Source organism: Arvicanthis niloticus, chromosome 2 (genome assembly GCF_011762505.2).
Source record: "Arvicanthis niloticus isolate mArvNil1 chromosome 2, mArvNil1.pat.X, whole genome shotgun sequence".
Classification (NCBI taxonomy): Eukaryota; Metazoa; Chordata; class Mammalia; order Rodentia; family Muridae; genus Arvicanthis; species Arvicanthis niloticus.
In genome coordinates this window covers 141,204,877-141,276,385 of record NC_047659.1, presented here as the reverse complement: position 1 = coordinate 141,276,385, position 71,509 = coordinate 141,204,877, and the positions used below count along the sequence as shown (strand labels likewise).

At 46.8% G+C, this 71,509-nt stretch overlaps 1 protein-coding gene and 1 long non-coding RNA gene across 5 annotated transcripts; one reads left to right on the top strand and one right to left on the bottom strand.

The window, feature by feature from the left end:
- The first annotated feature begins 35,486 nt into the window (after nucleotides 1–35,486).
- LOC143441531 (uncharacterized) lies at nucleotides 35,487–49,264 on the top strand. Of its 4 annotated transcripts, XR_013109051.1 has the most exons (6): nucleotides 35,487–35,763; nucleotides 38,695–38,840; nucleotides 40,198–40,459; nucleotides 45,101–45,140; nucleotides 48,291–48,501; nucleotides 48,960–49,264. It is a non-coding gene; the product is annotated as an uncharacterized LOC143441531 (long non-coding RNA). The 4 variants fall into 4 exon arrangements; XR_013109050.1 differs by lacking the exon at nucleotides 45,101–45,140; XR_013109049.1 differs by lacking the exons at nucleotides 45,101–45,140; nucleotides 48,291–48,501.
- Nucleotides 49,265–54,007: 4,743 nt separating this feature from the next.
- Nucleotides 54,008–56,057, bottom strand: Mc3r (melanocortin 3 receptor). Its single transcript, XM_034496176.2, has one exon. It carries the CDS (start codon nucleotides 55,643–55,645, stop codon nucleotides 54,674–54,676), a length of 972 nt encoding a protein of 323 aa, XP_034352067.1. The 5' UTR covers nucleotides 55,646–56,057; the 3' UTR covers nucleotides 54,008–54,673.
- Between the last annotated feature and the right edge of the window lie 15,452 nt (nucleotides 56,058–71,509).

The following is a 71,509-nucleotide window of genomic DNA, read 5'->3' as shown; positions in this document are numbered from 1 at the left end:
GCTATGTGAATGATGGCTAGCCCAGCTCAAGTGCTAAGCTTGTGTGGCAGCACTTTATCCACAAACCATGCTCCTTGCTCCATCCGTGTCTTAAAATAATTGTACAAACCTCAAGAAAGAGGGGAATAGGGTAACGTCACAAGTCCCAGGCTTGAGGGGGGAAAGGTGGCGTGAGAAGACTTGGCATACAACTGTCATCACACAAGGTTAGCCTTCTCTTTCTGTGGGTTCTAGCTCAAGTTCTGCCACTACAGTTTGAACATAATTGGAGAAGAATTTGCACGAGTATTGAATAGGTACAAAGTATTTTCTTGTCATGGTTCCCAAACAATACAGGGTGACAACTATTTATATAGCATTTACATATTAGGCAGTATTCTTAGCCCAGAGATAGCTTAAAGCACGTGTGTGTGGGGGTGTGCATAGGTTATATGCAAATATTTTTGCCATTTACCATTTTGTATGAAAAACTTATTCATCCTTTGTGTGTGTATGTTTTTTTTTTTTTAAATAAACACATGACTTTTAAAGCAATTTCTTTCTCTCCCTGTCTGAGTATGTGTAGGTCAGAGGATAACTTGCAGGAGTTTGTTCTCTCCTACTGTGTGAATTCTCGGGAGCAAAATCAGGTCACAAGAAAGTATTTTTACCCACTGAACCATCTCGACATCCCTGTTTGCTTGTTTTTGGGAGACAGAGTTCAGGCAATCCTTGATCCTACTGTGTATGTGAAGATGTTGTAAACTCCTGACCCACCAGCCTGTGCCTTCAAAATGACAAGGTAGAAGACGTGCCACCATGCCCAGCTCATTTTGGATTTTGGTATTCACAGGGGTCCTGGGACTAATCCTCCAGGGTGTCACAACTGAAGACCTCAGCTAAAAACAAAGCTGTTGACATCCAGCTATTCTGAGGAGTAGATGCATATATATTCGTGAAGGTATGCATGCATACACACACACACATACACACATTCATATATACACACAAACATTACAGTCTGTGGTACACACAAATCATTTTACTAATTGAAAATTTCAAAATGTTCAGTTCATTCTACTTATGTGCTTGGTACATGTCTTAGTCAGGGTTACTATTGTTGTGCTGAAACACCGTGACCAAAGCGACTTGCAGAGGAAAGGGCTTATTTGGCTTATACAAGTGTCACAGTCCATTGAGGGGAACCAAGGAAGAAACTCCAACAGGGAAGGAACCTGGAGGCAGGAGTTGATACAGAGGCCATGGAGGAGTGTTGCTTACTGGCTTGCTTCCCTTGGCTTGCTCAGCTTGCTTTCTTATAGAACCCAGAACCATCAACCCAGACAAGTCCCCACCCACAATGGGCTGGGCCCTCCTTATCATTTACTAATTAAGAAAACGCCCCACAGGCTTGTCTGCAGCCTGGTTTTCTGGAAGCATTTTCTCAATTGAGGCTCCCTCCTCTCAGATGACCATAGCTCATGTCAAGTTGACATAAAATTAACCAGCACGGTACATTAATATCTACTATATTTTTTTCCCGCAGGCAAAATATATTTAATGGCTACAAAATGGTATCTGTGAAGCCGTTCCTAAAACCGAAGACTATTGGCAGAAGAACGTTGGTCACGGTACTGTTCACAGCTCTGTGGTTTGTCTGTGGTTCCATGCATCCAGCATGGGCTGGCAGCAGCCTTGGCTTTGTGTAGTCTTTAACAGAGCTGAGAGAGGCTCTGATGTTCAGTGCGTGTGTTGTCTCGGAGGTCATACAGCAGCTATCACGCACTGCCTTAGGAGTAAGAAGCATCTTCTCTGCTTGCAGCCTATTGGCTGGGACTAGTCACATGACTCTAATTCTGCTGTCAGGGGATTAGGAAATGTGGAGAAGTGCATGGATATTTGGCCCCTGGACCTTTTGAAGACGCTCTTACTTTTGTTTGTTTACAGATTAGGTTTTACTCTGTAGCCCAGGCTAGCCTTGAACTTGTGGCAATCCTCCCCTCAGTTTCTTGGGTGCTGGGATAACAGGTGTATGTCTCCATGTTTGCTTTGAAGCAGGATTTTAAGATGCATGGGAGGGTGGAGATGTTCTTAAGGGAAGCTCTCTAATTCAGTGTAATTTGGAAGAACTGTATCAGTGAGAAAGTTAGGGGCTCTTACTGATGGTGTATCTCATAGCAGGTCACAGCAAAGCAGTGTGCCCCACGTTAGGCATCAAGAACTGGTCGACTTCACTACATGTCAGAATGTCCCCATTTAGAATGCAAAGTAACAGTACACTAGTCCCAAGATGTCTTTCCTTTCATCCTTCCATCTGTCCACCCATCTATCTATATATATTTATTCATCCATCAGTTATCCACTCACTACTAATACATCAATCCATCATCTGTCCCTCCACCATCCATTCACCATCCATCCATCCACCCAACCACCATCCACCCACCCATCCATCCATCCATACACCATCCATTCATCCATTATCCATCCATCCATCCATCCATCCACCCACCCATTCATCCATCTACCCATCGGCCCACCCACCCATACATCCATCTATCTATCCATCCACCCACCCATCCATCCATCCACCCACCCATCCACCCACCCATCCATACACCCATTCATACACCCATCCATTCATCCATTATCCATCCATCCATCCATCCATCCATCCATCCACCCACCCACCCATTCATCCATCCACCCACCCATCCACCCATCCACCCACCCATCCACTCAACCACCCATGCACCCACCCATGCACCCATCCATAGACCCATCCATCTATCCATCCATCCATCCATCCATCCATCCATCCATCCATCCACTCAAGAAATTGCTTCCAAATGTGTAGTACATTGTGGTAAACCAAAAGATGTGAAACTTAAAGAGACAGACACTGTTCCTGCCCTCATGAAACCTAGTTCATTGAAATGAAGGATGTTAGCACAGCCCTCCACCCCTAAGTATCTACTTGACAAACTTGTACCCATCACTGAGGGAAAAGATTACGAACCAAGGACGTGTTGTGCCTCAGTAGCTGCTTCTGCTAAGTGTCTAATCTACACGTGATATTTGTCCTATAATTTGATATAAACTGTGATCTGAAATTTTCCAAAAACAGGGGCTACCTTATTCATGAAGAACTTCCCTGTGGAGACTAGGGAAATGGTGACATTTAATAATTACACTGTATTTCTTAAGTTCATCTACCAACTGTGCTCCAGATGTAGGTTAAGTGTTAAATCATTCTCTTTCAAATGCCCATTTGCAAAACTATGGGTGAGTGTTTCAGCTGATTCCTCTGAGTTTTCTCCTGGACTATCTGCAATTCCTCTCTCTATTCTTCTAATTCCTGTGACTTTAGTCACCATGGAAAAATCAGCACCAAGCTTGTTTATTCCCAAGTCATAAGGCAGAAGTGCAAACCCTTGACTATAAGCCCTTCTCTGTCCCAGACTCATTGCTTATAACAGCGCCACACTTGTCACTGCTACTACCCCCATTTCTTCCAGGTGTGGAAAGTGAGCTAGAGAGAGACTGAAATTTATTTCTACGGTCTGGGATGAGCGCAGGCTGAGAGCTGGGCTTTGGTTCTTCCCTGAGACCTTTCGATCCCCTTTCCCTCGTTATCATGTTACCCTGCATGGTTCAGACCAGTGTGCAGACAGAACCTGAGTAAGATTGGCAGAAGGAAAAGAGACACAGTGGGACAAGTGGCTCCGTGACAGTGTGCACTTTTATTCCCCAGGAGGGAGGACCCAAAACCCTGCAGGTGTCTCTGTAAAGATCAGAGTTTACAGGCTGGGGCAATAAAGGGGTGAGAGAGGAAGGAGTTTGAAAAGTTTCCTAATTTGGGCTTCAGTTGGCTGTTGCTAGGGGTAACCAGCCAGTAGTCAGCTAAGAGATACCAGGTGATCAATAACCATCTCCCATTACTGGGCTGTTGATAAGGCTGGGAGGGAGGAATCTAGAGAAGCAAGCTATTTTAGTTCTGAAAACAAAATCACTGTCACTGGTTAACCAAAATGGAGGTGCTTTACAAAATGGCGTAGCCCACTGTGAGCTATGGCTTTCGGGGTGGAGCCCAAGCCCTTTGAGGGACTTGTGTTCCCTCACAATCCCAGCAGGCACAAGGGTGATGCTTGTTAGAACTTTCGCTCTGGTCTTGGAGGAATGGCTCCCACTGTAGATGAGGCAGTCTGGGGGAGCCATTCATGTCTATTCAGAAACCCTGCTAGCCCTAAGGCTCTGTAATTGGCTTACCACCCATAAAACCTCTTCCCTTTGTTAAAGCTAATTCGCAAAGCAGAGTTTTCTTCATGAGCTGGAAGAAAACTCCCTGGTGATTAGGAGATACAATTAGAATCCCCTACTGTGGGGGGTACTGTGTCTGGGTATTGAGGGAGTCGATCAGGAGGACTGGAGAAGGTAGAGATGAGGCAGGGACAAGTGTCCCAGGTAAGACCTTCTATGACCCACAGCAAGTCTGAGGTTCATAACCTGAAAGAATGTCCTTTAGAGGCTCCTCAGCTTGGTCCATTTTACACAAAGCAGCCAAATTGCCTTGGAGCCAAGATTGCTGAAATTAATTGACTAGGGTAATGCACATAACTCTCTTTATAAAAGGCACACTGGATGCATAATTTAATAAAAGCTGCTCCCCATTCATCAGCAGAGACCTCCTTGCAACCCAGCTGGGGGCCTGGTTTAACATTTGCATTTGAGCTTAATGACTGTTGAATAAACTCAGTCTGATCCTGGACTCCCAATCACTACCTAGTCGTGGGTCTTTCAGGGCTGCTGGGGATGTTCCAGCAGAAAGCCGGAGCCGCAGGAGAAAGAAACTTTTGGTAAGCTGGCATTTGTGGATGTGGTTTTCCGTTTGCTTAGCTAAGACGAGAGTGGTGAGGACCCCGAACTGGAGTTGGGGTTCTGTAGAGATGTCATGCAGTTGTGTGTCAGGAAGGGGGGGGGAGGAGAGAGGGAGGGAGGAGGGAAGAAGACAGGGAGAGGGGGAGGGAGGAAGAGAGAGACAGAGGGATAGAGAGAGACACAGAGAAAGACAGAGACAGAGAGACACACAGAGGAAGACAGAGACAGAGAGAGAAGTGGGGGAGGAGGGACAAGTGCCCCAGGCAATACCTTCTGTGTCCCACAGCAAGTCTGAGGTTCATAACCTGAAATAGTGTCCTTTCAGAGGCTCCTCAGCTTGGTCCATTTGAAGGGGTGGGGAGAGGTGGGAGAGATGGAGAGAGAGAGAGAGAGAGAGAGAGAGAGAGAGAGAGAGAGAGAGAGAGAGAGGGAGAGAGGGCATGGAGGAAAGAGAGGAGAAAAAAGGTGAGGAGACAGAGGAGGGGATGAAGAGAGAATATATGAGGATATTAAGATGAACTGTAAAGCCCAACCAACTCCATTTTTGAGAAGATGCTCCCGGGGTTAAACTTCAATTCCTTGAAGAAACCCACAAAGTCCACTTGAGCAAACATCCTATGACAGTGTCTCCCTGCCCCGCACACACACTTAGGGACAGCCAGTCAGGCTACAATAGTAGGGTCAAGGTCCAGATAGATAACCTAAGACATCCTGCAGAGACTAGATAACCTAGCCATCCTGTGTGTCACGTGGTTCTGCTTCTGTGTTTGGTTCCTGCAGAGTACACAGAAATGCAGTTTAAAAAATATTAACTTGCTGACCCATATGGAAACTCCCCAAGCTTGCTGTACCTACAATAAATACCCTGGACCCCTAGACTTGAGGCTCTCACTTGTGACCCTCTGTGACAGTGACAGTGACAGTGAGAATCCTGGCTCCTGAGCTCGTAATAAAGACCCTTGTGTGTTTGCATCGGAATTAGCTCCTCTGTGGTCTTTGGGATCCCTGTGACTTGGGCATAACATTAGCAAATGAAAGAAAGCAATGATCCCCTTTCTGCCCCAACCTAGGGCTACATGTGTGTCCTACAAATTTGTGTCCCCAAATTTGGGTGCTATGTAAACATATCATAAAGAATTGTGTCCACTTCCCCCCTAAGGAGTTTCCTTGAAAAAGGAAAGAACACATGTTAAACTAAACATTTGGAACTCCAAAGGCATCCAACCTGACCTTGCTGCTGCCCTGAGCAGTGATGTCTGACTAGTATCTGTCTGAATGCTACAGGGTCAAGCAGAGACAGCTTGGGCTAAGATTTTACAGTTCTGCCCCTTCCCTACCTGTTAAGTGGATTCCCCTTCCTCTTGGCTCAGTCAGTGTACAGTTGCAAGGCTGAGGCTGACACAGCCGACCAGTTAAACAACAAGACAAGATATGGTTTACTGAATAAAGAATGTCCTAATGGCCACAACATGTGTGTCTGTCAACTGTGACAGGTACTTCCCTTCCACAGTCATGGGACCTGGAGACCACCCTCAGATAGTCATGAAGGCAGGACATTTCACACAGGTGCTCAAACTATAAAAGCTGCAAGAAGCTGCAAGCTGAGGCCAGACTCTTCTGTGTATTAGCTGGGCCTGGTCAGCTGGCAGCTAGTGACATTAGAGGTTCAGACAAAGCACGGATTTCTCCCACTGCTTCCCAAGTTCCATGGCTCTTTCTTAGTAAACTGTTTCTACCGCTCTCCATCCATCCCTGGCCCAGTCCTTTGTTCCAGGACCACAGGAACCTGTAAACCCAAGTGGGTTTCCTCTGGATCCCATCCACACCTGTAACAACTGGGGACGGAAGAGAAAGACTTCACGGGGAGGCCTGGGGTAGTCCTGAGCAATAGCACAGATGGGTCTGGGGTCCCAAGGCCAATCCAAAGTGCTTTAGCAAGGCAAAGGGTTTTACTTTCTGCAGAAGGGCACAGGCTTCCTGGAGCTGGTCATCACTTCGTCCTGTGCTTTTCTTAACCTTCACAGATGGGTCTTTAATCAATCATGAACTCAACCTGAGCGTGCCTCACATTATGATGACATAATATCCCCACTTTCAGATCCTAAGACTCATCTTGAAAAGTCCCTTGGAAGTCTGCAAGCAGGCTGAGTTTCCTGTGTGGCATTTCCACGTTTTAATTATTTTTTTTTCTTTCTGCGGAACTGCCCTTCTTGGAAGACATGCACTGTTTGATCAAACAATAGGTTACAGATGGACTATCTCTCTGGCAGCCACTTAATTAGAAAAAAAATCTTATTCCGGCCTTGAATCTGGTCATCTCTTAGTAAAAATAATCTTCTGCCTTTTCATATATCTGAAGTGACCAACAGAGCATTCACAGGGGTTGCTGCTTTCAGGGACTGGGACTTGGTCATCTAGCCACCTGATCCAAGCCATGATTATTCTCTGACCTGCTGCAGAACCCACATTATGCTCAGCCCCCATAGCCACTCATCTGGACTGACACGTCAAGAGGCTGGTGAAATCCTCCACATACACAGGAAAGGCAAGACTTGAGAGAAGTTAAGGAGCTTGCAGCCCATCTCACAGATGGGGAAGGATGGCAAAGTATGGGGTCAGACCCAGGTCTCCTTGATGGACGGCTGAGCTCTGTCTTGTTGGGGTGCAGAAAGCAGCCAGCTTTGATATTCTCAGTTCAGGTTAAGCACAGATAGAAAAAGAGAAGGCTATCCCAGGAAAGAGCCTGTGCCCCATTACCTAGGACACACCTCTGTTCTCCATTTGTTAAACACACACACACACACACACACACACACACACACACACACACACACACACACACACGAGCTGGAAATGTTAAATGTAAGCAAAAATAATCTTCAGCATCTAGTGTTCTCAGTGTCCCTGTGTCCCCTGTAGGTGACCTCTCATGGAACCACCATCCACTATAGCTGATTCTCCTCTCTGCCTACTTTGCCTTTAGTTCCTTTCTGGGCAAGTCTCTCCTCAGCTAACCTGCAAGTGTGTAGTTATCTCGGAGCATCTAGGAGACAAGCCATTTCCAGTTACTTCCATAATAAGAACACAGATGAGCACATTTAGTTTAGATAAGGCCAAAGGCAGGGAAGAAGCATCAGGGAGACAGGATTACAAATTCATCACACACAGTCTGTCTCAAGTGTTGGTGTACTGTTTCCAGTAATTTCTCTCTCTCTCTCTCTCTCTCTCTCTCTCTCTCCCTCTCCCTCTTCCACTTCCTCTCTCTCTCTCTGTCTCTCTCTCTCTCTCTCTCTCTCTCTCTCTCTCTCTCTCTCTCTCTCTCTCTCTCTCTCTCTCTCTCTCTCTCTCTCTCTCTCTCTCTCTCTCTCTCTCTCTCCTGGGCACAAGCTTCATAAAAACCCAGAACATAAATTCAGTGGATGGATGGCTTTGACTCTATTATTTCAAAGATGAGAAAATTAACAGCTAGAGGGTTGTAACAAGTGCTGCAGTGTGCATGTGTTAACCCGATGTGGGGTTTTAACTGTGTCTTTGTACCTGGCTAGGAGTGAGTAATCAAGAGAGGATACATCACTGAGCAGTTTAATTCTCTCCATGGAGGAAGGGACACAAAGACATGAGCCATTTTTTGACTCAAGTCTATGGAGAGATAAGGTGGGGGAGGGGCAACTGAAACAGTAACAAACAGGTATTGAAGTCAGAGTCTGTCCCATGTTGGGGATGGCAACTGCACAAAAGGCATTTTCTTTTTCTTTTCTTTTTGTTTTGTTTTTCAAGACAGGGATTCTCTGTGTAGTCCTGGCTGTCCTGGAACTCACTCTGTAGACCAGGCTGGCCTCGAACTCAGAAATCCGCCTGCCTCTGCCTCCCAAGTGCTGGGATTAAAGGCGTGCGCCACCACTGCCTGGCAGCAGTTTCTTTTCTGTGTGTGTGTGTGTGTGTGTGTGTGTGTGTGTGTGTGTGTTGGGGTGGGGGTATGAACCTCCCAGGTGGCGGTGGCAATCAGAGCATCTGCCACGCAGATTCCAGGATTTGAACTCACGTTGCCAGGTTTGATGGCAAGTGCCTTTGCCCACTAGCTGTCTTACAGGTCTGTGGCTCAGTTTCTTGTTAGTATGCCACCATAAAACTATTTAGAAAAACTGTGCCTTATTGAGCCCACAGACAGTGATGTCTAAATTATCAGGAATTGGTTTCTCCCTGGCCTGGAGGGTGGAAGTCTGAGCTAAGACTGCAAGGATAATTGAGGTCTAATGAGAGTTTTCTTCAGGCTGCAAACTGGCCTCTTTGTGTTATGTTTCATAGGCAAAAAGGAGGCTAGAGGGCTTCCTTTCATTAGGGGACTGTCCCATTGATGGGGCCTCCAGGCCTCCTTATCTCCCAGGAGCCCCACTGCCCACTGTTATCACAATGAGGGTAGGATCTCAACGGTTAGCATTTAAGAAACACAAACATTCGGTCTTTAACATAGGACTGGCTTTTCCACATCTTGAACTTGGCGTTCAAAACTTTTCTTTGTACATTTGAATAATTGCAAAGAATATTACTTTTGGTGCATCATAAATATTGGCATCTTAAAATAAAAATGTCACATGTTTAATAAAAACCATCTCTAACAGAATCCAAACTCACCGCAATGCATTTGCAGGTGCATGCAGGAACTGGTTAAATTTTTATTTTGTTCTCTTTTTTCCTTGAACGTACAATTTTTTTCTGCATTTCCATTTGCATTACTGCTAATAAAATGTATGGGTATTTTTTTTTTTTTCAAAAGATTTTTATGGCTCATTCTGATTGTCTGAAAGCAAACTTATATATGTTGAATAAAAAACATTGCTGCTTGGCACTACAAGGCTTCCTTTAAAAGCCTAGGCTGAATTGAAATCCAATTACGATTGATATAATTAAACTACATAATACAAATTCATTATTAAATAGGAGACGTGATTACTGATCATAAAGGTAAGAGCGTTTGAACCATGTCTTAATAAGATGGATAGGGCACTAAAAGCCAGGCTCGAAAGGAAGAAATTACCGATCTAATGACGGAGGGAGTAGCGTTAATTCTCATCTTACTTTTTGTTTCTTGGCGATGTAAATGCCAGGAAGCCTTGTTCACACATGAATAAACTGAGGAGGAGAAAGGAGCTCTGTGCCAGAGATCCCACCCCATTGTCTAAGCTCCTTCTGAGTGAGGTGCCGGAAAGCTCACAAGAATTCATCACACAGTTTATTTTTACTGGTCTGTGAGCTGACAGCTCAGTGGGTTCTGGGCACCACAGTGCAGAAACGAAGAATGAAAGCTGCTGGGAGTGTGGAGGACTTATCCCCTAGACTCTGGCATCCTTCATCTCCTTCACATTGACTCCGGGGTTTAGAATGATGCTTTTTGTGTGGAGCTTTTGCAATCTGGGGACTTGGGAACCCTCAACACTGTGCAGGGTGAAGGAAGGTTATGAAAGGCAGAGGCAGGAGGAACGGATAGGATGCTCTGAGGACTCGGAGCATAGGGGCATCCTCAGGTGGGGATCTGAGCACCGGGCAGTTCTTCCTTTAACATGATCCCCAAAGACTGAGCCTAGCATCTCCATGGTCTATAGACCTGTTTTGAAGCCTGTCACTGGAGACTGGATGAGGTCAGAGCTGGGTAGAACATGGTGGGGGCTGGGGCAGTGGGAAGTGTGCTGAGGTAGCTGGACATTTGGGGACCCTCGAGAAGTCCAGTTTGGACAGCAGGGAGAGGTAGGAATATATGAACATCAGGTTTTAGTTCATACTCCACCCCTAGAGGGCACAGAGTCTTGGGGGGGGGGTTCTTTTTTATTTGCTAACTTTGGTTCTCATCTGTATATTGGGAACATAATGGTGTTTCCAACCTCAGACCCTTGTGATGTAAGGCCTCCACAAAGGGAGGACCTCACCCAAGCCTCAGGAATTCACAGCCATCCATTAACTCACAAGACACCGAACTTGATGCAATCAGCAAGAGGTATATTTCAATCAACATGTTGAGGTCAAGACCTGTAGCCCATGCAGGGGCAATGGGGTCTGACCCCTGGGCTTTGGAGACAGAGAGATTTTTAAAGGCCAAAACCACAACCCAGGGGGGGAAACCACAAACCAGAGGAGTGAAGAAGGGCTATTGGAGAGCACCTGTGGAAAGTCCCAGCCCATTATTCAGTTTGTGACAGGGTCCAAGGAACATTTTGTATAGGCTAGTCTCTAAGAGCCTATACGTAATCAGCCATCTATCTTGTGGTCAGCCAAGTTCCTGAAACACAGAGCTCACCACCAAGCTGACCTGCACTCTTGGTTCTGCTTGCCTGTTAGGAGTTTTTGAAAGTTCTTAACCCTTTCAGTGAGACCTGACAGAGATGAGGAAAGGCAGCAGGGATCCAGGCTGGCATAGTCCTCGGAGCCTGGCATGAGTGGTCCTTGCTATGTGAGGCAGGGAGAATGTTCTCATCCAGTGTGCAAGCCCACTTTCCCTCTCTGACCCCACCTTTGGGCTCTACGATTCTGGAAAGAATTCTCTGTTTATTGGACCCCGTACTGTCTCCCAGGGCTGTGAATGTCTTCTTACTGGGCCAATTCTAACAGGTCACCTTCCCTGACTGTCTCTTTCAGCCAGAGGATGGCCAGGGTCCTTCAAGGTCCTTCAAGAAGGAAGGGTGAGGGAACTGGGTGGAGGTTTCCACTAGGGCAGAAAACCATCATGGTGTATGCTGGGGCTCAATGGGTGTCTGGACACTGAGGGTGGGGTTAAAGATCATATCCACCTGAAGATGAGACATTCCCCTTTAATTTGATTTAATTAGTTAGAGAAGGGTCTCATGTAATAATCCAGGTTGGCCTATGACCTTGAACTTCTGATTCTCTTGCCTCCCCTTCCTCATGCTGAGATGATGGGCACACTCTGTCATGCCTGGGCTGGTCAGGGATGATGTCAGGGATGGAACTCAGGCCTTTCTTTTTGCTTTCTTTCTTTTTTTCTAGATTTATTTATTTTATTTATATGTAGCCCTTTATTTTATCTATCTATCTATCTATCTATCTATCTATCTATCTATTTATTTAATTTATACTGTAGCTCTTCAGAGACACCAGAATCAGCATCAGATCCCATTACAGATGGTTGTGAGCCACGATGTGATTGCTGGGAATTGAACTCAGGACCTCTGGAAGAACAGTCAGTGCTCTTAACCACTGAGCCATCTCGCCAGCCCGAACCCAGGGCTTTCACACTGCTAGGCAAGCTCACTAATGACTGAGCTACATCCCCAAGCCCTCTAACTGCTTTTGTCTAAATCCCTGTGGGTTACTTTGGCAGGTATTCACCTTCTCCATCTCTCGCTGTGCCTCTCGGTACAGTGGGAGCCTGTAATAGCTTTTTGCCTTCAGGGCTGTCCTGAGAATTATGACAGAGATCCATCAAGCCATCAGGAGAGCTGCTGTCCATGCACGAACACACCTATGCTCCTTATAGATATAAAGAAGCTGGGGTCTGGAGAGACGGCACAATGGTTAGGGGCATTTCCTGCTCTTCCAGAGGTCTGGATTCAGTTCCCAGCACCCACATGGTGGCTCACAACTATCTGTAACTCCATTCCAGGGGATACAAAACGTTCTGACTTCCACAGGCTACTGTACATATATGATGCATGTACATAATCACACACACACACACACACACACACACACACACACACACACACACACACACAAAGAAACAAGAAAAGTTTCAAATAATCTTTGTTCTTAGTGTCTTCGCTGGACTCTTGCCTCGGTGGAGCGTGGCTCAGACACACATCTCCAGGCCCTGATTTGTGTGCCCTGAGCTTCTCTTAGTATGTTTCGCTAGGGAAGGTACATACGGCGGCTTGGTGTGTTTCTGGACATACACCAGGGAAAAACAGACAGCATGACTCAATCTGTGCTGATGATGTCTCTGGAAGAACCATTAAGGAGAACATTATGTGAGCAGCCAGACAGGCAACGTCCGGCTCTTTAGCTTCGTCTTTAGAGCGTTCTGTGTCTATTTTGGTAGTAGTGAGACCGAGGTACTCAGAGGGTAGTAGGGAGGGTCTCAGTGAACTCGTGGGGGAAGTGGTCTCATGTTCAGACTGTCCACAGGGCTTAAAGCGTCACATCGGCCATCTTGAAGTACACAGTGGTTTTCTTTTCCATCTTATGCTTTGCGACGTCTGGTGGGACGCATGCGTGTGAGGAGCAGATAAAGGGCCAGCAAGCGGGATGGGCATGTCCCACTGTGGCTTGTAGATCGCAAGCAGCTGAGGATAGCTGCGAATGTAGCCAGACACGAAACTGAGTACCTGGGTACAGCATGAGATTTCTCGTGACTTAGTAATTAATAATGTATTTTTTTTGTAACTCAGTTGTGCAGTTGTCTTGTGTAGATGAACGCATGGTGTGGCAACGCCTAAAGGATACAGGTATGAGAGTGTCCAGTTCCTCACGATCTCCTGCAGTTTCAGGATGGCCATGCATCTAGAGTTCTGGGAGCCATCACACTGCATGAGACTCAGAGAGAACGAAGCAAGCACCTTGGACCCGCCAGCGCCAGCGGAGGAGTCAGGACCCAACAGTCAAGTCTCCCAATCAACCTGAAGTTGTTTAAAAAGCAGAAAGAAAGCTCGACTGAGCAAGAGACTCATATTTTTTTCATTAATAAAATGTATTCTTTGATGTTGCCGCGCACACACAGTGCCTCCTGATTCCTTTCACCCCCACCCTCTCTTATCCGCCTCCCACCCTTGTCAATCCTTCCTTCTGAACCTTTCCCCACATGCATGTCTCTGTGTGTGTGTGTGTGTGCCACTGAGTCTAACCAGGGTCATCTGGGTGGCTCAAACAGTGACGTGAACTAGGCCTTGTGCTGGAGCAGGCCTGCCATCCCATCTGTTGTATTTTATAAAACGGAGGTGATGGTATGGCGGGAGGGAGTACTTCAGCGTGTCCATGCTGAGGAATCAGCCTATGGCAGACTTAGTATAAAAGAGAGCTTATTGTCAGGAAGGGGACCTGGAGAAGCGGGTGGAGTCAGAGAAAGGAAGGGGAAAGAGAGGAGAGAGAGAGAGAGAGAGAGAGAGAGAGAGAGAGAGAGAGAGAGAGAGAGAGAGAAAGGAGGAGGAGGAGGAGGAGGAGGAGGAGGAGGAGGAGGAGGAGGAGGAGGAGGAGGAAGAGGAGGGAGGGAGGGAGGGAGGGAGGGAGGGAGAGCTAGCAGGCTGAACAGTCCTTCTTACTCCCCTGGTGCAGCTGTTGCTAGGTAACTGTTGGGCGGAGCCTACAGGAAATGCTAGGACCTACTCTGGAGGCTGAGGCAGGTGTATCACAAGTTCGGAAAGCCTTGTTGAGTTAACATTTCTGGGCAACAAGTGAGGCCCCATTTCAAAATAAAAAGTAAAAAGGAGAGTGGGCGCATTCACTGGGGGAAGGGCCAGACCTGCTTAACATCTACAAAGATCTAGCACTGGAAAAAAGGGCGGGACGGAATTATTTACATTGATTTCCTTCAACACTTCAGAGTCTTCTGGTTTGAACGAAGTGTAAAGCAAGGGTGGTTTTGTATACTCAGGAGGCAGAGGCGGGAAAGCCAGGAGGTCAAGGCTATCCTCAGCTACATAGTGAGTTCTGGTCTCCATGAGACTGTCAAAATATTTTTAGTCGCCGGGCAGTGGTGGCACACGCCTTTAATCCCAGCACTTAGGAGGCAGAGGCAGGCGGATTTCTGAGTTCGAGGCCAGCCTGGTCTACAAAGTGAGTTCCAGGACAGCCAGGACTACACAGAAAAACCCTGTCTCGAAAAACCAAATAAATAAATAAATAAATAAATAAATACAATAAATAAATAAATAAATAAATTTTTTTTTTTAGTCACCAGTTACAAAACCCGTAGTTCAGTGAGTGCTTCTGTGTGCGAGTTAAGTGCTTTCCCCATTAGTCACAGGATCTCAAAATAAGGAGGCATCTTGCAGAGGACCTGAGTTTGGTTTCTATCAGATCTCAACTCTCAACTTTCCAAAGTGATCATTTGAGCTCAGCTCAGGCTGGACCCTGACCCAGGAAATGTTCAACATTCTTCAGGAAAATTGTAAAGTGGGTTTCTGTTTGCCGGGAGAAGCCATTACTTTTTTTTTCCCCCACAAGACAGGGTTTCCTCTGTACAGCCCTGGCTATCCTGGAACTCAGAAATCCACCTGCCTCTGCCTCCCAAGTGCTGAGATTAAAGGTGTGTGCTACCACTGCCCAGTGCCATTACTTTTTTTTTTTTTTTTTTTTTTTTTTTTAAATCTGTTCCTGCAGCCCTTCAGTCTCCAGAGAGGGCATCTAGTTCCGATAGATCTGAACTCCTGCTCATTCCAGGCTGCCTCAGCTCACCTGCCCTCCTCCTACCGCATCATAACCCCTCTCCCTGGCAGGAGATTTTGGCTATTTACTCTGCTCCCTTAACCCGGACAATGGTTAATTTGACAATGAAGAATTTCCTGAAGAATGTCTGACTCTGTCCCTGCCTTTTCTCTTTGCTTCTCTCACTGTCCCTGAGAAGCAGCAGTGGTAGACTCCCTCAGTCACCCTTGCCTGTTCTCTCTCTCTTATCTACAATAACCCAGCTAATAATGGCGCAGGCGTGTCGTCGGTTTCTTTACCGTGCCCCCTCCCATAAAGTTCCCTGCATGCGCACTGGGATGCTCACTGCTGCCTTTAACTCCAGCTGCTGGGTTCTGATACCGTTGGCCTCTGTGGACACCGGACTCGTGCACACACCCACACACAGGCACCACATGCTCCTGTGCACAATCACAAAATTAAAATATAAGGAGATAAAAAATTCACGAAAACAACTTAAAACTGTCGTTTCCCTTTACTTAAAAAGAGATGACACAGCAAATAAGTCACCAGAGCAAATGGAGAGAGATGACCTGGGGAAACCAAGGAAATGCTGTTCTTGGTGACCAGCCTAGCATTTCCTCTCTCTACAGTTGAACAAAGCCCCTCATGTCTTAGCTTCATGTTGAACCCTGTGAATTTTTGTTCCAGGTTTTCTCAAACACAAAAGAACTTGCAGACAGATAAGACGGTGCCTTAGTTAGGGTTTTACTGCTGTGAACAGACACCATGACCAAGGCAACTCTCATGAAGGAAAACATTTAATTGGGGCTGGTTTACAGGTTCAGAGGTTCAGTCCATTATCATCAAGGTGAGAGCATGGCAGCGTCCAGGCAAGCACGGCACTGGAGAAGGAGCCGAGAGTTCTACATCTTGATCAGCAGGCAGCAGAAACGACTGTGTACCATACTGTGTGTAGTTTGAGCACAGGAGACCTCAAAGCCTTTCTCCACCGTAATGCACTTCCTCCAACAAGGTCACACCTACTCCAGCAAGGCCACACCTCCTGATAATGCCACTTCCCATGGGCCAAGCATTCAAACACAGAGTCTGTGGGGGCCATACCTAGTCAAACCACCACAGATAACAAGTTAGCAAACATTTTATTTGGAAAAGAAAGTATTTAGGGGGAAAAAGTCTAGACACTGTGGCACAGCACCAAACTTGTCACTGGAGAGGGCTGCCCAGGGGTAGCTGAGGCTGCTTTTTCTGGTCTCAGTGGTACCGATGATGGGAGTTCTTAGTGGATTTTTTTCAGCTAGTTTAATCTCTTACCATAATTTATATAATGAGTTATGCAGTCATGCTCAGGTGTCATACATACATTCTAAAGCTGAGAAATAAGAACAGTGGATTTCCCCTTAAATTTCCCTTTATCAGCCAAAGGACACCAGTGGGCATTCATACACGAGCCACCTGATGGCTTTGTGTAATTTTGTGCCTGGCAGTGATTTTTTAAATATCCAGGACAGTGTTTTTTTTTTTTTTTTTTTAAGGTTTATTTTTATTTTTAAATTGTGTCTATATGTGGGTCTATGTGTATGTGCACGTATGTGTGCAGTACCCATGGAAACCAGCAGAGGGAGGCAGACAGCCCCCCCCCCACCTCCACCCCGGGGAGCAGTGGGGCAGTTGTGAGCTGTCCTCTGTGGGAGCTAGAAATTAAACTTAGGTTTCTCCAAAAGTAACAAGTGCTCCTAATCTCTAACCATTTCTTTAATCCCTTGAGAGAAAAAAAAAATTAAACTGGGGTTTGAACCCCTAGTTGGTGGATGGTAATTCTGTGGGTTAAATAATAAAATGAAGCCAGAAGTGTGGTATATAGAGGAAGTGTGGTACAGAGAGACCAACAATACAGGCCCATTCCCCCCCCAGCCTCTGTCTTTACTCATACACATGTGCTGATTGTGCTGTGACCAAACACGTGGCCAGAAGCAGCTTGAAGAAGCAAGGATTTCTTTGGCACTTCCTTTGGGAAGTACGGGGAGAAAGCTGAGCTTTTGGTGGAGATCATGTGTGTCTGAGACTCCTCAGGTCTTGGCCGACCTAGAGTCAAATTCAGGCGGGAAGTAGTGCCTGGCTTCAAACATCAAACTCTTCCCCTCTGACCCCAAGTCTGCCAGCCTGACTCTGTCTAGAATGCTCCACAGCTTCCTCACACAGCACCAGTAGCTGAGACCCAAGTGTTCAAACACCCAAGCCCATAGACAGCAGCCAGAACAATAGACCACAGCCATAACATCTATCTATCTATCTATCTATCATCTATCTATCTATCTATCTTTCTTTCTTTCTTTCTTTTCTTTTCTTTTCTTTCTTTCTCTTTCTCTCTTCTTCTTCTTCTTCTTCTTCTTCTTCTTCTTCTTCTTCTTCTTCTTCTTCTTCTTCCTCTTCCTCTTCCTCTTCCTCTTCCTCTTCCTCTTCCTCTTCTTCCTCCTCCTCCCCCTCCTTCTTCCTCCCTTCTTCCTCTTCCTCCTCTTCATTTTTTTAGACAGGGTCTCACTAGTAGCCCTTGTTGGCCTGGCACTTTCTTTGTGGATCAAGCTGACCTTAAATTCATGGAGATCTGCCTGCTTCTGCTACCCTTACTGAGATTACAGGCATGTACCACCACCCCCAGCCCCTGGCCAATCATACTTTTAAAAATTAAATCTCTACTTCATTGTGATTCTTTCATAGTTTGTATGTGAAACAAATGACATTTTATCTCCTTTTAAAATTAAATCTATGTATTTGTGTGTGTGTCTGTGTGTCTGTATGTCTGTGTAAGTATGTGTGTATATATCTTTGGAAATTCATCTGTATGTAGGTCCCAGTGATCAAACTCAAGTACCAGGCTTGGTGGCAAGTGCCTTTACCAGCTGGGCCATCTTGCCAGCCCCATGGATGACATTTTTCCAAGTTTCAGCATGGTCCTTATTTGGTAATTGTTTGATGTTTGGTAGGTGTTGGCTGTAATGCTTCTCTGAGCTGTTGATGGTGATGATAATAGAAAATTAATGGACTTCTTTCTAGCCTCAAGCATGAGCTAAACACTTTAAACCACATTGGTGGCTTTTATTACATTGGCTTACACTGACTTCTGGAGCAGCAGTCCGTCATGACACATAGAAGCAATTCCCCTGGGGTTCCTTTAGCTCTCTCACCTCTGGCTTCCTTTTCTTTGACAGTCAACAGTATCTAGCTAGAATTTAATAAGCTGCTTGCTTTAATGACATTTAGTTTTGGATTTACAGACTTCTTATGAAGTGTGAGAACAGGTATTTCTGCTCACTGATATCTGGTCCTCCTCCGACTCTGGAGACACAGAGGATTACAGCGCTCTGTGCTCTGCAAAGTATGCACGGTCACATAGCTTTCTTTGGCCAATGAGTCATGAGTGACAGTCTTGGTTTTCAGGTAGAGGCAGAGACATTTGATCTCTGGTGATCGAGTCTCTTCTTGGAAGCATCAGGTTGGTGCAGCCTGGAATTCTATGTCCCCAGAGACTGTCATTACCCTGGTGAAGATGACCTGGAATGCAGTAGACTTTGGATTGTCATAGGATGGAATGAGAATTTAGAATCCTTTTTGTGGGATAAGTCAATATACACTGACTAAGGGAAGAACTGACTCTAGTTTTTCTTTTTAAGAAGTCCATGTCCGCCGGGGGGTGGTGGCGTACGCCTTTAATCCCAGCACTTGGGAGGCAGAGGCAGGCGGATTTCTGAGTTTGAGGCCAGCCTGGTCTACAGAGTGAGTTCCAGGACAGCCAGGGCTACACAGAGAAACCCTGTCTCGAAAAAAATCAAAAAAGAAAAAAAAAAAAGAAGAAGAAGAAGAAGAAGAAGAAGTCCATGTCCATTAAAAAAAATCTGTCTAGTTTTTTGTTTGGTTTTGGTTTTATTCAACAGGGTCTTTCTCTGTAACTCCAGCTGGCCTTGTACCAGCATCCATCAAAGACTGGCTTTAAACTCAGGGGATTCTTCTGTCTTTGTGTTGTGGAATGCTGTCATCTGAACATAACATCCATAAATAAATGGTTTGTTTATTTTATGTGCATGGGTATTTTGCCTGCATGTAAATCTGTGCAAATTTGTGTAGTGCTTCTGAAAGCCAGCAGGGAGCACCACATACTGTAGAATTGGAGTTAAAGACAGTTGTCAGCTGCCTTGTGGGTGCTCAGAAGTGAACCCAGGTCTTCTGGAAGATCAGCCAGTACTATTAATTGCTGAGCAATCTCTTCTGGTCACCATTATCATCCATGCTAGCTAATTTTATGCCAACCTGATACATGCCAGCATCATCTGAGAGGAGGGAACCCCAATTAAGAAAATGCCCCGGAAGACTGGGTTGCAGCAAGCCTGTAAGGCAGGCATTTTCCTAATTAGTAGTTGATGTGGGAGGGTGCAGCCCATTGTGGGTAGTACCACCCCTGGGCTGGTGATCTTGGGTTCTGTAAGAAAGCAAGCTGAGTAAGTCAGTAAGCAGCACTCCTCCATGGCCTCTGCATCAGCTCCTGCTTACAGGATCCTGCCCTGTGTGAGTTCCTGCCCTGACTTCCTTCTATGATGAACAATGATGTGGAAGTATAAGCCAAACAAACCCTTTCCTCCCCAAGATGCTTTTGTAGTGGTGTTTTGTTGCAACACTAACAATAGGCTGGAGAGATGGCTCAGTGGTTAAGAGCACTGACTGCTCTTCCAGAGGTCTTGTGTTCAATTCCCACCCACCACATGGTGGCTCACAACCATCAATTGTTGTTGGTGTCTTATCTAGTGTCGGTGGTATTTGATCGTATCATCCCAGGAAGAGTGCATAGAGTCCTCAGGCTCCCAAACGCTGGGATTGCAGCCATGTGTCACCACCATACCCAACCCATTGAAAAATGCTGACTTAAATTCAAATAGATATAGCTCTTTGACCCTTTTTTTGAGTCAGGGTTTCATATGGCCTAATCTACCCTTGAATCTGTCATCCTCCTGTTTCTATCTCCCAGGCGCTGAGATGTTGTGTTGTTGGGCTCCAGATGGTCTGCAGTTCCTTTCTGGGGTACAAACCCTGACTCAGATGAGGCCCTCTGACTGTGAAAACCTTCAGGCATGAGTAAAGCCTAGGAGTAATGTCCTGTGGGGCAAAGATCCTGTTTGATCGAGTTCTGCTCATAGCAATCCTTGTAGTATCTAGATAAATAAAATGTAAAGAATAGCAGAAAAAATAATGTTCATTCTTGGAGTGAGCCTTGTGTCTCTGCCCACCGTGACCCTCCTTCCCAGGTCCCTGTGAGGCCCATGCTGCGCTGGCCGCAGCAAGATGTGCCACTACACACCGACCTCTCAAACGCAATTCACTGACATGCTGGAAAGACGGGTTTAATAGCTCCGTTGCAGTCTGGTGCCGAGGAAGGCTGGGCTGTCTCCAGCTTGGTTTTGCTATTTTACTCAAGGTAGGGGAGAATAGATTTCAGGGAGGTTGTGGGAATTAGCAGTGTTAGAGGGACATGTGGTCAAATATAGTCCAGTGTCCCAGAAAGGGCCAAAGCTACAGGGGGAAGGTCTGCTGAATGAGATTTTACTGGAAACATCAAGTTGGATGGATTCAGATCTCTCTCTCTCTCTCTCTCTCTCTCTCTCTCTCTCTCTCTCTCTCTCTAAATCTTTCTATATACCCCTGCTCTATCTATCTATCTATCTATCTATCTATCTATCTATCTATCTATCTCTATATTTATCTCTCTCTATATATATCTATCTATATCTCTCTCTCTATCTATATCTATCTATATACATATATATGCGCATACATACATATATGTACACGCACACATATATGTATATATATACATATATATATGGCTTTCTTGTTTGAAGCTTCCATACAGCCATGCCTTTCCATTGTCCTTGTAGAACCATGCACAGTGGAGTTACTTTACAAACATTTGAGCATGGGGATTTGACTCATTCTTCAACAACGGCCTCCTCCCCATGGCAGCCTGCAGCAAAAGGCCTCTGTCCTCAGCTCTTGTGAGTAACTCGAGTGACTTCCTGAACTCCTGATCAGAAAGCGGGGGTGCATGTGTCCCACGGTCCTGGATGGGGAGCGTGTGGGTAAAGAGCAAACAGCATGACCGTCCCAGGCCTCCATCTTTCACCTCCCGCCCCTCATAACTGTTCCCAGTGAGTCACGACTGCTTGCGTGAGTTTAGCAGCTGCCCTCGGTAATTTTTACATAATATTTATGAAACCTTCCTGTAACTGTGACTCATTCTCCTGCTTCTACTCAGAATTTTGTTAAAGCCTTGTGTTTTCAGGGAGCCATGGCAAGGCCTTTCAGAGAACTCAATTAAGGAAGGCAGGTGGTTAGGGCCGTGTTTTGCAGCAAATGGCACAGCCCTGAAGCTCCGGGATGGAAGCTAATCCGTCTCTTTCATATTTCCCCCTTTATTTTTGGAATCAAAAAAGCAATTCATGTGACACCCTTGTCGAAATACTCCACGGTGATATGAATGTATAAGGCAAAGCTATACAGTTCTTAATTTAATTTTATTTTATGTTGCCTTTCCCCTCCCACCACTCTTGGCACATAAGTAACCATGGTAACTGTCCAGTATATTCTGGGATTTTCCATATAAACATGTACATCTTAATTCATTTAGTGAATCACAGTCACATCGTCCCTATAGGAGTACATGCTCGGCATGGATATTTAGGCTTACAGATGTCAAATAACTCATCCAAAGTTTTTGCGTATGTGTACGTCTACCCATCTATCGTCCGTCCGTCCATCCGTCCGTCTGTCCGTCTGTCCGTCCGTCCGTCCCTCTGTCTGTCTGTGTAGTGTGTACACAAGCATAACTACATACGTGCCACAATGTACACGTGGACATCAGAGAATAACTTGTAGGAGTTTGTAAGGGGAGGTGCTAATACTAAGGTCCAGTTCTCTCATTGGTTCTTGACTTGTCAATAAAGAAGGGGAGGAGTTGGGGCAATTGCTGGACAGAAGGTACAGGTGGAACTTCTGGGTCCCAAGAGAAAAAGGCACCCAGGGAAAGGGAGAGGGGCTTTTGTTCCTGCCAGGCTTTGGGATGAGAAGCAGCTGCAATCGTGTAAGATCTCCAGGCAGCCAGGGCCTGTGTCTCTGCTGCTGGCGGGTTGCCAGAGAGATGTTTGGCAGGGATTGGTTGAAACAGGCCACTGAGTTGGGGCGGAAGGAGAGATAGAGATAATAAATTAATAAGAACACAATTTCCAGGCAGGAGATCCCTGCGCCCAGAAATGGTGCCATGAAAGGCAAGCTGTAAAGTGACATGCTGAGTGTGTGTGTGTCCTTTATCCGAGGATTCAAGGGTTTCGGGAGTGAGCTGGTGGAGCGGTCAGCTCCTGGAACAAAGGTGGGTAGGAAAGAGAAGCCGGGCCAGTGCTGGTGGCGCCCATCCAGCTAAACCGGGTGGAACAAAAGGGAGTGGGAGGGGCTGGTAGCGCAGCATCTCCGGGAAAAGGCGGTAGGTAGGGTGATTTAAATCTACAGGCAACAGGAGCTGCCTCTCTCCTTCCACTGTGCAGATTCCAGGGATGGAACATCGGGCTTTTAGCAACAGGTGGCTTTACCCACCAAGCCATCTCATTGGCCCCTCCGTGTATATTTCAGACGCAAGTGACATCATAAAATGATACCATGAGCCGTAAAGTGTAGCTCACATTTACAGTTCAAGATATTTGGGCTTAGAGAACAGAGAACTCCTTCACGTTCACAAGCCTGCAGAGCCCACCGCTGGTTGTCTCTGACCTTGAACCGGCCTCTTCCCAGCATCTCTTTCTTCCCAATCTGCTCGGTAGGGCATCAACTCGCCAAGCCTTTGTGACTATGCATTCCAATCCTTTAAAGTTACCTCTTCCTCCGTACACACGCGCACATGCGTAGGTGTGTATTCGTTTTACATTATCTGTCATGTGTGCTCGTGCACATGCACACGTGCACGGGTGCCATGGTGCAAGTGTGGAGGTCAGAGGACGGCTTGCTGGAGTTGGTTCTCTCCTTCAACCATGGGGGGTTTAAACTCAGGTCTTCAGGCTCAGAGGCGCAAGTCTGCTAATAAAATGCTAATATGACAGCAGTGATTGGTCATGGGGCTGATTACCTCAGCTTATCACAAGTTAGAGGCCTGAGAAGACAGAACCCCAACTAAGTAAATGACCCACCAGACTGGCCTATGGGCAAGCCTGTGAAAGGGCCCTGTTTATCGTGGGTGGTGCCACCTCTCTAGGTGGGTGGCTCTGGGTTCGAGAAGAGAGCAGGCTAAGCAAGCCATGAGGAATAACCCAGTAAGTGGCAGGCTTCCATGGCCTCTGCATCAGCTCCTGCCTCCAGTTTCTTGTCCTGTTTGACTTCTGCCGTGGCATCCCTCAGTAAGGTAAGCCAAATATACCTGTTTCTCCAAGCTGTTGGTAATCATGATGTTTTATCACAGCCAGTAGAAAGCCTAACTGTCACAGTTGCCCAAGAAACTGACACGTAATTTCCTCCAGTGGGGCTCATTCAAATACGTCGCCACCAACTTTCTATTTTCAATGGTTTTCTTCACTTCTCAAGCTTGGCTATCCTGGGACTTGCTCTGTAGACCAGGCTCGCCCATACTCAAAGATCTGCCTGTCTCTGTCTCCCAGTGCTGGGATTAAAGGGGTGAGTCACTACACCCACCCCTAAACCTTTCTTTAATTCCTCTTCACAGATTGGGTGGTTAACTGGGCGGAGTCTGGCCCTGGGGTCACCACTCCCTTCATCTCACTTAGCATCAGGTCTTTCTTTTTACCTTTTTGAGCACCAGACTTGTCTCTGTTACACTTTCTGATGCTCCTTTCCCCTCAAGCTGTACATTTTTTCTTCAGCCTGCTCCCTTTCCTTATAGGGTCTACAAAGCCGTGGCCGCTGTGACCAAGCAATACAGTCAATTCTCATCTTTCTAGAAGTCTTATCTGCCAAGGTTGTTAATTCATAACTATTTGATTTAGGCTCAGATAGATTCTTTTTGGACAAGGAAGGCAGCCACATTCTTCGCCAAAATATCACAATAATGGTCTTTAGGCTACATACTAATGTTTTTCTTTTCTTAAAACTCTTAAACCAGGATCCCACAGTTCAAAACCCTCAGCACCACCGTCTTTCATACTCCTACTAGGATGGCCATTGAGGGCTTCAAACCCTCAACTCCTTCCCTAATCCAAAGTCCACTTTCCTCCAAACAAAAGCACGGTCAGGCCTAACACAGCAGTACCACCATCCCTGGTACCAACTTTTGTCTTAATTAGGGTTTCTATTGCTGTAAAGAGACACCATGGCTCGTACAAAGGAAAACATTTAATTGGGGCTGGCTTACAGGTTTAGAGATTTGTTTAGTCCATTATCGTCATGGCGGGAAGCATGGTGACATGCAGGCACACATGGTGCTGGGGAAGGGGCTGAGAGGTCTACATCTGGATCAGCAGGAACCAGGAAAACACTGGAAGTGGCTTGAGCATTTGAAACCCCAGTGCCCAGCCTCAATGACACATTTCCTCCAGCCAGGCCAGGTTTTCTAATCCCTGTCAAGTGGTGTCATTTCCTAATGACTGAGCATTCAAATCTGTGAGCCTGTGGGGTCACGCCTATTCAAGCCACCACGGTCTGCGTTTTCTTCATGGGTCAGTTCAGGCCTTGCTGCTGTGGTCATATGATGCCACATGATGGTGTTGGGTCCTTTCTGGGTTATCTCATCTGTAGATAATGTCTGTCTGTCCATCAGTAGAGACTTTTTTGTCTGTTTTTTTCTTTAATCACAAAGTATTGTCTGATTTCTACGCTTTATAGGAATTAACTTTCTCCTTATACTTAAAAAGACAATTCAGGTGGAGACATTTCAGGATGAGGTAAACACGTGGAAAAAGGCCATTGTTCTTGGTGAAGTTACTGCTCTGGGCCGCATTGGATCAGGCTTAATTCAGTGAAGTCACTCACACCCCACTTCCCATCACCAAGCTGAAACTAAACTCACTTGCCACCACAGAGGTCAGAGGTCAAAACCAGAGAGACAACAGGGACATTTCCCAAGCAGCTAGTATAACGGGATTTTTTTCTCTGTGGTTTAATTCTTATATAAAAAAGTCAACCTGACGTAGCCCATGCCAAAGTTCTGTCTCCACTTCCATACTTAAAGTAAAAATAAATTTGAAATGATTTATCTATTTTTTGCTTTTTTTCAGCTTTCATTATTATCATTATCATTATCATTATATTTTTGCACGGGTGTTTTACCTGCATGTATGTTTGTGTACTGTGTGTGTGTGCCTGTGGAGCCAAAAGAGGGCATTGGATCCTCTGGAACTATAGTTACAACACTTGGGAGCTGCCTTGTTGGCACTGGGAATCTGACCCAGGACCTCCAGAAGAGCAGTCAGCGCTCTTAACCACTGAGCCATCCCTTCAGCCCTAGTTTCTGTTCCTTCAGCCTATAAAACCAACCCATCCTTGGCTCACTGAAAATCTTGATTCTCTCTTTTTTTTTTTTTTTTTTGGACTGAAATGTTGCCCGAGCCTTGGGTCACATAAGGCTCTAATAACGATCGTTAAATTTTTATAACCGCCTCCTTTGATGGATAGCAGCTACCCTTGCTCCTCATGAAAATCTCTGGCTAGACTCAGGTCTTTGATGGTTTTCCGCTGAACTCGTCTTTGAGGGCTGGCAAATGATAATGTAATCGCAAACCCAGAACCCGCCTCTTCCTCCATCTTAATCAGTTGTCAGTTAACCCTCATTCTTCTAAGTATTTTTTTCTTTTGCTGTATTTACTTACCCATCTCTCTTTGCTCAGGACAACAGACTCCGACTCCCAGCTTCTCTGACAGCTCCTAGTTCTTATTCTCTTCCACCCTTGGTCAGTCGAGAGCTCAGCTGGTCCCAGATTTAGCCAGTGTGAAGCGCTCCTTTTACATGTTCTAAGCATAGCCTAACGACGTGTGCCTGGCTCACCCCATTCCTTCCCTTCCCCAGCCCTGAAATCAGCCATGTCTCTGATGAGTTCTTTTCCTCAGTGAGGATGTTTAGAGTTTAGACTCTGGCAACAGCTGCCTCCAGGCCCTTTCAGGAAACACACTTATATGTGCATGGGTTCATGCCCACGACTCCTACTCCAGGGCATCACAGTCTGGGTTTATATTTCATACGGGGACTTCTCAGACTGAGAAGAATACCATACATATATATTGTATTGGTGCAAGAGGCATCCTGAGATGACTCCAGAAAAAGGGGGCCATCTTAACTCACTGAGAGAGCATTGCCATGGCTATCTGTGTATGTGTGTTTCTCTGTATGTCTCTCTGTGTGTATATGTATATATGTGTGTCTGTGTACGTATGTGTGTATCTCTCTCTGTGTGTTGTGTATGTGTGTCTGTGGATGTGTGTGAGTATGTGTGCATGCATGTAATTGTGTGTGTATGTATGTGTGTGTGATTGTGTTTGTTGTGTATGTGTGTGTCTCTGTGGGTATGTGTGTCTCTCTCTCTGTGTGTTGTGTATGTGTGTCTGTGGATGTGTGTGAGTATGTGTGCATGCATGTAATTGTGTGTGTATGTATGTGTGTGTGATTGTGTTTGTTGTGTATGTGTGTGTCTCTGTGGGTATGTGTGTCTCTCTCTCTGTGTGTTGTGTATGTGTGTGAGTATGTGTGCATGCATGTGATTGTGTGTATATGTATGTGTGTGTGATTGTGTGTTTGTTGTGTATGTGTGTGTCTCTGTGGGTATGTGTGTATCTCTCTGTGTACGAGAGTGTATGTATGTATGTGTTTGTGTGTGAGTGTGTATTATGTATGTGCGTGTATGTTTGTGTGTGTGCATGTGCTTGTGTGTATGTGTGTGTGCATGCATGTGTGTGTCTGTGTGTGTAAGTGCATGTGTGTGTGCATGTATGTGTGTGCATGTGTGCATGCATGTGCATATGTGTGTGTACCACAGCATGTGGCAGTCAGGCGACATGTGTTGCCTGTTAGTCCTTTCCTTCCATTGTGTGGGTCCTAGAGATTGCACTCAGGTTGTGAGGCTTGCATGGTGTAGTGGTTTGGATCAGAATGCCCCCCCGCCCCCATAGGCTCAGATATTTGAATATTTGGTTCCTGGTGGCTGGTGTTGTTTGGGGAGGTTTAGTTGGTGCAGCCTTGCTGGAGAAAGTATGTCAGTGGGGGCAGGCTTTGAGATAAAGCTTCCATCAGTTCCTGCTCTCTCTGCTTTGTGCTTATGGCTGAGGATACGAAGTCTCAGCTCTGGCTGCCATGCCTGCTGCCATTGCCATACATAGCTGCCTCAGTGGCTTCTTATTTCCATGGGGCCACAGCTAAGATAAACCCTCTCCCATGTAAGTTGTCTTGGTTGTGTGTTTTAGCACAGCAGCAGGAAGGAACTAAGTCACCTGGCAAGTGCTCTCTCACCAAATCGTCTCAGTGTCCCTGAGCCTGGCCTTTCCCAGGGGCCTGGGCCTGGGCCTGGAACTCAGGTCCTTGTCCTCAAGGCAAACACTGATGGCTGAGCCATTCCCCAAGCCCCACATGTATTAATAAGAGAAGGTGTGTATCTCTATCCACACAGCAGAAATGCCACAGGACAGTGTCTATTCAACATTACACCCCCCCCCCGCCCCAGTCCATGTCAGTGGTTTGAGGTCAGCTTCAGAAGGAGCGGTTATACAGAAGAAAGGGAAAGTGCTTTGAATCAGGGTTCTCCCCTCCCCAGATCCCACAGAGCGCTTCTTGTTAAACACCCTGTAAGACATCACTGCCCACCAATGGATCTGTCTCTTCTAGCACCCAGCACCCAAACCCTTACCTCCTCCATAGTTCTTAGCTTTATTTTATACATCTGCTTACTTGTGACCCATGAAGGCATCCTTCCACCTACCTGCTGTTTCGTCTCACCCGCAATGGTGGTGTTCATAGATTGCCGTCTAATAGACTGTTGACGCAGGAACTGCAGGAGGCTTCTGAGGCTGTCATAGCAGCTGGGAAGAGGCTGACCCCAAGTACTTTTGAAAGGCTCTGGAGGGAGAAGAGTGATCAGTTAATAAGACAGAGAAGGGATAGTTCAGGGAGGGGGAGAACGGGAGCTCTCAGATTTGGGGGGAATTGGAGTTCTCCTGGGACCTTGGGCTGTCTGAGAATATCTGGTTGTCAAGGTAGGGTTGATTTTCTGCTTGCCTTCTCCCAGGAGGCATTCAGTGTGCTAAACAGTAGGATTTTTCACTTTCCATTAAATCATAAATGCCAATAATTATAAATAGAAATGTGTTTTAGAATGTGGCCTTTTTGCTCGCCCACTGTGTGGCCTCTTCTCTCACGGTGCTCGAAAGCACTTTGCCTCCGGTGTTAGAAATGTTAAGGGCACGGAAGGGTTACCGAGGGAGACGTACACTTGCTCTTTCCAAGGCCTGGCCCCGGGCACTGGGAACCTAATGCCTGCTTTTGTCAGGGCTCGTACAGATAAACATTGATGACTGTGTAGGAGTGGAAAGGGGCCCTCTAGTTCTTCACCTATTATGATGGTCGGGACCCAGATTCTCAAACTGAAGGTCACTCAGAGAAAATCATAGGAAAGTTAATTGTAGCTTAACATGACGTGGTTAGCTCACAGGTGAAGACCTAAAGCCCCAGGGAACTTGATGTGTTTGGTCTTGATGAGGTATCCAGGGCTGTGGAGAGAGAGGCAGCACAAAGGGTCTGTTCTGATGACAACAGACTGAGGGGACCCAGCAGGACAGTCTGTTTAGGTTTTTCTCTTCCTTGCAGTTCTTTTTCTTTTATCTGGGGTGAGAAGCAGAAAGGCAGGCAAGTGAGACTCCGGGGAGAAAGGAGAGAGGAGGCAGGACTCTCTAGAGATGCTATGGCTGGCTCTGAGCACAAAGGCTTTCTATGACATGTCTTGGGGAAGAGCTTTCTTTTTTTTCTGTTCAACTTCCTTTTAAAAAGTTGTGTGTGGTATATGTGTGTATGTGGTGTACATGTGAGTATGTGTGTGTGTACGAGTGTGTGGTGTATGCATGCATGTGTGCATGTGTGTGTTCTACGTGTGTGCATATTTCTGTGTGCGCAAGTATTTGGTCTATGCATGCATGTGTGCATTCATGTGTATGTGGTATATCTGTGTACATGTGTGTGCATGTATGTGTATGTGTGTGCATGTGTCTGTGTGTACGAGTGTGTGGTGTGTGTGTGTGCATGTGTGCATCTGTGTGTGTTCTACCTGTGTACATGTGTGTGCATGTGGGTGTATACATATCGTGTTCTGCAGGTTGGCGTCAAGTGTTTCGCTCGATTGATTTCTATTAATTAATTAATTAATTAATTAATTTGTTTCTGAGACAGGGTCTCACTGTGTCACCATGCCTGCCTTGGGACTTGCTCTGTAGACCAGGCTGGCCCCAAACACACAAGATCTGCCTGCCTACTGTGACCAGCTCAATCTTGGTTTTTCAGGTAGTGTCACTCACTGAGCCTGAAGCTTGTGGATTCAGTTGGCTAGACTAACTGACTAGGAAACCCCAGGGATCCTCCTGTCTCTGCCTCTTCAGTGCTGGCATGGTTGGCACACACTGCCATGCCTGGCTTTTTATAAAGGTGATGGGGGCAGGGGTTCATACTTAGGCTGTGCTTACACAGCAGACACCTTACTCACCCGTCTCTCTAGCCTGGGAACTCAGCTTTGTGTGACTCACTTTGGGAGAGGGAATCAGGAGGACCCTTGCATGCAGCCTCCCAAGGGGCCCCACTTGAGGTGCTATGTTCTAACCCAGCATCAGAGAAAAGGTGGTTTTGCCATAAAATGATAGCATTGCACTTGGCTATAGGCTCCTGTTTCCCTCGTCCTCAGCAGACATGATATTATTCCCACACTGTGGGAAAACACAGGCTTGACCTGAGGTAGTCTCAGCTTCCAGCTCACTGTGTGGAAAACTCTCCTGTGTTCTCAGGGCCTCATTTTCCTCCATGGTTGAAGACAGAAAATTAGAGAACTGAGGAGAAAAACGTGTATCCCCCCATCCCCCTCAGATCTCATTGGCTTTCCCTTCTCACCTCAAGGTTATCAGCCCGGTTTCTCTGCTGGGGTTTTGGTCTGTGAATGTCAGGTGATCATTCTCTGTGAGCGGCAACAGTGGTTTGTTCCTGTGTCCTCTGCTTCTCAAGGCCTCTGAAGAAGATAGTCTGAGAGCTCTCCTGCCTGGCAGCGGCCTGCACCCAGGTATATTTGCCTCTGTCATTCCTCATCAGAAATGTTTGGCTGAGTGCCTGCTCTGTCTGTTCCAGACTCTGTGGCACACCATGGAATGTAGGGGGGGAACATGGCAACTGGATCTCTCCTGGGGTGCAAGGTGTCTCCAGCTAGGGTTCCGCTTCCTGAACTGAGGGCTTCTGTTTGTCCTCCATACCTGCCCTCACCTCTCTGCATCTGTTCACTGTCTCAGGGGGCTGCTCATACCAGAGTCTTGCTTGTCCTTGCCTCTGATTGCTTCAGCAGTTTTTCTGACTGCCACTCTGCGCCTGTCAACAATACTCAACTCTTTTCAAAACAGACTTTCCTGGGTCTCTCTCACAGCCTCTCTCTCCTCTCTGTCTTTGGGTTTAGTTCCCGTGTTTCTTACTGCCTTTCATACCCCATCTTGTAAATAATACCTTTGTGACTATCTTCTTTTGAAGTTACGTCAGTCTGGAAGGCCCATCTGTTTTCTGACTTGGTTCACCGCGCAGCCCTTGTGTACAGTGAATTGTGGGTTGCCAAGGCATTCAAAAGCATTCACAGAATTCTCTATGAAACCCATGGTGTCTAATGAAGAGTGAATTACAGCTTAAGATTTCTCTATGTTGCCTGTCTCCGGAAGGGTTTTCTCAGTAGAAACTTTCCGCTATACAATGTGGTATAAATTATTACTAAAAAGCCTTTTCCACAGTGAACACATTGATAAAGCCTCTGCTCGGCATGGATTTTGCAATGCTTAATGAGATGTAAACCTTGGCTGAGTGCTTCCCACCTTTCCTTCCCAGGGCCTTTACTCAGGCAGACAGGCAGAGTTCCCCTTCTACAGTCAGAAAGCATATCATTAACTCCATATCTCAGTCTCACTTTTTAGTTGTAGAGTCTCCTGTATGGGGAAGGCTCTTCCTTGACTGTGTTCCTGGGTGCTTTTACTCCATTCTTGGCAGAGCTATAGCAGAACAACTTTGCATCGTGGAAGAGACAATGTTAAGTTTTATAGTTTCCGGAACAATTAATCTGATAGATTATTTCTTTGTCCGTGAAATGAGCCAATTTAAGTCAGATTAAATTATATTAAATGCGGGTTTATTGGGAAGGGAGAGAGAGGAGAGGAGAGGGAGAAAAGAGAGAAAGAAAGAGTATGTGTACAGAGAGAGGAGGGAGAGAGCGAAAGAGAGTGAAAGACACAGAGAGGGAGGGAGAGAGAGAGAGAGAGAGAGAGAGAGAGAGAGAGAGAGAAAGAAGACCAAAATGTCTGGACTATATAGGGAAAAGCAGGGGGAGGAGCAGCCCAGCCCCCTGGACCAGAAAGTTCAGGGTTGGGGGCAGGGTATGCCAGGCAGGGACTGAGGGATGCTGGGAGAACCTGGAGGCCAGGTCTGCTTTGGTGTGTGAAATATGCATCCCAGCCCTTTGTCCTAGGGTCCAAAACTAAACACGATAAAGTCTATTTTATGCTTCAGATTTGTTCTAAGGATGTCACAGAATGGGATTTTAGTTCCTGGGGGAAATGTGTTGACAGATTAAGCCCATGTCAATACATCTTTTTCCATTCTTCCTGGGCTGTGGTTGTGGTTGTAGCTGGGTGTTGTTCATATGCAAAATCCTCCTCACTTTCCTAGCTGCTGTAGGCCAGGGCCCCACTTTTGGAGATTATGAAAAATAGAATAAAAAGCAGATTTTTTTAAAAAAAAATCTTTCCACTTACATAAGGAACAAACATCTTCAAAACCATGCTGTCTGGAGTGGACTCCTTCGCTTCAGTGTTCGAGTAATCTCCAATGCAAATGTCCTTCTTGTTCCATCTCCTTCTTCCCAAGCACCTCCATCCCCCACCCAGGAGCCGAGGACTGAACCCTGGGCCTGGTGCTTGCCAGGCAAACTCTCTACCACCGAACCAAACCCCCAATCCCTCATCTCTCCCTTTTGACATTTTAAAAATTGACTTTATTGTTTGTGTGGTGTGTGTGTGTGTGTGTGTGTGTGTATGTACAGTCATGCATAACCGTAACATGAATGTGGAGGTTAGAGGAGAACTTTGTGGGTTGATTCTCTCCTTCCACTTGACATGAGCCCCAGGGACTGAGCTCAGATGCTGAGGTGTGTGCACCAAGAGATCAAACACGTTACCTAATCTATGCAATGGGAGACCTTGGCGATGATTTTAAACAACCCCTATACTTAAGCAGCTTTGTAACACTGTAATGGTGTTGGCAACCTCACTTCACATGTGTCCTCTTTCTGAGACCCAGGCTCAAGAAATAGTCTCTACTTGGGAAATTCTAGGCTGTCAGGGGCAGGAATCCAAGAAAAAAATGTTAAAGCTTCTTTATTGGACATAGAAATATTTTATTTGTTTATATCTCATTACCTAGAACATGGTGCAAAATCTAGGGGCTGGGGCCAGATCTCTCCAAGTGGATGGGCTCAGGTCTCTCTAGAAGTGTGGAGTCAGGTCTCTCTAGAAGTGTGGAGTTAGGTCTCTCCGGAGGGGTGGGGTCAGGTCTCTCCGGAGGGGCGGGGTCAGGTCTCTGACATATGAGTTACATGCTATCAAGCAGTTTGTATACACGTATGACAGGAAGGAACCAACAATGAGGATCACGAGTTTAAGTAACACGTATTCCTTTTTCCTTTAAGACCTGTGTCTTGTAAACTGCCATTTTTCCATGTTGTCCTGATGGCAAGTCTTTAGTTCCTGTGCTGGCCATCGCCCTAGAGATTACATTGCCGGCATCTAGGAGACTGTATTCAACTCTCTTTTGTTGAAATTCTGTTTCTTACTTCCATGTTAATTGTCTGGCTTAGTATTTCATTTTAATCACCATTATAATGACCACATAATATAACAAGAAACAAATAAAGTCCCCCTTTGCCTACGGCAGGGTCATTGCAGTAATTAGTGTATTGTACAACGTTTGAGAAGTCTGTCTACTAAATTTTGTATTCATAAGACATGTGGAAAGCTTTACTCTTTGTTTGTCAACATGTGTTTTAATGTAAGTGGACTGATGCTGCAGTTCTGATTCTGCAACCTACTTTTTGTTTGTTTGTTTGTTTGTTTTAAACTTGGAACTCTTACCCTGCTCAATTGTATTTTTACCTCTGACTTTGGGGGCATTTCAGGACATTGCTATCTTAGGATTATTCCAGAACTTTCATGATAGCTCACAGTTGTTTCCAAATCCTCACCTCTGGGCGTTACTAGAATGTATTTTTTTCCTACGTGCTCTGTCTCAGATACATTTGATGACCATGCCCTATCGAAAGCTAAATAGACAGCCAAACTCACCTCCAGAGGATTTTATCCGTTCACAGTTCCAGGAGCAGAGGGACCCCGTGACCCTGTCTCTTATGTGCTCAGTGACAAAGGGTGTTCTCTAGATTTTCAGTTTGGACCAGTCTGCAGGTGGAAAATGGTTCTTTGCTGTGCTTCATGTAGCAGTTAATGGTTTTGAAAATCAGACATAAACTTTTCCTTTAGATGAAACCTGGTGGAGTCAGGAGAGGCAGGGACATGGTCTAAGAGCCAAAGTTCAGTGGTGATGCCTCTCTCTGTTCCTGCCCTTCCCCCCCCCATCCCCCCATCCCCGCACACACTGGTTCCCTAAACTCTTCCCTCACATAGAGCCAGTCATAGAAGTAAGTTCAGGGTTGCAACAAAGGAAAAAGCCCACCGCTCTGAGTGAAGTGCCTGGACAAGGCCAACTTCACATCTTGGCCAAGAGGGCGTCTGTGGAAGAGCACACACACACAGAATACATTTGAGCTTCATTCTAACTCAGGCGCTGACTGTGTCTTTTCCCCATTGGCTGAGATCAGACCCACTGCCTTGTTAGTTGGCTAGTCTGAAAAGAATTGGTATGTAGGAAACGGGGGTGGGGTGGGGGTGGGGGGGTGGGGGTGGGGGATGGGGAAAGGAGAAACCTCTCTAAGGAGAAAAGGTTCACAGTGCTAGCCATCAAAATCTGGGAATATAGCAGTGAGTCTTTATATAAACAAAGATTTAGCCAGGTTGGAGGTGAGGTAGAATGTTTGCATAAAAGTCTTAGAAGGTTGGGGGACGTGTAAAGAGATTTGAATTCTTTGTTCTAAACACAGTATGGTTTTTGACAGGAATAATTCACATTTACTATCTATTCCTAGTTGATACTGGAGACATCCCTAGGACAGGGCTTTGCTTTGCTTGTTCTTAGTGCCACGCAGGTGAGTGGGTATGTTTTCACCCCAGCAGGTGAAATACAGAAACAGATGGGACCTTACATAGTCTCACCTTCCTGTCCCGCGGCGGTTCCTCAGATCTCAGCTGAGGAGCTGACTCAAACACAAAAGCACCTGCCGTACAAACGGGACGATTGGAGTAGACGCCCCAGAACCCATTTAAGGTCAAGCACAGGTGGGAGAGAGGGAGGAGAGAGAGATAGAAGGGGAGGGGGGAGTAGGGAGGGAGATTGAGATAGGTAGGTAGGTAGATAGATAGATAGATCAACTGATCAATCGATTGATCGATTGATCCTGGGTTCTTTGCTGGCCGGCATAAGTGTAGCAGGTTCGATGAAAATCTTGTCTCAAAAATAAGGCGGGGAAGCTCTTATGAACTGTAAATCAGTGGTATAGTGCGGTACAATGTGGTGGCAGTGGCGGTGACAGGGGTATCTCGTCAGTTGTCCCCCTGAGGAATCAATCACGCTGTGCAGTAGGCCTAGTATAAAGATTTATTGAGGAAGATGGGATCAGGGACCTGGAAGGGGTAGAGGCAGAGAAAGTGGGGGAAGGACAGAAAGAGAGAGAGGCCGTCTGGGAACACATGGGGGACAGAGAAAGAGAGTGAAAGAAGAGGGGGCCTCGGGTAGAGAGCAGTCCTCTTAAAAGCTTTTGCCTCTGCCTCTGGCTCGCGGAGGCACAGGTGGCCAGCGATGACGCAAACTGTTGCTAGGTAGCTGTTGGGCGGAGCCTAGCAGAGTTGGCAGCCGTAAGGCAACAGAAGCAATTGAGGAAAACACTAGATGAGGATCTCTGGCCCCTGTGACATGTGCACACCCGTTCATGTGTGTAAGCACAAACACAGAAAGAATTCATCTTCAACGCTGAAGAAATCAAGGCACGGTGTCTCACTCCCTGGAAGCCCAGCACGCAGGAGGATTGCTGCAAATTTGAAGATGAACTTCTACTTTGCAGAAAAGGAAGCACATTGTAACCCTCGTATATGCATGTTGGCCTAGTTGCTGCTGAGGAAGGAAGGATTTCGGTAAGGGATTTCAGGGTAAATTCCAAACCGAGGATGTGCACAATGAGATCTCAGGGAAATTGCCTGCTATAAAATACAAGAGGACCCTGGAGGAGCACTGACTCTCTAGGATCAATATGACTGGCATAGGTGGGGTGTCATTGGCATTTGACAGGGTGACAGAAGCTTCAGATAGCAGTTGACAAAGGACAGAATGCCTCCAACTTGGTCTTCTGTTCTGGCAGGACCGCCCATCGGGGAGTGTAGCTAACAAGTGCAGGTTTGTTCTCTTTGCAAAGAATTCAGAACTCAGAAGGGGAACGTACCAGAACACAAAGGGTTTAAGTCAGTCAAACCATGGAAGGCAGAACTCGCCGTTTTAAATGGTTAATGACTCGTGTGACAATTCTCCCAGTGTGGGACAGTCTGACCTTTCATTTTAGAGAGCATATAATTATTAATATTTTCTTCCAGGCATCAACAGTCACCTCTTGTTCCATTAAATTAAATTAAAATTTTTGGTGTAGTGAGCATCAGGTCATTATCAAATCATAGAAGTACTGAGGCGGGCAAATGCGGCGGTTTGAGCTTTCCCATTAAAAGGGCGTGTCTCTCTCATCAGACTCTGGATATCAGGCAAACATCAGATTTTGAAGGCTGGTTCTTCTTAAAATACAAGCCAGTTTTTCTTTCTAAAGTGGTTTAAACTTTCAATTTATTCATTTTATTTGAGATAGACTCTTAGGTTGCCCTGGCTGGCTTGCAACTGACTATATAGTCCAGGCTGGTCTAAAATAGAGATTTGCTTACCCTATGCCTCCTCTGTGCTGGGATTAAAGGTGTGCATCACCATGTCTGGCCATTTGTTTGCTTATTAACTGTTGACAGGATGCTCTTGTGTGTATGAGTGGTTTGTCTACATGGATGAACGTGTGCTATGTGCATGGCTGGTGCCCTTGGAGGGCGGAAGAGGGCATTATCCACCTTGGAACTGGAATGATGGATGGTTGTGAGCTGCCATGTGCGCTTTGGGAAATGAAGCCACACCCTCTGCAAGAGCAGCAAGTGCTTTTAACCACAGACCCCTCTCTCTAGCTCTGTTCTGGAGGTTTTCTTTTTAGGGTTTTCTGAGACAGGGTCTGCTTTCCTTATTACCACGACAAAAATGCCTGATGAAAATTGAGTTGGGAGGTCTTATGCTTTGAGGGGACACAGTCCATCAGCACAGGGAAGTCACAGCGGCAGGAAGACAAGGCAGTTCGCCATAGTGCGTTTATAGTTGGGGCGTGGGGTGGGGCCGGGGGCACAGTGGGATGTACACTGACACATCACTCCTTTTATCCTTTTGTATTCAGATTGGGTCCTCAGCCCATGGAATGGTGCTGCCCAAGGTTAGGGTGGATCTTCACACTCCATTCAACCTAATCTGGAAAATTCCTTATAGACCAGCCTTTAGGCGTATTTCCTTGGTGATTGTAGAATCTTTCAGGTTGACAATGTTAGCCACTGAAGTGTTTAACTTTAGTTCATGCTGCTTTGGAACTGACTAGGTAGCTCAGGCTAGCCTTGGATTGGCAATGATCCTCCTGCCTCCTTCCTCCAAGTGCCGGAATTTCAGGCATGAGCCATCCTACCCAGCTAAGAGTTTGCTTTCTAAGATGAAGAACAGGGTCCCTTTGTCTTATGTCTGCGCCATGGTAGAAACTGCTCGGGCTTCCAGCCCAGCCCTATGCATCTCAGCTTTGTGTGCTTCAGGTGTGTGGACCTGATTAACTGCCTTTCTGAGTCCCAGACTCAGCATTGATATCGCAAGGACGGTTTCCGTGTTGTTGAGAGGCAGACTAAAGAAATGTGAGAGTGAAAGCCGAACCGTCCATCCAAGTCTCCTGAGATGGAGTCACACATGTCTTCAATGTTCCAGTGGGAACCCCTGGTCCCTGCTACTGTGGGAGAAGGTTCTGGTTCCTCAGTGGGGTACATGTGTGTAGAGCTGCTGGGTTGGGTGCTGTCTTCGTCATGTCTCTTGTTGTGTATGAAGTGCCTGACAAAACAAAGGAAGGAAGGAAGGGTTTATTCTAGCTCACCCTTTTGAGGGACACAGTCCACCCTGGCACAGAGGCCATGGTGGTCACAGCTAGGAGGCAGCTGGTGACACTGTACCTGGAATGAGGGGGGACATGGAATGCTGGTACCAGCTCACTTCCTCCCCTTTATTCAGTCCAGGATCTCAGTCCATTAAATGTTGCCACGAAGACAGTAGAACTTCCTACTTCAACTAACCCAATCTAGACAGTCCCCTGTAGGTGTGGCCAGGGGTTTTTCTTCCACATGATTTATGTATCCAATCACTTTGACAGTCCATATTAACCACTGAAGTTTCCCTTCCCTTCCTTCTACTTCCGGTCTTGTCCTCCAGCTCTTCCTGTCCATCTCCCACTCTCCCCTGGCTACTCTCAGCATGACACACATTCTCCTTCTAAGTCACCTGTATTGATTTCCTGGGGGACAAATTCCCACAGTCAAATGGCTTAAAGCAGGAGGCAGAAATCCGAAATAGAGGTTCTGGCCTCTGCTGTGGTTGTCAGTGCTTGGCTCGCCACTGTGCTGCTGCCACCTGTGCCCTCTGTTTATCTGGCCTCTTTCTGAGGGACACTATGTCTCTCACTGTGTTATACCAAGGATGTTTCTTATAAGGAGTGGATTCCTTTTGAGCGTTTAAACATAATTACACCTTTAAAGGCTCTTATGGATACAAAACGTTCTGGGTGGACATGAAGTCTTGAGGGTGGATTGGACTACCCTATCATTAACTGAGCCACCTAAATAGAGCAAAGGTGCTTCTGGTCTCAGGGATGGGGCCTGGGCGCCATGGCCCGAGTTAGTGTGTGCTGAGTGTAATCTGAGGACGTGACTGTTTTTACATAAAAGTAATAACTCTGCTCCCTCTTTCAGACGCATCAAGGCTGCCAGAAGATGGAGCCCATTTATCCCGCACCTCCACAGTACAAACCATGTAGAATAGCTTGGCTATTTCCTAATGCACCCGCCGAAGCACGCACACCTGCATGGGAGAACCTGCATTAAGTTATTACCAAATGGTAAGATTTAGCTCCAAACAATTTGCCATCCCAGAGCTGAAATCAGTAGTGAGGAGGTTTGCTACTTCCTTGGAGTTATTTTACGGCGTGTATGGAAACACGAGGACGGGGGGGGGGGGGGGACCCTGAGGTAAGAACAAGATGGGCAGGCTCTCTTTTCGGTCCTGTTACAATACAAGCCACTGGAGGCTCTGACTTAGCTCAGTCTTCTTGACTAAGCACTTTGGGGGTTTAACTGAAATGGAGCCTGGTGTTCTCTAAACCCAGCTCTTGGGTTTTGGACCGTGGAATGCATGCAGTTTTATTCTACAGTTTTTACAGAGACGAAGCCAAGAGCCAGTGGTTGGCCTCTTATATACCTCCCACTTGGTCACTCCCTCCCTCCCTCCCTCCCTCCCTCCCTCCCTCCCTCCCTCCCTTCCTTCCTTCTTTCCTTTCTTCCTCACTCTCTCCTTCCCTCCCTCCTCCCTCCCCTCCCTCTCTCCTCCCTCTCTCTTCCCCACTTCATTTCCTTCTAAGGCATATTATATCTATCTAGCAAAACATCATCAGTAACTTCTCCACCGGGGTCTCTGATCCCCTCAGCTGCAGGCCAGGTTTATAGCACTAGATGTGTGTGCCCACCTGTGTACAAGCTTTAAGTCCAATGAGAAAACGGCTGGTTCCTTTACCCCTAGAACACTGCCTGGTCGGTTGGGGTTGCTGCACAGGGAACAGCTCTTTATGAATCATCTTATTATTTATTGGGCATCTTCATCGTGCTGGGCTCTGGGGGAAGCTGTTGATGGGAACTGAGTTTATTTTGCTTTCACAGTGACATGCTGGAAGCGTTTAAGTAGATGTAGGGTATAATTGTCCTCATTTTACAGTGGAGGAAATAAACCTATTGAAAACAACAGTACAGGTTACAATAGATCCATGGATGACTTTTAAAATCCATGGTCTTTAAGGGTATCGTACCGACTGGTTGCTTGTTTTGGGCACGGATACTTAGCCGTTCGGTGCTTCGGTTTTCCTATCTGTAAAAGGACATATTAGACACTTTCTACCTTTGGGAGGGGAAAAAGATTTAAGTAAGAACAGAATCAAGTAAGTTAGTGCTTTTAAAGATGTGGACTTGTGCTTGGTGCCCACTAAGGCCTCGGCAGGTATAATTTCTCTCCGTGTCAGCAGTGTGTCACCATCCTGGCCTCACCATAGCATTGTAACCAGAACATCAAGGTTCCTCCATTTCCACCGATTCCAATGGGCAGAGACAAGAACTGAGTCGTTTAATTGTGTTTTGTTTATTGGTCCAGTGTCTGGGAAGTCAACAGGCTCACACCATAGAAGATTCCTTTATATTTCAACTTTTTAGCCAGTCGGTTATTCAAAGAGGAGGAGACAAAAGTGCTCGGTTCCTTAGGAGCTCCGCCCTTCTGAGGCTCCGCCCTTCCGAAGTTCCGCCCTCCCGGAGATCTGCCCGTCGGGAACTCCGCCCTTCTGGAGCCCCGCCCTTCCTGAGCTCGGTCCTGCCTCACTGGTTAGCAGGCTAGCCTTATCCTCCCACCTCTCCATCTCCTGTGCATCTCCCTCATCATTGTCTCTCCATACAGCCGGATAGGATACTCTCAGGGATGGTGAGTTTGCTTAGTATCTGCTGGTGTCAGTCCTGTGTTCTGCCAGGTGTTACCTGTGTTGGAGAGTTAACTCAGAACCCACACATTAGCAGTGTGGGTTTGTTGAGGTACTCATAATGCATATGTACTGATTCCTTCCTACACTATGGAGTACAAATGCTTCCTTATAATATAGAATGTACTATGTCCTACACATAATATACCCTATATATAACACATCTTATATATGATATGCCTGATGTATGTCCTATATGATAAATCTCACACACTATGTGCCACACACATACACACAAACACCCTTACACAATATATTCTATGTACAATGTGTCCTATATATAAAATATACCATACACATTGTATCTTATATGTAATATATCTTCCTAGAGTATCCTGTTAGAACACACCTACCATGCCCTGAGAGCTTTGACAAAGAACCACACACCTAGTCCTGAGAGGTTCATTGACCTTCTGAGCCTTGTCTTTCTTTGGCGAACAGGAAGATTAAATCTGCCTTTGTAAGCCCGTTGTTGGAACTACATGTAATGCCACACAAAGCCCAGCACATAGATAGGCAGGTGTTGTGAATCACACTACCAATGGCACTTTTTGAACAAAGGGTACATTGAAAAAAGAAAAACTTATTTTTTCTAGCAAAATAAGAAAAAAAAATCCACAAAGGCATTTCTTCTTCTCTGAAGTTTCTTTTAGGCTATCAGTGTGTGGTAAGGGGGCACTCCATGGTAGTGTGCGGAGGGTAAGAGGATTTTTACTGGGTCTCCCAAGGCTTTTCTAGCTTTTAGAATACAGGACTATGCAAGCCTGACTAACTGGGTTTGATCTCCAGATCTTGGTAAAGGTGGAAGGAGAAAAGCAACCCCATAAGACTGTCCTTTGGCCTGCATGTGCATTTTAATGTAAATATGTCCTGTGTAAGTTAGGGACATGCTTATGCAGGAAAATTAAAGATTGTTTGTCTGAAATTTAGAGTTAACCTTTTTTTAAAATCTGGCAACTTACAGAGGGGGCCAATGATGTACACCCTGGGACTAGTTCTAGCATAGAAACACAGGTTACACACACACAGACACACAGACAGACAGACAGACAGACACACACACACACACACACACACACACACACACACAGAGAGAGAGAGAGAGAGAGAGAGAGAGAGAGAGAGAGAGAGAGAGAGGTGTACTTCCTCCTCTTGTCCTGCAGAGTGAACCCAGGCCTTCATGTATGCTAACCAAATGCTTTACCACTGAATTACACCTGTAGCCCCCTGAACCGGAAGTAGATGGAATTTGTGGTAATAAGTCACCGAAAGGGAGGCTTAGCTGTGGTCTGGACCCTGGAATGCTGCTATATGGCTAAGTTTATACAGCCTGGCCCGTGATGCCATGTGGGGCTGGGCCGTTTTGATAAGGGTTTGCTGTTGTTACAGTGGTGGGCCCTTGCAGATGGGCCTGTACAGAATCGAAGCCTCCTTCCTTATCTAGTGCTGCAGTGTCTGAGACACCCTGGGCTTCCTAGTGGTTTGAGGAAGTGAGGCAGGAACTGCTGCATCCTGGGACAGCAAGTATGTAATTTTGTTTCTCGTCTATTTGTAAGCAATGTGATTGATGTCTATTACTGTAAGATCCACGAATTTTAAGTGTATAAGCAAATAATCTTTAATAACTTTATTGAGTTAGGCTACCATATCCACATCCAGTTTTTAGGACATTTTCATCACCTCAAAAGGTCCCTTTCGTCTGCTTATCATTGACCATAGTCCAACCCAGGCTTAGGCAGCCACTGACCCACTGACCTACTTAGTATGGGTACCACTTTTTTCTAGAAACTCCCAAGGAAGGGAATCACTTAGTGTATTGTGTTTTAGGTTCATCCATTGGAAATTTATTTATTTATTTTTTAAATCTCATTTTATTTAAAACATTATGTATATGTTCATGTGGAAGCATACACCCTTGGAGGCCAGAAGAGAGTATCAGATGCCCTGCAGCTGGAGTTACAGGGGGCTGTGAGCTGCCAGACATGGGTACTGAACTCGAGTCCTTTACACTAGCAGTATGTACTCTTAACCATTGAACTGTCTTCCCAACTTCTAGTGTTGTCAGGTAGAAACCCAAAGCCCACTTAGCATGACCTAAGTCTGAATTGTGACTGAACACTGTCTGGAGAGAAAAACTTCTCACAGAGCAGCCTTGAATACATTTCACAGGAAGCGTTTGAAAGCAAAGAACACAGAAAAGCTACAAACACCCTGGTTGGGAGTTGTCCGGAAATAAAGCAAGCGAGCAGTTTAACAGAAGCCAAACGCATGCAGTTAGCTGGGGCATTTGACCCCCAAGTTTGTAGAACAGAGTTGGGTGCTTTCCCACAGGTAAAAAAGGAAGTGCTGGTTTAAATCAAAGATGGCTCCAGTTAAGATAAGGTGGAGGAAACTTGGTCTCATTGCACTAGTTAAGCTTTTTTGTTTGTCTTGTTTTTCTTTTCTAGTTAAATAAAATTCCACTCAAGGATTTGCAAATTTTGTTCTCTTCCTACGCTAGTCAGCAGACAACTGTTTTTTCACTTTTTGGTTCTTATAACCATGAAGGTGTCTGCTAGAACATGGCCCGAATATTAGGAACATGCTAATTCACACGCATCGTCCTGACTGAGTAGTGTGGGAAGAGAGTTTCAAGATGGGTGTGATCTTTGGTAAGATGGAGAGACTTTTTTTAAAAAATGGTATCAGACTGTTTTAAGATGTTAGATACTGTTAACTTGTATTTTTAGGGTCTGTGATGATATCCACTTAACCGTTCTGAAGAGAGCTGGCCGAGGCTTTTCTCTGTAGTGTGAAACCAAGGAATAGCCTGAGAAGGAGAAAGGAGCCATTTTGCAAATGAGCTTGTGCAAGCCCTTCAATGTCCCAAAGGGTCAGGAAACCCACAGCCAAGCACTGTTTGTGGCTTTGCATAGAATCTTGTAAAGATCATTCAGTCTTTTGGAATGGATTTCTGGGCTGTTCAACCTTGGAGCCTCCTAAATCTCCGTAGTCCTTCTTTGCTTTTCTTTAGTAAATCAGAATTCTCTTTGCTTAAAAAAATTTACAAGGGCTGTAGAGATGGCCCAGCGGTTAAGAGCACTGACTGATCTAGAGGTCCCGAGTTCAATTCCCAGCAACCACATGGTGGCTCACAACCATCTGTAATGGGATCCGATGCCCTCTTCTGGTGTGTCTGAAGACAGCTACAGTGTACTCACATATAAAATAAATAAATCTTTAAAAAAAATACAAGATAAATAAAATGGATGCATTTGTTCGCTATCTAGGAATTGTAGGTGATTTTTTAGAGAAAGTGAAGGAAGCCAGCAGCTTGAAAGAACGGGTGGGTGGTTTGTGTGAAAACAGCCACGTGGGAAGCGTTTTTGGAAGAGAATTTAAGATGAGAGAAATGTGAGCTGTGTTCTGATGCTCACTTTATTTTGAAAGCATCACTGGTTGTCTCCTGCAGGTTTCCTCTCTTGCTCTCCTGTTTCATGTTTACCCAGGACTCAGAGAACACGCCAGTCACAGCGATTGGTTCTGAGAGCGGTAGTTGATGCAGGCTAACTGTCCTGAAGCGTGCTTTCTATTTGGCTGTTTCTATAAGGCCTGGGATAGGGACGTTTGGGGTAGGGTCTCTGGTTTTCTGCTGAGGCCAGTGTGCTGACAGAGTCCAGTGGCCTAGGTTACTCCATCACTCACCTTTTTTCTTGCTGGACTAAATTCTAGGCAAGGAGCAACTTGAGGAGGAGTTTGTTCTGTGTCACACTCTGAGGGAACAGTCTACCACGGCAGGGAAGGGACAGTAGGAGGAGTAGCTCCAGCTGGGGCAGTGGGAACATAACACTTCACTTTAGTTCTCATCTGTGTGGACCAGGAGTGAGGGAGAGGGAGAGGGAAAGGGAGGGAGAGAGGGGAGAGGGGGAAGAGAAGAGAAGTGAAGAGGAGAGCTACCAGCTGGAAACCGAACATTCAAACCCATGAGCACCATGTGGGAGGAGCAGGTGGGAGTGGGTGCATGAGATTGAGTGGGCAGGAGCAATTGTCAGAGGAACAAGTCTCATCCACCATTACCCAAGTGTAAGGAAGAAGCCAAAGGGGAGAAAGTCATCTTGGGATCCAGAGGCAGCATTGGATGACATAGCATCAGGCCTTAGATACAGAGGGTGTAAAGAATTCCTCTTTCCAACTGGAAGGCTCTTGGCTCAGTCTCAAGTAAACCTACGCTGTCAGAATTTGATTGAAGTAAAAAAATGAATGCTATGTGCTGTCTCTTGTTCCTCAGCATGTGGTGTGAGCTCATATTTCTTATTGGGTTTAGAAAGTACCACACAATTTGCTAGTATTTTTTTTAATATATAAAGGGTCTCATAGAGCCCAGACTGCCCTTAACCTTGGTATGTGGTTGAGGGTGACCTTGAACTTGCTTTCCCGGCCAGGTGGGGTGTTTACTAAGTGGATTGTGGGCGTGACTTCTCATAGGAAGGGCTGCTTCACTTTCCTAGAATTTTCTTTCTGGTCTTGCCTTTGTCTTCCTGCTGGTTTGGTTTTACCGTTTCTGGGGTTTTCTGATTTTTTTTTTTTTTTTTTTTTTTAACTGACAGAGTCATCTAGAATAAATGACTCCACAGAGGAGCTGTGCTGGTGAGTCACATGCACGTCTGGAGTGCTGGTAACTCATTTGCTTCATTTTACCTCAGACAAGCTGCTACCACATAGACAGACGCTCCCGAGAGTTGGGGGGATGATCATGAAGACAATTTCCCAAGAAGGACAGCTCGAAACAATTTCATTTAATCATGATCTTTTGGATTTCCCGAGACATCGCCTTTGGCTTTGAGATACCCTGTCAATACATTTTGCTTTGCAAGGAAGCCACCTTCACTTGCTATGATTGATTTTCAGCTGTGAGAAATTGTCCCATCTTGCTCTCACATCCCTGACAAGGGAGGCCTTGCTTGGCCCAGGATGGTGTCCCAGCCTAGGGTCTCATTGCTAAGCCAGCACTTGTTAGAAATGCAGAATGACAGGCCTGGCCCAGTCCCATGGATCAGCGTCTTCATTTTGGCAAGGTCCCACGGGTTCCAGCCTTCATTCATGTCTGAGAAGGCCTAAGGGGCATGCACTGAGAGTAATATGGTAACAGTGTGTGTGTGTGTGTGTGTGTGTGTGTGAGAGAGAGAGAGAGAGAGAGAGAGAGAGTGCATATGTGTGTGTGTGTGTGTGTGTGAGAGAGAGAGAGAGAGAGAGAGAGAGAGAGAGAGAGAGAGAGAGAAAGAGAGTTTGCATGCACTTGTGCCCCCACACACTTACATGTGGGGGTCAGAGGAATTCACCACAGGCCAGGCCAGCTGCCCAGCAAACATGAGGATCCACCTGTTCCCACCTATGCAACACTGTGATTATAAGCACACACCATCATATCCAAGACTCCAGGGATCAAATCCTTCCAGAAATCCTGGGGTCACCAAAGTTTAGGGTGTGGTACTGGAAAAGCTTGTGGTGATTCCGAGGATGTATTTTCGTCTCATACAGTAAGTAAAAAGGTCTCTGTGTATTTTGCCTTTTAATTTTTTTTTTTCATTTGGTGCTGGGGAATCAGCCAGGGCTTGTCCAAGCTATGCAAGTTGTCTATCTGAGTTACATCCCTCGGCCCTTTTGTTTGTTTTTATGAGACAAGGTCTCAGTCTAGCCTAGGCTGGCCTTGACGTTTTAGTAATCTGCCTTCCACTGCCTCCCAAGCGCTGAGATTACAGGTGTGAACCACCATGCTCTACCTCAAATAAGTATGTTGAAATAGTACTGAACCATGCTAGAGGCCAGAGTGTGTGTGACCTTTGACCTGAACCTCCCTTTTTTTCTTAGCTATAAATCTGGAATTTTCTGAGAACATCACAAATAGAGATTACGCACTTTGTTTATGGTTAGACCACGTAGACACTGCCTTACAACCTATGTTTAACAGTGATTCTGTCATATGGTTGACCGATTTGACAGGGTCGTATTCTGTAGCTTAGGCTATCCCTGCGCCTACAGAACTCCTCATAATTCAGCATCCCATCTGCTGGGCTTGTAGAGATGCCTGATTTGGCAGATGGTTTCAACCAGCCGGCAGAGCTAGTTAGTTTACCTCAGAAATCACCTTATGGGCTCATGGCAAAGATAAGTTGTGAGAACTCATCTCATCTCAGCTGAAGCTAACCGACCCACACTGTTGCCTGTGGCACTCCTGGGTCTCCTTAAGAGACCAGCGTTCATGTGAAACTGGAATTCTTCACTTAGATGCCCAGAAAAGAATTCCTATGGAGGAGTCGGTATTGAAAGCTTATGAAGAAAAGGCTTAAAACAAAAAGATTCTCTCTCTCTCTCTCTCTCTCTCTCTCTCTCTCTCTCTCTCTCTCTCTCTCTCTCTCTCTCTCTCATGCGCTCTCGCACGCGCTCTGTAGGTGCCCAAGAAGGCCAGAAGGGGGCGCTAGGGTTATACAGGCCGTTGTGAGCTGCCTGACAGGGTCCTGAAGTCCTGCAAGAGCAGCAAGTGCTCTTACCAGCTAAGCCGTCTCTCCAGCCCTAAGAAAAGTGTTTTTTTTTTTTTTTTTTTTTTTTTTTTTTGTTAAACATAGATTTAAGCAGGGACAAAGGAGAGGGAAAAGAGACATGTAAGGGAGAGAGAGTGGAGCTCACACTGAACGGACTCAGGGTTTGTGCGAGAACGCGTGCTGCTGGCGCTCGGTTTCCTTTTACTTGTGGTGTAAGAGGGGGCAGACCACAAGCCACATCATCTACTGTGGAAGTTCATTCATAGGGAATCCATCCTGCGAATGCATAAACCCCACAAGCAAAACAAGCTGCAGTGCCTCGCTGTGGTCGGAGGCCTCAGTCTTCTCACCCACGGACGCTTGCTCTCTCTACGTCTGGGTCCTCCCATACTCCCCTCCATGATTGTGGCCTCTGAACAAAATAATATAGCTTGTCTCTAAGTGTCAGGACTCTGCTGACGACAAGTGAGCAGCACTGACTAGCGAGCGTGCTAACATAAGGTGTCTGAATGAAGCTAACTGCAGGCACAGCTGGATCCTGGTGCTCAAATGCTAGGAACAGGAGTTTCTCTTCTCCCTTCTGTGTCTTCCTGGATGATGGATGCTGTCTGCATCCTCAGACAAAAGAGGCTCATCCCCACCACCTGGGCGTCTAGGACTCCATAGCCAGTGGCCCAGCAGGAAGAGCCTCTCTGGTTTTGCTTGTTTGGTTTTCATTTTTTTTTTTTTTTTGAGTCTTACTCTGTAGCCCAGGCTGGTGTCAGACTCACAGTGCTTCTTTCGTTTTGGCCTGCTCAGCATAGTTATTTGAGGTTCCTGTGCTGCCTGGGGCCAAAGGCATAACCACGTTGGACAAGAGTTTGAAGGCACTGGTGAATTAGGTATAGCTCAGGCAGGCACCTTGGGGCTGGTGTAGGGGGCGCAGGCAGTGGTGTGGTGTCTGTGTTCCCTGAGTCAGCAAGGGATAAAGATGAGGGTTGAAAGCCACATCTGGTTCTGCCATTTCTGAAATAGATGTCAATGACAAAACAGTTGATCAAAACCAACAACATCATACAGGCCCAGAGTTGGGTCTGGTCCCCATTTTTCTTGAATCCTAGTTCCCAATGTTCTGTTACTCTACATTCTTGTTATTTAGGGCTGGGACAAACAGCCTCTTACCTGATAAATGGAGTCCTTCAGAGACACTCCTGGGGTCCTTGTCCCTAAGGACCATCTGTGACACTGCTCTTGTATTTTCTTGTGGCAACCCTTCTAGGACATAGCCATGCCAGAGACCCAGTGTAACACACAAGAGGAAAAAGCAGAGCGGGGAACCCAGCGGGGTCTAGACCCCATGCTCCACAGTGCTCAGAACACGGAGCTGGTAGTGGGATGATGTGTGGAGAATTCACAGCAGCCCAAGCAGCTTGCAATGCCAACCTCATCCTCCACCCACGTTCAACTGGCAGCATGGAGAAATCGTCACGGTGCGAAGTGACCCAGGGCACAGCACTGCAGAGAAGAAACATCAGCAAACCTTGGCTGTGTTTACTACTCTTCCATGAAAAGGGCACAAAAGGGGCTGTTGAGATGGCTTACTGAGGAAAGAGGCTTGCTGCCAAGCCTGCTGATTTGAGTTCAAATCCCTGGACCCACAAAGTAGGAGGAAAGAACTGACTCCTCTCCCACAGGTTGTTCTCTGGCCTCCATACATGTGCCATGCAAGCATTTATGCACACACACACACACACACACACACACACACACACTCAACACACACACACTCAACACACACACAGTTTAAAAGAACATTGTCTCTAGACAGTCAATGAATACAGTAACTTTTTTATTTTTGTTATTCTGTCAAGACACTTCAGCCACACTGTGAAGCGAGGGGGCCCTTCCCCTCCTCATGTCTCCTTACCTCTCCTTGTTCTTTCTCCAGGTCTCAGCTTCACATGCAATCAAGCCTCACTGTTAGGAGCCGCGGTGAGCGTGACAACATTTGCCATTACAAGATGGCGCGGGCATCCTATGCTCCCACAAGTAAACAACTAACTGCGCAGGTGCAAAAGGCAAAAGCGCGCCAAAGTCACTGTCCATCCCGGGGCGTAATATGGGTAATGAGTGAACAGCCAATCAGAAGTGAACACGCCACTCTAGGGTACATATAGCAGTGCCTTTCCCAGGCTTGGGGTCTTCCGCTTCTGCTGATACAAGAATAAAGCCTCGTTGTAGTAACCACCCGAACACTGCCTCACGTGTCTCTTTCGAGGGTGAAGGGAACTCGGAGGGGCTTGGAACACCTCACCCCAATGAATAAATAAATATGTAATAATTATAAAGCAGGTCGTGGGGGTCTGCACCTTTAATTCCAGCAGAGGCAGACAGACAGATCTCCAAGTGTTTGGGGCCAGCACAAAGCACAGAGTAGGCTGTAACCAGCCAAGGTTATATGGTGAGGCCTTGTCCTGATCAATAAGTAATAAATGAACACCACTGAGATCGCTTTGTGAGCCTAAGTCAAGACACAGAACACAGCTCACCCACCTCCTTCTATGACAGATACAGGAGTTAATGATAAAACATAACATGGTTAGTAGCTGCTGGCCTCCTGCTTGGCAATGTCTCTTGGTGTTTGGTCAGTGAGCTGAAGGTTGGTGTTCTCTTTTGAGAGATCCTGGCCTTCGGGGAGGTGTCCACAGCGTTGCTCACAATCAATATAAGATAGAGGACGGAACACCTGCTTTGCACTGTGTATCAGCTACTACACAGAGCTTTGCACACTCATTTTTGTTGCCTGTGCATAGTGAGTGTGTCTGGATGTGTGCACAGTGTGTGTGTCTGCATGTGTGCATGGTGAGTGTGTCTGCACATGTGCATAGTGACTGTGTCTGCATGTGTGCATAGTGAGTGTGTTTGCAGTTTGCACAGTGTATCTGCATTGCACAGTGTGTCTGCATGTGTGCATAGTGTATGCATGTGTGCATAGTATGTTTGCACATGTACATAGTATGTTTGCACGTGTACATAGTGAGTGTGTCTGCATTTGTGCATAGTGAGTGTGTCTGCATGTATGCAGGTAAATGCTTAGGATGCCTGGCTGCAGAGAAGGATATGGCTTCAGATTGATGTCTGTGTTGCTGAGACTGAGAAACTCTGCTGGGATTCAGTGCCAAAGCTCCCTGAAGCTGCTCCAAAGACTGACCAGGTCAACAGAAGGATGCCAATCATAAGGCTAGACCTGTTGAGAATGGCCTCTCCCAGGGGTAGATGTACATGTGCGTGCATGCGTGTGTGTGCATATGTGTGCGTTCGTGCATGTGTGTGTGTGTGTGTATGTGTGCATGTGCATGTGCGTGCATGCCTGTGTGCGTGTGTGTGTGCGCGCGCGTGCATGTGTGTGCATGTGTGTGTGTGTGTTTGTAGGCTAGTGGCCAAGCTTGGCTGTCCCCTTCAGTTACTTTCCACTTGTTTCTTGAGATAGAGTCTCTCACTTTAGTTTGTAACATGCCAGTTGGCTAGACTGGCTGTCTGGTGAGCAGAGATAACTAATATACTCACCCAAACATGAGGCCGTCCGGTAGATTGTAGTCTCTCGGTTGAATTTGGAAATGTACTTTGCTTTCTTGAGACAGGGTCTCACTATATGGATCAGACTAACCTGGAATTCAGAGACCTGCCTGCTTCTGCCTCCCCAGTGCTGGGATTGAGGCTGTGCACAGCAATGCTTGCCTTGAGCATCAATTACTCGCTTGTTCAGTGACCGTTTCTTAGTTGACTAGTTTTATCCACCACACCTTGTTTCCTCATGGAAGACACTTGGGGAGAGCAAATGAACAGCAATGTGGGTACACCAGCAAGAAGGGGTGTGGTGAGATGAGGCGGATGGGAATGGGTGCAGCTGCAGACAGGGAGGCTGGGAACGGATGCAGCCATGAGGTAGAAATGGCGGGTCCATGACAACCTAATCATAGTAGATCTCGGGAGGAGAGTTCAGACAGAGGAAACATTAGCAGCAAAGGGCTGGGGCACGGCAGATTTGGAGCAAGGAGGGGGAACAATACGCTTGAGATCAACCCTCCTAAGTCTCCTGGTTCTGAGGGAGAATTGATTTTACTAAGATACAATGGAAAATTGTATATCATGGTATACTTTGATTTCCTGAAGTGAAGGGCTTTTGTTGCCTTTTGTTGAGGAGAAAGAGAAAGGAAGTGGGGGAGGTAGACACACACACACACACACACACACACACACACACAGAGAGAGAGAGAGAGAGATACAGAGAGACAGAGACTGAGAGAGAGATAGAGACAGAGACTGAAAGAGACAGAGAAAGGGAGATATTGAGAGACACAGAGTCAGAGAGATGCCACCTCCCTTGGTCCAGGCAGCAGGATAGCCGAGCCCTGTCATGGGCCAGTGCTTTTGATGGAGGGAGATGATACCTCTTCCTACCTGAGTCTCAGCATCCCATGGGCTCCCTCACAAAGATCTGAGATGAACTGTAGAAGGAGATGTCCAAGGTTGTCTTCCCGAGGGAAGCGAGTTGGGGAGAGCTTGAGTAGACTCGGACCCACATTTGTGCTCCCCAGGGCCACACACACTTTTGGAAAATTACACTAAGTAATTAGTTGTGCCTCTTTGTCCTAACTTCTTTCTGGAAACCCATCAAGCTTCCAGAACGTGGTGGGAACATGCATGGGAGTCTTCTAACATGGGAGCGCACACCTCTGATGTCACTCAGAGGCGGTTCAACCACCCCCAGCTTCTGTGAGGAGGGTACTGAAGCCCATGTATCACTCTCCTCATCACTGTGGCCAAATACCCGACAAATGGCAATTTAACAGAGAGGCTGTTACTTTGCCTCATAGTTACAGGGTGTAGCATCATGGTGAGAGAGCTGAATGTGAAACGCCTCCCATAGCTCATAGGTTTCAATGCTTGACCCTCAGTGAGTGGTGTTCATTTGGAAGGTTGTCTCAAAGTAAGGCCCTGCTGGAGGAAGTGATTTGGAAGCCCAGCCTCAATTCCTGGCTGTTCTTTGCTTCCTGACACACGTGGCCAGCTACCTCAGAGTCCTCGGGCCACAGTAGCTCTCTCACCATGATGCTACACCCTGTAACTATGAGAGGGAACAAGGGCTGCACAGCTTGGGGTAGAATCTCCCTATGTGCAGCCATCAGCTGAGTTCCCCCTGGAAATCTCCCTAACCTGATTTCAGACATCTGTAGCATGTAGCTAGCCACAGTATCTGTCTTGTAGGATGTTGCAAGGGTCATAAGGCTCTTTCTCAGTTCCTGGAGCAGGCCAGTGCTCTGAAGACTTGCTCCAGGCTTGTTTGAAAGTCTTCTGTGCCCACTCTACTAAAAATGAGGTCCTCTGAGCAGCAGCTAAATCCCAGGGGGAGAGTCAGACACAGCGAAATCTTATTCCAGGATCCCACTCAGACCTACAGAGGCAGAGGGTACACCTTAGAAAGAAGCTGGGTGGTGCTCTTGTCTGAATGAACCCCTGGGACCTGATGCTCACAGGAAGGAGTGGATCCAGTTTGACTGTGGAAATCTGTTGATAGCAACATGTTGGTGCTAAAATATGTCAGCATCAGGACACAGGACACACCACTCCGGGCTCTCTGGGGGTCCTCACAGTCCTTCAGGCCCCTGGGACTGCATGTGCTCACATTCAAAGTGACACCACTTACAGATCTGCTGACAGGCAAAGAGGAGACAATGTGACAATACAAAACCAGGAAAAGTGATGTCTCTCTTGCTTTCTCAGAGCAAGGTCATTGTGATTCCTGCAGATGATCCTGTTGCTGTGATTTTTCGTTTTCTGTACTTGCTTCCCGAGTAGCCACCCACAATTCTCTTTATTTAGTGTTTAAATTGAAACCACGAGGACGGGCAGTAGCTGAGGAGCCAGAAGCCTGGTAATTTGGGAAACTAAACGGAGCGCTTTGACCAAAACAAACAAACAAACAAACAAAAAACCCCAAACAAACAAAAAAACCCCAGTGCATTAGTAACACACTGCTTTCTTACCCGTATCACTTTTTAAGGTTTATTTATTTTTATTTTATGTCTGTGGGTCCTTTGTCTGAATGGACGTCTGTGCACCACATGTATGCCGTACCCTCAGAGGCCAGAAAAGAATGTCAGGCCTGGAACTGAGGTTACAAATGGTTGTGAGCCCCGATGTGGGTCCTGGGAATGGAATCCCAGCCTTCTGCCAAGATCAGCCAACGCGCTTAACCACCAGTCCATCTCTCCAGCCCTCAACACTCTTTTAATACCATTTGCATGGACCCTGTGCTGTGTCTATATGTGAGAGGCACACAATAACCTCGGGGAGGGGAGGGAGGGAGCACCACAACCTCACAAGTGTTTCGAGGTCACAGGAACCAAAGCCTTTATTGTCCCCAAGAATCACCATTAAAGCAAGAAACAAATGATGTTTGCTGTTATGTTAGCAGGGGAAATTCAAGCACGGTCCTCCCACCTCATGTATTCAAAAGCAGGAGAACACGGACCAAGGGAGATGGCATTAGCTGAAGCTGTCTAGGTCAGGAAGGGATCTGGCAGCTGCCCGCAGCACACAGTGCTGTTAGACAGGAAGCCTGTAAATCTTGCCCTGCGGTGGTGGAAGTGACTGCTCTACTTGACAAGGTACAGGTGTTGCTGACAGGGTCGTTTGACTTTAACACCACATCTAGCAAAAGAAGCAACAACCAAGACAGACTCTCTCATAAACGACGTTAAAATAATCACTTGATAGACGCGCACTTAACCAGGAGCAGGGGTAAGGAGAGGAGCAGTCCAGCTGCTCAAACAATCACCAACCACAGGAGAGCAGTTTCTAGTGAAACACACCTTCCTGCCTGCCGGTTCCTCGCATTTGAAAGGCAGAGAAGCAACAGTAGACCCTGGGTTTTTGTTTGTTTGTTTTGTTCTTTAAAGAGTAACATCTACCTTGAAATGGCCAGGACCCTCGGACCTCTCACTGACTAGAGAATCTTAACACACTAGGTTTTGAAGCTTAGATTTAATGAACAAAACCCCAACAACAATAACAACCATGACAGCGGCACAGAGAGAAGGGGGTCATGTCTCCATGCAGGGGTTCAGGGAGGCTGGCACGGATGCGGGTCCTGGAAGAGAGCAGCGAACATGACATCGTTTGCACAGTTTCACTCCATCTCCCACAGAATATGTACAAAGCTCTCCACGGAGCCGGCAGCTGGCAGCAGCAGCTGGAGGTGACCGCTGCGAGCCGGGCTGCTTGCCGGAGGTCCAAGCATTTTTTTTTTTTTCTTTTTCTGTTCACAAGAGCCCTCTGATCTGGTTGGCTTGAAGCACAGAGTTACTGGTACAAAACTAATGAGCAGGCAGGAGCCACAAGCCCTGGGTGCCTAGCAATGGACACAGGTGACACTGGGGGCTGCCTTGCCTGATTCTTCCAGGCTATGTGGTAGATCAGACTCTGACTTACCCACACACAGATCATCACAGACGGCCCATTCTATGCCATGTCCCCTCTGCAAAGGGTCACCAGCTTACAGATGACGCCAAGCAGAGTTCCAACTCCTAACACCCTTTACGCCTCGTCTGAGTATTGTCTTTGTCTCTTGGCTGGATTCGGAACATCTCCACAGGCATCCTAACCCAAGTTCAGGCTGTTGCAGCCACAGAGGATCTCCTTGAACGTGTTGCGCAGCTCCAGGCTGCGGAAGGCGTAGATGAGGGGGTCAATGACGGAGTTGCACATGATGAGAACCAGGTAGGTGTTGAAATGGGCCGTGTAGCAGATGCAGTAGGGGTTGGTGGGGCAGGTGATGATGAGGACCAGGTGGAGGAAGAAAGGCGCCCAGCAGAAGATAAAAACCCCCAGCAGGATGGTGATGGTGACAGCCCCCTTCATGCACGAGTGCTGCTGTGGGGCTACCCCGTCTGCAGGGGGTAGCGCTGCGATGCGCTGGACGTGCAGCCTGGCGAAGAGGAACATGTGGATGTACAGGGTGCCCATGAGGAGCACCATGGCGAAGAACATGGTGATGAGACACACGATGACCATCTTGCTCTCGGAGTAGACAATGAACATTACGCCGCAGATGCCGCAGCAGACCCAGATGACCACAATCAAGGTGAGGGCTTTTCTCACTGTCATGATGCTGTGGTAACGAAGCGCGTAGAAGATGGTGACGTACCTGTCCACGGCGATGGCCAGGAGGTTGCAGATGGAGGCCACCAGGGAGATGCAGATCATAGAGTCGAAGATGTTGTCCATGTGCTGGATGAACTGGTCCTCCAGGGTCAGGGAGTCGCTGCTGATAAGAGCGATCATGATGGTCTCCAGGGAGTTGGACAGGCTCACCAGCATGTCGGCTGCAGCCAGGCTGCACAGGAAAAAGTACATGGGAGAGTGCAGGTTGCCATTCCTGACCACAGCCAGGATCACCAGGATGTTTTCTATTAGGCTGACGATGCCCAGCGCCAGGAAGACCTCAGGCTTGATGAAGACCTGCTCGCAGAACCCACTGCCGCTCCTGTTGCTGGCAGGAGGGGCTGCAGGGTGCTGTGAGAGATTAGGCAGCATAGGAGAAGCCGAGGACAGGCAGCAGGAAGAGTTCATGGTTAACAGTGGGGCCAGTCCCAGCTGCGGCTCCTGCAGAGTCCCGAGCAAGCTGCTGGAAAAAAATTCTCCTTGTAGGTGCTTCTCCTGTGGATGCTGTCCAGCCTAGACTTTAGTTTCTTCAGAGAGAGAGAGAGAGAGAGAGAGAGAGAGAGAGAGAGAGAGAGAGAGAGAGAGAGAGAGAGAGAGAAGAAAGAACTTTCCTTTGCGTCTCCAACAATCAGTGCAGACTCTGATCAGCCTGCCTCATCCCCTGTCGCTCTGACCCTCTCTCTCCGGTCTCCTCTCCTCCCCACCCGTTGCTACAGTTACAGCTCTACTCATAGCGAGGCAGAGGTTGTGGGGACTTGACGCTAGATGTGAGAAGGGAGAGCAACTCGGGGTTTTATGCATCGGAACTCCTACTTCATCTCCAGTGCAGCAAAATGACCACTGAGCAGCTGGCACTGTCTGACTGACAGCAGGTCGGGGCTCTGGGTTCCACGGGGGAGTTGAGGAAGCAGAATGGCGCCCCCTGCAGACCGGACTGCTCACCTGCGCTCCTGCAGGAGTAGTTCGGATCTGCCTGGTAAAGAGAGGTCAGCATTCGTTCCGCTGTTTGTGGGTCGGTATGGGTCAAGTATGCACCGGGTGTAAGGAATACAGATACAGAAGGAAGTAGGAGATGATGGCCCAGCCCCTGCACCCCGCCAAACAGTCTGGGATGGAAGAAAAGAAATCAGAGAATTGCACACACGTTGACAATATTGCAGGTGTCGCTCTGGAATCCCATAGTGAAGCAAGTAACACAGTCACGAGATACAGCAATTTTTATTTCCAAGAACATACAAAAACTAAACCTGAACTAATAGTTCATTAGATGTGCAATTTCATCTGTCTAAGACACAAATAAATGCATGCCTTCATTTATAAATACTTCATTACTAAAGTACGCCAACTGCGCCTGGCCCTTCAGGGAATCTCAACCATTTTGCTATGGGAGGAGAGTGTTTGACTTCAATGCTGATGGCTCTTGATTGGTCAGGGTATGATTTCTGGAGGCTGCTTTCTAAATTACAGCAACATCTGGACCTGACAGCAATGTAGGCTCGTGTGAGCAGAGGTTTCCTGTTTGTGGGGAATTGGAATGCGCAGGTTCATGGCCAAACTATCCTGGGCTATTTTATTTTCTGCAGACAGGGTCTCACCTATACCAGGCTGGCACTATGAAGCTAAGGATAAGTCTAAACTTCTGATCCTTCTGCCTTGTGTCTTGACTGCAGAGGGATTGCAGGCACATACCACCACGCCTTGCTTCTATGGTGCTGGGGATTGAACCCAGGGCTTCTTGTGTGCTAGGTAGGGACTCTATCAACCGAACCACATCTCCCAGCCTATCTTTGACTATATTTAGACCATATAATAGCCGTTCTGTGTGTGATGTGGTATCCTGTGGTTATCAACTGCCACGTGAAACCTTTGGAAATGTAACAAATTAGCAGATCAATTCTCACCCAACCCACCTCATGACACACCATCGGAAAACCAGATCAAGGAGTCCCCCACTCCACTGTAATCTGCCTATACAGTATCCCAACTAATATACTTAAAAGTACCCAGATCTATTACTTTCTTTTGTTTTGTATTTATAAAAACTTAATGAAAACATTTACACACTGCCACCTGATTTGGGGGGCGAGCTGAAGCCATGTGTACCAGCCATAGCCACTCACATTTGGTTTCAGAATAAACAACCTCTTGTTTCTTCGAAGTGAGAGCTGTGTTTTCTTTTGACTTCAGGACATTGAAGTGGGAGTGTTTTGAGTTCAGGTCCTGCTTGGAGCAAATTCAAAGCTAAACTGGGCAACTTAGTGAGACCCTGCCTCAAGATTAAAAATATCAAGAAGGCTGGGATGTAGCCCAGTGGTAGAGCACGTGTCTAAAATGTAAGGTATGTGAGTACAATTCCCAGTGCTCCAAACCAAACCCGGACACCGACAACCCTGCCGGACTGATGATCCTTCCAGTCTGCCGGCCGTTCTCTGCACCATTCCACGATCTTTGGTTTCACGGGCAACACAACTTCTCTTTTTGGATGGGAGTTGTCCTTCGCAGACCCTGCTGCAGCCTGACCAGCTGAGCCTGCACACTACAGGATAGCTCGGGGTGATAGACACAAACCAGGGGGATCCAGGGAACCATGGGGGCAAAGGGAAAGGGTTCTAATCTGGATGGCCAAGGGCCCTTCCTGGACTGTGGGATATGCAAACTTTGACTTCTGTGAAGAGGTGATATTCAGCGTGGGGGTGGGGGGGGGGAGTGGAGGGTGGAGCTGAAGGAGGTAGGCAGAGCCAAGGGAGGAGCTGCATCTGGGAGGGTTGAGGTTGAGGTGGGCTCCTGGCAGAGGACCTACCACACTTGCAGGCTTAAGGGAATAGCCATCTGTGTGACAGGTGGGCATAAGAACCCCACTGGACCTCTGAATTAGAGTCACTTGAAGCAGTATAAACCAGGGCTATGCCATTTTGGTTGTTGATCTGTGACAATTTTCAAAACTATAATAATTTTATAACGAGAACTTAAGTATTGAAGTTTTCTGAATGCTTCCCTCCCTCTGGACTCCCAGTAATGGCTGGCCAGGAGAGATGGTTATCGATCATCTGACATTCTTTAACTGACTACTCACTGGTTACCCCTAGCAACAGCCAACTGTGGCCCAAATAAACTTTTCAATTTGAGTAGAAGAAAATTTAGAATAGCCATAAAATCTTCAATCTGAGGAAATTGTTTTAAATGGACAACGTCAAGTTTACAATGTAGATGGCTGTTAAGCAGCCGGAAGAGAAGCCAGGATGGGTCCCAAATTCCTCTCACAGACACAAGTACCCTTCTGTGATGATAGAAAACAGGGAATGACTGGCCGAGAAAACTGAGTAGAGGATGTGGATATGAATTCATGTAAAAGTAAACGTGACTGGACGACAAACAATCCGGGAGGCAGGGATATGCAGATCAGGAGGGATTTCGATACTGTTTCCCCTATTGGACTTCAGGGAGTTAAAAAGCTGGCAGGCTCTGCAGAGAGTGTTAGAATTCTCTCAGCACCTTTCCAGTGTTTGTAAACAGATCCACAAGCTGTCAGCTCCTGCTAAAACAAGACTGATCCTGATCGGGGTTGGGAGTCTCAGCCAGTGAGCTGAGGGGTGTGAAATGCTGCTTCACCCATTGTCAGCCCTTTAATGTAATATTCTGATGCTAAGCCACTATTCTCCCTAGGTACAGGAAAGCAATCTTAAACTTCTGGGGATCGACTTGGTTCAACACTGATTAAATCTCTTCTCTATGTATTTCACTATTACATGTCTTTTATTTTTTTATGCGAGCGTGTTTGTGTATGCGCATGTATGTGGACGTGTAGTTGCAAAATACCTGCGTGTATGCATGTGGGGGCCGGAGATTAGCCTTCAGTATTGTTTCTTGAGTGCTCTCCATCTCGCTTTTGAGGCAGCGTCTCTCACTGACCTCAGAGCTTGTTGTTTACACTAGGCTAGCTAGTCACTGACCTCCAGAGATTGCACCCTCCTGCCTCTGTCTCCCAGCACTGAGATTCCCATCATAGACATGCCCAGATTCTTTATGTGTTCACAGCAGAGTTCAGAAGCAGTCCTCAGGATTTGCAGCAAGCACTTTGCTGACAGAATCATCTCCCCATGTCTATATATTGACCCTTTAATTGGATCACTGGATTGAGCGTCAGAGCTTGGCTTGTCCCAGCTGCTGGCTGGGGTTTTACCCTAAAACTCTGGCTACACTCCAGCTGCCAAGGAGCACCTACTTGGTCTCTGGACACTGCCTCTCCCCTGGTTTTTGAGAGAACCACACAAACATAATTCTTCATTTCAGTGTAATCTCCTGTAAATAAATTGGCTTTATTTTAATGATTGGAAGACATGACAGTATCTGCCTTGTTTACCATGTGGTACTGGTACATGTGTGGATTCCTATTTTGAATCTGTGGTCAAAAGCTATCCTAAAAACGTAGAGCGGATTAGTAGAAAACCTACCCAGATGTTCTTTGTTCTCAAAAAGCATCTTCAGCCCTGTAGCTGGCTTATTCCTGTTATCTCTTAAGATCTAGCCTAAATGTCAACTTAAAAACAGTTTTTCCCTCAACTTTCATATGCCAGCCTAGCCTCACCACACAAAATCTCCCAAACCAGGCCGGTGGCGCTCAGCACACCTTCCTTATTCTCAAAAGCACACAAAAGGGAGAAAACCCAATACATGAGCTGGATTTCATCAAAATTAAAGATGTGGGGTTTTAAAAAAAATACCAAGAAAGCAAGAAAACAACCCACAGAATTGGAGAAAGGCCCTGGGAATGAGACAGCCTGCTAAGCGGCTTCTACTTAGGAGACACAGAAAATGTGTATAATCCAATCAGAAATCCAAGTTAAAAACAGCCAGTACATTATCTTCATCTGATTATTATTCATTATACTCTTGTATCATAATATCACATCATATCCAATTCCATAAATATATCCAAGCATTTATGCACTGATTAAAATATATTAAAAATAAGTAGCAAAAAATTTATTTGGTCAGATACTTCACCAAAAGAGATATCAAATGTCCAACAAGAGGCGGGACAGATGGCACAGTGGTTAGGAGCACAGGCTGCTCTTGCAGAGGGCCTGAGCTCAGTACCCAGTACCCATGTTGGGTGCAACTCCAGCTCTTGGGGATCCGAGGAGGTCGTCTTCTAGCTTCTGTGGGCAGGCACGTGCACTCACTCACGTCCACAACAAGCACACTCATACACATAACTAAATGTAATAAAATAAATCCTTTAACGGTGTTCCACAAGCACTCAACATCAGCACCCATTATAGAAGTATTAGAAAAAATTCATTAAAATTCATTGGACTGTTTGACTTATGCAGACAGACTTTATGATTCAGTATTTTATGTTAATAAAGTTATCTTTAAAATAGCATGAATGTAGTACAGTTAGAAGTCAAGTGTCATTGCAAAGAGGTGCCCTTGGCTACTGTTGGAACACGTCACTAGATTTTATGTGGATCTGAACTTTTCCTGACAGGCTGGTGTCCACCCCTCCCGTGCCTCCCGCGATTTCAGCAGCTTTTTGCTGGACAGCTCCCAGTGGTCCCCTTCCCGCTACCATCTACCTGCATCTTTGCCTTCACTTGTTCCCTGGAGATCTTCTTCCAGTCCCTGATGCTTTTATTGTCTTGCAATTATTTTCTTAACCTGCTAACCACATGCTCTATTCTAAGCCTAACTCTGATTTATTACTTTCTGGGTTAAAACTCCTCAATTATTCCCACTTGTTGGTCTTTCTTTCTCTTACTTTGTTTCTTTGTTTCATTCTCTTTTTTTTCTTTCTTTTTTCCTCTGTCAGTCTGTCTGGTCAACTTGACACAAGTCATCTGGGAAGAGGGAGCCTTGGTAAAAAAAAAAAAAAATACTTTCATCATATTAGCCTGTGGCTAAGTCTCTGTGTGTGGTGGTGGTGGGCATTTTCTTGATTAATTATCGATGTGAAAGTTTCCAACTACTATGAGAAGTGCCACCCTTGGGCTTGTGGTCCTGGGTTGTATTTCAAAAGCAAACTGGGCAAGCTGGGCAAGCTGTGGGAAGCAAGCCAGCAAGAAGTTTTCCTCTATGGTCTCTGCTTCAGTTTCTGCCTTGAGTTCCTGCTCTGGGCTCCTTATGTCGAGCTGAAACCTGTAAACCAGATAAACTCTCCCCTTCAAGTTGTTTTGGGTCCGTGTTTTATCATAGTAACAGACCTAACTAGGACAAACACTGGCACTAGGTTTGTGGGTTATTGAACAAAAAGCAAGCTGGGAGAGCGTGCCGGACACTTATCATCCCTGGCTCTCATTCCTTTTTGTGGAGACGGTAGATGGGAAGTGCCCCAGAGGGAAAATAAGAAGGAAAATCGGTTCATCTAGAGGTACATTAATAAGTGGGGACTTAGGTGCCCCTGTCAGCCCACTTACTGTTTATCCAGCTCCTGTCTGAGGGCCCAGTTTTAGCTCAGAGATGGTGAGAAACCCCTCCTCCCCCACCCCAGTGACAATCAGCTTCCAGTCTGGAGAAGACCCAAATGGCAATGAAGCAAGCTGGTGGAGCGAGCGAGAGAGCGAGAGCACGCTGTCCTCCCGTCTCTGCCTACCCAGCAGCACTGCCCTGTGTCTGCGTTTTCCACCTTGTTCTGGTATGTGCATTTCGTTCCCTTGTAAAATGTCTCTATTTTAAAAGCGCCTCCTTTCTTGTCTTATGAGGTCTTTGTTCTGGGGGTGAATGGTGGCCTTTGCATAGGTCGTCTCTTTGTACCTGCTGACTGTTTCTTTTGCTGCGTGCGGACACTTTTTCGTTTGATCTAATTCCGTTCGTCGACTTTTTCTTTGGCTTCCTGTGCTCTGGGGTCAGAACCAAAAACTCACCGTCTCTGCTAATGTCGGAAGGTATTTAGCTTACATTTACTTTCAGGGGTTTCAGAGTTTAAGGTTTGGGTCTTTGGTCTATTTTGAATTGATGTTTATGCAGGGTGTGAAGACTTGACTTTTAGTATTTTACAGGCAGCCAAATACTTTCTTTTTCTTTTCCTAGCAGTTTAGCTGTAGATGTATCTCCCATCACATTAATGCATGTGAGCATGTCACACACACACACACACACACACACACACACACAGAGAGAGAGAGAGAGAGAGAGAGAGAGAGAGAGAGAGAGAGAGAGAGAGTAAGGAGCAGTAAAAAGCAGCAGAAGCATGAACCGTGTCAGCCTGAGTTAGGTTCAGGAATCCACATGAAATAGCCAGATGAGGCGGCGCACATCTGTAGTCCCTGCACAGCTGAGGTGAGATGAGAAGAAAATGAAAAATCAGCCAGCAGCCTTCAGGCCGGTTAGCCTGAGATACTCAGCAATGTGGTGGGAATCAGAGAGCCTGCCTCAAGAAGAAGAGAGAATAGACTCCCTCAAGCTGTCCTCAAACCTATGCACGGATGCCTTGCCACACACATGCACACGCACACGTGTGTGCACTCATTGTTGTTCCCTTAAGAGGGTTTGAATTGCTTGGCTGACATTTTCAATTGATGAATAAATTAATATACGGGTAGGAGAGAGGAGCTGTTGATTGTGAAAGTGGAGGCCCTCCCCATCATCCTGAGTGTAATCAGTGCGTTGAGAACAGAGCCCTCCCCATGCCTGCAAAAGCGAGATCCTTCCTTCCCCTCCCCTCAAGTCTTGCGTGTTTTTCCCTTTTCTTGTATTCCTAATTAAGACGGAGGTAGGAGGAGAGAGGCATTGAGACATAAAGGATAAGAAAGGGATGGCTTGATGTCGAGAGAGCAGCTGAGGCTCTCCTTCCTGTTTTCCTCTGCAGACAATGAATGAGTAACCAGCTCTGAACCCTTGATCAGCAGGCACCGGGTGTTTGTAGAGTACATGCTGCTAATGGCGGTTTCATAAAGCTCTCACTAACAGTTGCTCAGGAGAGCGCTCTTCTTTCTAATATGTGCAGTTTCTACGCTCGAAATTCTGAAGAGACCGGATTAATAGGGCTCGCTACTCATCAAGGCATCCTGTGCCCAGAGGAAATCAAAGAACTTGTTGTTGGTTGGCTCCGTTTCCAGATCCTTTGTTTTTGTGTTACAAACACCTGTTGGATCCAAGATTAGGCCATTGTCTGGGGAAACTGGGCCACGGATGGGCACTTGCTAAGAGATTAAAATCAGAACCACAGAGACCCCTCACCAGGAGGACAACAGCAGTCTCCATGGAGAAGTGTGCTCTGGTGGTTAACCCCGACTCTCAGGTCCTGTTTATCAAATAGAAGCAGATACTAGGCACTGAGGACCCAAGGCCAGTGCTTAATATCCTGGCATGAAGGGACAAAATAAACAGTGAACTATGTAGAGGGTTCATCGTGTGTCGGGCCCCATGTGAGCTATTCACAGCTAAGAGATGGCAGGAGTCTATGTGACAATGCAAACAGGAGATGTTCCCCCTGCCATCCTGCATGTGACTGTGAGATTTGCCAAAGATCAGACAGGCAGAAATGGCAACCTCAGATCTGCCACAAGCCAGATTTCAGCCCCAGTGTTATAGTGCTTCTCCAGGCATTAAAAGGAAGTGTTTGAAACTCAGACATTAGACATTTTTATGGGACAGGATGAGCTATAATTCCCGGAATAGTGTTTGAGACATGATCGGGGCCCACCCAGGGCAAGTTCACCATGGTCATATTTGGGAGGCTGTGTTAAGATGGTTGTGGTCAGGAGAAGATGTTGAGATGGTCATATTTGGGAGGGTTTGCAAGTCAGGGTCAGTCATTCTGCAACAAAGAGGTTCAATAATAGAGAAAAACAAGAAATCTATCATCGAGTTATTTTTTAAAATGTTGTATACTTGGCTTAAATCCTTATACCATATGCCAACCACTGACTACAAATATCTGTTATTACTACAGTAAAATAAAATTCCAATAGTATTTGAATGGGGTTCATGACTGTCTAGTCACTATAATTTCCCAGCCCCCCTTGCAGCTAGGTAGCCATGTGACTCATGGTTGGGAGCAGATGTAAGGCCACCATTTCTGTCTTGTGCACTCTAGTGGAACAATCCCCTTGTCTCTTGCCATTTTCAGCTTCCTGTCAGCTGAGAGAAAGATTGCCCATCAATGGAAGCCACACACTATAGTTGGCCAAATGACTTTATTAGCCTTCGATGTGCAGCCATTGCCTACGGGTGGAGACATCCCTTTCTGGAGGGAAGTGGGAGGTTCAAGAACCTCACAAGAAACTCAGGACTCACGAGCCTCCCTCTGCCAGCCCTGAAGTTATTTAAGCAGTCAACGGGGGGGGGGGGGGGGGGGGGGCGGAGGGAGAGCAGACTCTTTGGTAGAGCTGCCTGCAGCTGTGCAGGGGACCACAGCTACACTGCACTGGTAAACTGTCTCTTAGGCTAAGCTGGGACTTACAGTGAGGTGGCTGCTTGAGCCATCCATTTCCTGTAAGGAATCCTGATAAACTCACTGCCTCACGGAGGTGGGCTTGGAAGGAGCTCTGTCGTTTGTTTGATTGATTGATTGATTATCCTTGCCCTCTCTGTGTGTGGTGAAAGTAAATAGACTCCCCAGGACAAGCTGTACAACAGCCTTGACTACTCCAGAATATAGCATTGAATGGGAAATATTCTTCCCATTAGTCTGAGCCACTGAGAGTTTTCGTTTTAACTCCTAGGCTGTCACCTACCTCACATGCACTCCGTGATGGCATGGCGCCACTTTCTCTACTAGACAGAAGATTAGAAGTAAAGTCATTTTTGCACACGCCCCCCGACTAGAAAGTTGTGGAGTGGATTCTGTGCATCAGGTGCCATGCCAGGCACTGGGAACACAAGATGAATAAGACCCAATCCTGTCTTCATGGAATGCACAGCCTGGCTGCAAAGATGGGATGATGGGAGGGAAGCATCAGGGGTCCTTGGGGAGGGACACTTATGGGGAGTTGTGTAGAAAACCTTCCTCACTATAGAGACATTTCCCACCTTCTCCAGAGAACATTACAGAACACCCAAAGCAGACTTTGCATATGTCCAGTAAGCATAGTATTTGACTACAGTGTAGTATAGAACCATCTTCACTGTGGAATATAAATCCTTAAATACTCTGTGCTTGGATGAGCAAAGAACCGTCATGCATGTGGGGGAAACAGACAAGATAGGTGTGCCAGTGCATGAGAGACGTTATAAAGACCCATGCTTTGACACGAAGGGATTAGTGTGGACGGGTTGACTTGGTTCCTGAGTGTGTCCAGGGCTGTGTTTATTTGTGCTCTGTGGAAAGATTCTGTGACTAGAAAGAGCACATGCTCTGCTGAGATATAAAGATTAACACCCTGTGCCTGTCCTTCAGAGCCCCACAGATATGACCATGAAGGTTTTCTAATTTGGCTGTATTCATAATTCTAAGGAACATTTGTTGACACAAATAGATATTGACATCATGTAAAGCAGAGTGGGCTGGAAGAGAATTAAAAGCTCCAAGGACAGGTGAGGCAGCAGCTTCCCCTCTGCAGCTCTCTCCCCAAGGCGGGAGAAAGGTCTGTGCAGGAGCAGACACATGGTAATACAACCTGTTCTGCGCTGGGAATGAGTGTTTCATTTCTTTCTTATTTTATTTTTATTTCTGAAGTCAAGGCTTTTATGAAAATCATTCCTTTTAAAGAAGAAGGTGAAGAAAAAAAAAAAAAACCAAACAAACAAGCCGTTGGTCAGTGATGATAGTCTCCATTTTGCCTAGAAGTTGCCTACACATTTTGCAGAATTACAAGCTTCCCAGGAGTGAGTCCTCTGGGGAGCGGGGTGGGGGCTCTGGAAGTCTTAACAGAATGGTGGGGTTGATGCACAAGCAAGACTGGAAATGGGCGTGGCAGTGTGTGCTCTTGTCCTCTTTTCTTGACAGGAGACTGTGCCAGCATTGTCACAGTGTTTGTCCTGGGTCCCTTCTGAAGCCCTCTGCATGGGGGCAGGGGGTTGGGTGATGTGTGGGGAGGTGAATTGTAGTTGGGGTTGCAGTGAATTTAGGACTTTGGCAGTACAGAGGACATATTAGTGTGTGTGTGCCTGTGTGAGTCCTGAGGCACTGAAGTTTTCTGCAAAAGAGACAATTCTCCATGTTCCTATCTTGGTTTTGAAGACTGGATCTCTCACAAGCTTGGTTATTGCCATTTCAGCTGGGCCATCTGGGTCCCACAAGGTGCCACCATCTCCCAAGGCAAAGCCACCAGTGGGGCAGCAAATGCCCAATTACTGCCCAAATGCCCAATTACTCAACCGTGACAGTCTTTAATTAGACATGCAGAGAAGATCTGAATATAGTAGCACACACCTTTAGTCCCAGCACTTGGGGCGGGCAGAGGCAGGTGGAGCTCTGTGAGTTTTAGGCCAGCCTGGGCTACATAATGAGACAAAACAAAACAAAACAAGAAGCTCAGAGCCAGCAGTTCAGACCCAGAATCGTTTTGTCCCAGGGTTATGTGAGTGTAGGGTTTAGGGGTTAGCTACAGGTACCTAGCAAGTGCAGAGCTACTACTGAGCCTGCTCTAGGGGCACGTCAGACTCCTTCAGTGGGAACTGGTCAACCCCAAACATCAATATTGTTGAGGCTGGGAAACCTGGCACTAGATGAAAAGATAATTTTTGCATCTTGTTTCTCTTACAGTCATGAGGTCTGGTACTGGGTGGGTTAATGTGACCCAGAAACACTCAGTGATACCTCTGACAGGCACCTCTAGATGCCCTGGTGGTGATTGCTGTCTCACCTCCTCCTGGATCAAACACTCCTCAAGCACAAGATTTGCTGTCATTAAAACCCAAGGAGAGTGAACATGGTCCCTTTGAAGGAGCTCCGAGATGCAGGGTTCTTGCTTTCCAATGAAGCATCAGCCTGCCACATGAGTCTTTCCTTATGCATTTGATGGCTCTGTAAGTTCTTCTAATCTCCAGCTTTCCTTGTCACAATTTCTCATTTCTGCAAATTGAAGAGCGGCAGGCAGGAGAGGCTCCATAGAACCAGAGAGGCCTCCCAGCTGTGGGGAACATGAAGAGGTTGTGACTGCTGGAGTGACACCATCCCTCTGAGGTCCTTACACCCGGGAAGGGGAGGAAGCAGGATTCGAGGAGTGGTCTTTAAATTTTAAACAATGCTCAGAGTGAAGGGAACAGAATGACTGGCAGATTTAATTCATCAAATACTTTGTCCACGTTACTCTTAAGATCAAACCAACATAGAGTGGTGAATGCCGTTAATCTGCTGCCCTGGGTGTCAAAACCATCATTTCAAGACAACAGCAAGATACATGTGGCTACCCACAGCAAATTCTCAGGCTCTCAGTCTAGGTCAGGCTCTCAGTCTAGGTATGTCTCGCATATCTAGCAAATTGCAGCCCACAGGGTGGGGGTATAAATCCTTTTGTTACCTTCATTCAGTTTGTATGTGTGTGGGGCAGTGGGGGTTGGTGTTGTGGTTCATACGCGGAGGTTGAAGGCTACCTTGCAAGAATCGCTGATCTCTGCCTACCATTTGGGTGTCAGGAGTCACACTCAGGTTGTTACGCTTTGCGACAAGCTCCGGAGTCTTGTGAGTATCTTCTCTAGGCTTTGGAGTGGACATTTTGTGTGGAAGCTTACAGAAGCACTTTATTAAGGGCACAGTAGTGGATACCTCATCTCTGTGCTTTACTTTCTTCCTTCCCATTGGCTGATGAGACCCATGATGTCTTCAGCCGCAGACCACACTTGGCCCTGTCAGGCCTGGACTCCAGGCTGGGAGTCACGACCACAGAACTACCTCGTCAACTCTGCCTTCACATTTTTACCTCAAATCCAGAACAATTCTAGTTTTCAAAAGCTATCATCTGCCTCTGCAAAAACATTCTCCTCATAAATGCTGAGCCCGGGAGACGGCAGCATAGACCGAGTCCTGATTTCTGTACTGGAGAGAGATTTCCTGCCACAAAGATTTTCTGATGCAGACTTTGGAGATGTTTGCAGGTGTTGCTCAGGAAAGTCCTTTGGAAAGGACAGACAATGGAGAATCTTAGCTTTGTCCAGAAAGGGCACCAAAAGTTGTGCAAATTCACCTGATAGTGAAACACAAATGGCATCTTGTTTTGTTTTTTGCTTTTTTTTTTTTTTTTTTTTTAACATCTTCCAACAGCCAAGAATGGATCTAGCCTCAGGCCAGAGTGACTGCTGGCCAAACAAGAAATCCTCAGTTGATAGCCTCAAGAACACAGTTGTGTGCGAGAGAAGAGGCTTGGCGCGATCCGATGGCAGAAGGTTCTGAGAATGGAATCGCCCGCGCCTCCTGTACTTCTCATCCAAGTACAATGCATACTGCTTAAGCTCTTCCCCAGTGTTCCAGGAAATCCCAGGTACGCTGTATGGGGAAGAGGCAGACAGACCTGGGAGTGGGCAGGAAGCCACTTCTTGTGTACCCTGGGAGGCAGGGGGCAGGAGGGCAGGAGGGCGGGGAGGGCGGGGAGGGCGGGGAGGGCGGGGAGGGCGGGGGGCGGGGGGGGCAGGGGGGCAGGGGGGGCAGGGGGCAGGGGGCCAGGGGGCCAGGGGGCCAGGGGGCCAGGGGGCCAGGCAGCTGGGGGCAGGGGGAAGGGGGAAGGGGGAAGGGGGAAGGGGGAAGGGGGCAGGACTTCGTGTGTGTCTGTGAGGGGGTTTCCAAAGAGGTTTAACTGAGGTGGGAAGATCCACCCTGAATGTTGGCAGCATCATCTCACGGTCTGGGGGCTCAGACTGGACGAATAGGAGAACGTGATAAGCTGTGCCGGGAAAACTCGCGCTCCTGTTACCCACGTGACTTTCCCACGTGATAGACCAGAGCCACATGCTGAGCCAAAGTAAACCGTTCCTCTTGTAAGTTTTGTTTGTCAGAGATTTTGTTATAATAACAAGAAAAATAACGGATACAGGGACTTACTGACCGGTCGGAACGAGGAGGACTGTACGAAGCTCAGGTCAAAAGTGATTTTGTCCAACTTGGAATGTATCTGCTTTATCACCAAGCTGATTTCAAAGACCTCAGTCGCAGGCTGAGGGCTATGTCATCAAGCTCCTTAAGTCACCCTATGTCTTCCTTTGCTTATATTGTGCAGGGAAAGCCAAGCAGTCACTGGGAGACAATCATAGCAGTAACAACCCAAAGGATGATGCTCAGGCCCCCTGGCCAGCTCTTCACAGACAATGAACATTGTAGCTGGCTCCTTCCATTCTAACTAATGGCCTGAGGGTGGAGGCGAGAACTGGTTCCGACCCGTTTTTTCCTCCTTCCTGGTGGCTGGAAAGAGGAAGTGACGGGAGAGTCTTTATGAGCCATTGTGGACCACAGATTGGAAACAGCGGCTTGGAGTTGGCAGGGCAGCAAGTCAGAGCCACACCAGCATGGTGCTGATGTTAGGAGCTTCCAGACCAGCCCGGAGCGGCCTACTTGCAAGTTAGCATAGAATTAATGAAATGTCTCTTTTCCGGGTATTGTTATTTTGGGTCTGTGGTTCCAGTGACTAAACCTATAGCAAGTAAATATCCAACCCCATTGTCGTCCCCCGTCACCAAGCTGATTCCTAGAAGAGAGGAGAGAAAAGAGACATGTCACAGAGGTCATGTGCTTCTCTACACAATCTCACTGAAACTGAAAGGCCACACACTCAAAACAATGACATCAAAGTTGAGAAAGAGAATTAACGGGAGTGGGGGGTGTCACACAAGAGAGGGCAACAGGGAATGTGATAGAAATATATTGTGCACATATAAAAAAGTCCCATAAATGAATTATTGCATCAATGAATGTACGCTAATAACATCATTAAAGTGTAAAAAGTTGACACCGGGGAGTCGAGGCTGGAGGGAGACATTTTCTCCCTTGCGTCTGCAAAGCCCAGGCCCTGCAGTGCATAGGCGTAGAAGCAGATCCATTGGGCATTTCCAGGTATGTGTTAGCGATCCCTCTGACCTCAGCAGGGATAAGGGTATTGGAATGACCTTGTGTGCCCAGAAGGGCTGGGCAGGAGACCCTCTGCGGTTCAGATCAGACGTTTCTTAGAAGCCAAGGTTAATGTTGGAAGCCAGGGAGGACACAGCTTGAATGGAAAGTTATATTTCCATTTAATATATGGTGGGTGATGACTTCTAGTCCTGATGTTTCCTATCCAGACACTCTGCTGTGGAAACTTCCAGAAAACCTCTAGGAAGTGGGCTGCCAACTTGTGGGGACTTAACTTCCGATGCAGAACAAAGTTCAGAAAGAGAACACATGAATTATATACAGATATATACTTGCCGGCTGGAATCCGTACCTACAAGACACGTGGGGGGTGGCATGGGGTTCAGTGGCTCTGCACATTTGGGGATGTTGAGCATCATGTCTCACCTTCGTACAATGCCAGGGACACCCTCACTCCTGCAGTGACATCCAGAGTATCTCTAGACAGGTCAAATGTCCCCTGGGAAGATTTGCACCCAGGGATGAGAGCCCCTGGTTCAGAAGGAACGTTTGAGGGGAGCAGAAAGTAAGCCCGTGAGTGGGAGACCCACGGGCAGTCTCTGCAGCCCAGGTCTGTGAGGTGTTGCTTGGGGGCTGAGGAGGAGTCTTCTTAGTGAGGGCAGTGTGGGGAGAGAGTTTGGGAGTTGGTCAGAGAAGGGGTTGATAGTTTCCACTCCCCAAGGAAAGGGCTCAGTCGAGGGACCCTGATTCCCCAGGGGCACCAAGGCCAGGATTCAACTACGTGATCCTGGGGCGTGGGTTGCCATATTTGTCTGGCTATGAGGAGCCGAGGAAGGAATAGTCTCTTTGCTCTCCAGTCATAGCTTTCACACGGGGGTGGGGGTGTGGGTGGGGGAAGGGGGCACTGGTTTCCATGTATATGAGATTTGGATGGATTATTCCCCTATTACCCCCAAAAGGGCAGGAAGAACTTGGGAGCCTGCTGTGTCATTTAGGGGGCAGAGAGACATTTGTCTAGTAAGAGGGAGTCAGCTGCAACAAAGAATGCATTTGCCTCGCTGCCCGCCCACCCCCTGTGGGGTTCAGCTCATTTGATAAACTGGGTCAGAAAAAATTGTCAAAGGCTCTGAAATGGACCAAAAAGGGAAAAAAAAAAATCAGGTGTTTTTTTTTTTTTTTGCACTCCTCACCATCGTCTGCTTTTTTGGTCGCCTTTGAGCTATTTCATAACTCAGTAAGTTGTGGAGAGTGGAGAGTGGAGAGAGACAAATGCATTTTGTCCAGTGAAATAAAATTAATTATTTCCTGGTGATAGGGACCATCTTTGCTACTTG

What these genes read in the sequence shown, in the direction of transcription:
- Mc3r (XM_034496176.2), bottom strand. Translation starts at nt 55,645, where the DNA reads ATGAACTCTTCCTGCTGCCTGTCCTCGGCTTCTCCTATGCTGCCTAAT.